Below are 71,709 nucleotides of genomic sequence, written 5' to 3' on the forward strand. Positions count from 1 at the left end.
GGATTGACCCCCAAAACTTGGTAGGCTCATTCCTTACTTTGAGTACTTCGATCTGGTTAGCTAATTTGAAGGTCAGTGGAGCATCAGATTTTAGGGCGGTTTTGTCAGCTTGGATTGTTGCAGTTTCAGAACAGAGCACTTTTGAGAGACGAATAGTTTGGGTAGGCAAACAGTGTCTGATTGAGCTGAAATTTTGAGGGATCTAAGGAACTCGTGTGTCTACTTGTGTGATAGCCTGGCTTATTAGGGATGATAGACTACTCATATCAAATAAGGAATTCCTTCTTTTCCGGGAGCCCATTCGGAAAGAACTCCAAAGTTAAGCATGCTCAGCTTGGAGTAATTTTAGGATGGGTGATCGATCGGGAAGTTGGTCCTGGGTGCGCACGAGTGAGGACAAAGTGTGTAGAAAAGACTAGTATTGATCTATGGGGCAAGTATAGATCCCGCCAGGAGTAACAACCACCGGCGGGTGTGTCCAGGGCGTCACAAGTTGGTAACAGAGCCGACCCTCGCGGTTACACGGATGTTTGAGGACAGGTGCGTGGTCATGTTGTGCATGACGTTTGTGACCCGCCGTGGCACACGTGTTGGACTGGATGCACAGACGTATGTGCCAAGAGGGAACGTTCCTGTGGCTCGACGAGGACGTCGGTTCCTCTGAGTGGGGGTGTATGTGATAGCGTGGCTCATTAGGGATGATAGACTACTCATATCAATAAGGAATTCCTTCTTTTCTGGGAGCCCATTCGGAAAGAACTCCAAAGTTAAGCGTGCTCAGCTTGGAGTAATTTCAGGATGGGTGACCGATCGGGAAGTTGGTCCCGGGTGCGCACGAGTGAGGACAAAGTGTGTAGAAAAGACTAGTATTGATCCGTGTGGCAAGTCTAGATCCCGCCAGGAGTAACGACCACCGACGGGTGTGTCCGGGGTGTTACAACTTGTCTGCCAAATTTTGTGCTATTTGGTTTAGTCATTTAAGACCAGTTTACAAAATACTAAAATACTGAAGGCGGCAGAAGTTGTGTAGAATCTGCTTTGCTGAAAGCTTGCCTCTTGTGGTTGTTGTAAATATCTCTAGGGATTCTAGAGAATAGTTTGTGTTGGGGAATGTAGCATGCAATTTCAAAAAAAATCCTCCGATCACGCAAGATCTATCTAAGAGATGCATAGCAACGATAGGGGGAGAGTGTGTCCACGTACCCTCGTAGACCGAAAGCGGAAGCGTTAAGTTAACGTGGTTGATGTAGTCAAACGTCTTCACGATCCAACAAATCCAAGTACCGAACGTACGGCACGTCCATGTTCAGCACACGTTCAGCTCGATGACATCCCTTGAGCTATTGATCCAGTAGAGGGTCGAGGGAGAGTTCCGACAGCACGACGGTGTGGTGACAGTGATGGTGATGTGATCCGCGCAGGGCTTCGCCTAAGCACTAAGACGCTATGACCGGAGAAGTAAATTGTGGAGGGAGGCACCACACACGGCTAAGAGAACTATTGGTGTGTCTTTGGGATGCCCCCTGGCCACGTATATAAAGGAGGGGAGAGAGAGGCCGGCGGCCAGGAGGGGCGCGCCATGGGGGAGTCCTACTTGGACTCCTAGTCCAAGTAGGATTGGCCCGCCCCCTTTTCCTTTCTTCCACCGGAGGGAATAGGAAGGAGAGGGAGAGGGAAAGGTGAAGGAAATATGCCCTAGAGGCAATAATAAAGTTGTTATTTATATTTCCTTATATCATGATAAATGTTTATTATTCATGCTAGAATTGTATTAACCGGAAACTTAGTGCATGTGTGAATACATAGACAAACAGAGTGTCCCTAGTATGCCTCTACTTGTCTAGCTCATTAATCAAAGATGGTTATGTTTCCTAGCCATAGACATGTGTTGTCATTTGATGAACGGGATCACATCATTAGAGAATGATGTGATGGACAAGACCCACCCGTTAGCTTAGCATAATGATCGTTTAGTTTTATTGCTATTGCTTTCTTCATGACTTATACATGTTCCTCTAACTATGAGATTATGCAACTCCCGAATACCGGAGGAACACCTTGTGTGCTATCAAACATCACAACGTAATTGGGTGATTATAAAGATGCTCTATAGGTGTCTCCGATGGTGTTTCTTGAGTTGGCATAGATCGAGATTAGGATTTGTCACTCCGTGTATCGGAGAGGTATCTCTGGGCCCTCTCAGTAATGCACATCACTATGAGCCTTGCAAGAAATGTGTCTAAAGAGTTAGCCACGGGATGATGCATTACGGAATGAGTAAAGACACTTGCCGGTAACGAGATTGAACTAGCTATGATGATACCGATGATCGAATCTCAGGCAAGTAACATACCGATGACAAGGGGAACGACGTATGTTGTTATGCGGTTTGACCGATAAAGATCTTCGTAGAATATGTAGGAGTCAATATGATCATCCAGGTTCCGCTATTGGTGATTGACCGGAGATGTGTCTCGGTCATGTCTACATAGTTCTCAAACCCGTAGGGTCCGCACGCTTAACGTTCGATGACGATTTGTATTATGAGTTATGTGATTTGATGAACCGATGTTTGTTCGGAGTCCCGGATGTGATCACGAACATGACGAGGAGTCTCAAAATGATCGAGACATAAAGATTGATATATTGCAAGGTTATGTTTGGACACCGGAATGGTTTCGGAAAGATTCGGGCATTTTCCGGAGTACCAGTGGTTACCAGAACCCCCCCCCCCCCCCCGGGAGTTAATGGGCCTTCATGGGCCCTAGTGGAGAGAGGAGGCGGTGGCCAGGTGGTGGCGCCCCCCCCCCAAGCCCAATCCAAATTGGACTAGGGTTGGGGGGCTGAACCCCTTTCCTTCTCTTCTCCTCCTCCTTCCCTCCTCCTAGTGGGAATAGGAAAGGGGGGCGAATCCTACTTGGACCGGGAGTCCAAGTAGGACTCCCCCCCATTGCGCACCCCCCTTGGGCCGGCCACCTCTCCTCCCCCTTTATATACGTGGGAGGGGGCACCCCAAAGACACACCAAGTCTTCTCTTAGCCGTGTGTGGTGCCCCTTCCACAGTTACACACCTCGGTCACATCGTCGTAGTGCTTAGGTGAAGCCCTGCATTGGTAACTTAATCATCACCGTCGCCACGCCGTCGTGCTGACGGAACTCTCCCTCGGCCTCAACTGGATCAAGAGTTCGAGGGACGGCATCGAGCTGAACGTGTGCTGAACGCGGAGGTTCCATATGTTCGGTACTTGGATCGGTTGGATATATCGCAAAGACATTCGGCTACATCAACCGCGTTACTAAACGCTTCAGCTTTTGGTCTACGAGGGTACGTGGACACACTCTCTCTGCTCGTTGCTATGCATCTCCTAGATAGATCTTGTGTGATCGTAGGTAAATTTTTTGAAATACCGCGATCCCCAACAAAAGGGAAGGGGGCGCCGCCCCTTCCTCCTTGTCCTATTCGGACTCCCAAGAAGGGGGCGCGCGGCCAACCCCCGTTAATAAGTATCGCAGTGCAACGCCAGACACCTTTAGAGATTCGGCAAAAACATTCTCGGATATTGCTATATATGCATCGGTTTCAAATTGTGTCTTCGATCAAATAGTCTGGTTGCCCGGCTCCTGCGCTTCCCTCCTACGTTCCGCTTTGTTCGGCTAGGTGTGCAAAGGGAGAACCACTGCGATTGTGCTTCTAGCTCACATGGTTAAGCACCTCAGTGGAGAAAGCTGAAAACTGACTGTCACAATAAGCGTAAACTGGTCAGCGATCCGATGACTCTGTTAAACGACGGGCCGATCATAACATTGGCCGAAGTGTTTACGGCTTGACCTCGGATGTCGCCGAACACTAACCGGGGGCTCGTAGCTAGCTTCCCAACTTTAAAGCTCCTATGACTAAGTGAAAGTTATAAAGCCCGCATATCTGATTGCCTCATTTCCGCTAACACAACCGCCTTCGGGCACCGAGACGTCGGCTAAGGGTTGTCTTGTTATTGCGGAGACACCCTGCGTAGGATCTACAACGGGGTAGAAGCCAATTATGGGCCACTTTCAACTGATAAACGGTCGCAACGGAGTCAAAATAAACATATCATCATCATTTGTATTTAATATACAAGGGCTGGCTTTCGTAATCATCGTTATAAAGCCATAAATATGCATCAATTTGACTTAAGCTAGGTTGCCTGGCTCCTGTGCTTACCCCTACGTTCCCGATTGTTCGGCTAGGCGGTAAAGGGAGCACCTCTGTGATTCTTACTACCGGGTCATCCGAGTTATTACCTCAAACTGGGTGAAGCCAAAAGCTAGCGGTCTTAAAAGATCACATTGGTCGGCAACGACGGAAGTAAAATTTTTGGTTCATTAATACCACAGAGTTCGGGAGCTTTCCCCGAACTAAATCCTCAATATTTTCCTCCCACATTGATCGGAGGTGAGGTTTCATGATCATGATAAGCATGACGACCCAAAGAAAGGAACCGATAGCGGGACTATTTTCCTTGGAAGATGTTTCTTACATTAAGTAATATAACATATCTCTCCGCGTACCTTTGTTTATAAAACCGTATGGCCGTATTGCCTTGTTTTCCATAAATCTTTGCCCTCATAACGGCTTTATAAAGTAGGACAAACACTCCCTGGCTTCTGGCCAAGGAGGTTGAAGGCGATGGTTGGTCAACAAAGTTTTGTACAACGCGGATCCGAGCATTAATGATGTAAAGTACTTGGATACGTAGAATCATTACACATAATTTGTGGTTTTACTTTGGATATCGATCCTTAATCCGGCCACCCGTGCCCACATTAAGGCTCAGGGGCTACTGGGCTTCGGGCTTATCATTCACTAATATTTAAACGGGCGTATCGATCCCCTGATCTGGTGTTGCCACCCGACCAGTGTCTCGGGGGCTACTGCATTGACAATCCAATGCAGAAAATTTAAAGTGCAATATAGCTTTCGAGGATATTATGATCCTCAGTTTGGTCGGCGGCACCCAACCTGAGTCTCGAGGAATTTGCACATCGCTTTTTGTGTCCAGAAGTATTCTGCCGAGCTAGGAGTTGATCCTCAGGCCGATTTTGTGAATCAACCTGAGTCTCAGGGGCTACTGGGATCAGCGGTCTTATGTCATCCTTCAGGTGCATCTCGGGTTTTAGACCGATACACACCTTGAGGGCTACTGGCTATATATCTCGGCAGAGAATAAATTGCACCAATCAAAAATATTGACAAAAAATCGGCCCACAGTCGGGGTGGTGCACCACCTCGGAAGCAGTCTACTACCTCTTGAGCACTGCGTTGGATTTTCTTGAAGAGGAAAGGATGATGCAGCAAAGTAGCATAAGTATTTCCCTCAGTTCTTGGAGAACCAAGGTATCAATCCAGTAGGAGGCTACGCGCGATTCCCTCGTACCTGCACAAAACAAATAACTCCTCGCAACCAACGCGATAAGGGGTTGTCAATCCCTTCACGGTCACTTACGAGAGTGAGATCTGATAGATATGATAGGATAATATTTTTGGTATTTTTGTGATAAAGATGCAAAGTAAAATAAAAGCAAAGTAAAAAAGCAAAGGAAATAACTAAGTATTGGAAGATTAATATGATGAAGATAGACCCGGGGGCCATAGGTTTCACTAGTGGCTTCTCTCAAGAGCATAAGTATTTTACGGTGGGTGAACGAATTACTGTTGAGCAATTGACAGAATTAAGCATAGTTATGAGAATATCTAGGTATGATCATGTATATAGGCATCACGTCCGATACAAGTAGACCGACTCCTGCCTTCATCTACTACTATTACTCCACTCATCGACCGCTATCCAGCATGCATCTAGAGTATTAAGTTCATGAAAACAGAGTAACGCCTTAAGCAAGATGACATGATGTAGAGGGATAAATTCATGCAATATGATAAAACCCCATCTTGTTATCCTCGATGGCAACAATACAATACGTGCCTTGCTGCCCCTACTGTCACTGGGAAAGGACACCGCAAGATTGAACCCAAAGCTAAGCACTTCTCCCATTGCAAGAAAGATCAATCTAGTAGGCCACACCAAACTGATAATTCGAAGAGACTTGCAAAGATAACCAATCATACATAAAAGAATTCAGAGAAGATTCAAATATTGTTCATAGATAATCTTGATCATAAACCCACAATTCATCGGTCTCAACAAACACACCGCATGCAAAAAGAGAGAAGACGCCATCTAGCTAATAACTATGTGTCGGATTTCGGGTTCCGGCAGACCCTTGAGGTTCGAACACTGGGGTGCGCACGGAGATCTCTCCCCTACCGATCTACGTCTGATCCTCTCGTGCGAACTAAGATGAAAATGATGAACAACACAAGAGACGTGAGGTTTATACTGGTTCGGGCCACTATTGTGGTGTAATACCCTACTCCAGTGTGTGGTGTGGTGGATTGCCTTAGGGGATAATGATGAATAGTACCAGGGAAGAATAGCCTCGCGAGAGGTGTTCTTGAGCTGGTGTGATGAACTGCTAGGGTGAGTTCCATCGCCTCTCTTTCTCTCTGCTAGGGTTCTACCAGATCTCTCTCTCTCTCTCTCCTCTCTCCTTGGTGTCTAGATGTCTCTACTCTGTGGTGGCTAGCTCTATTTATAGAGGCCCTGGGCCTCTCCCCGAATAATTGAGCGGGAAGGGCGCCAATAATTGGCCATTTTGAAGGGGAATATCTAGTACAAGTTATCCTGACCAAAGGTGGTCTTCGGCTGCCAAAAGCACTGGTGATGACGCCGTCTTGGGCTCCACGGTGACCTTCGTCCTGCCGCTCTCCTGGTCTTGGTCTTGTTTCACCGGAATGGCACCCTTTGCCCGATGCCTTGGCATGTGCTTGCCCCCTTTGCACCAAAGGGGAAACAAGGACCCTGTGCAGGCTGGCGCCCGCCTGGCGCCTGCCTGGCCTTGATCGTCATGGCTTGCGTCACGGGATCCTCGCGAGGTACCCCTGCCTTGATCTCTCCGCCTCCTCGCGAGCCTGCCTGATGAGGCTGCCTCTGAGGAAGCTTCATGTCGTCCGCCCCGCGAGGCTTGGCCCCTCGAGAGGGTCTTGAGCTTGTGTTGATGAAGATGGGCCGCGCTGGGCCCCCACCTGAGCCACGCCGCAGGCAGGCAAGTCTGGGGACCCTCGTTCCCAGAACACCGACAGTAGCCCCCGGGCCCAAGGCGCGCGCGGGCTTGTCTTAGCAGAGAAGCGAAGGGGCAAGCGCGAAGCACCCCGGGCCCTAACAGCCTGCGGCCTTGGGCGCCGCGTGGCGGCTGATTGGACATGGGCGTCTACGCTTCCCCACGATGCCTCGGCAACTGCACGACTTGACAAGTTCCTGCATGCAGAGATATGGGTCATGATTACCTGAGGTCTTGGTGCTTTGGCGGTCGTCCTTCCCCGAACTCCTCGTGACCTCGGAGACGAGCGACGACAGCTACGAGCCTCCGAGCTCGCACCGCGCTCTGAGTGGGGCAGCTGCATCGGGCCGCCGGCGCCACTGTTCTGGATGGGATTGGCGCCGGCACTGGGCAGCCCACTGTTGATGATGGCGTCGCTTGGGGAGGTGCTAGAAAGTAGCGTTCCTTAGGGTTAGCACCTTTTGTTCCCTGCGAGGAATTAAAGCAACACCCCGCGGGGGCATGTAAGGCGTCTGCCGTGCCTTCTGTAAATACTATATCCTTAATATGAATTGGTGTGAGGTGTCCGTTCTGTTCCGGCTGAGCTCCCCCTTTCTATCCTCGTGAGGACTTGGCGCTCTACGCTGACAGGTCCCAGTCCCCAGGCAAGCTTCAGCCGTCGCTGGTATGCCAGGTCGCGATGCCGTGGTCAAGGCCAGGAGGTGAGCGGCCCGAGGTCCGGTAAGAGCCCCTGAGTCGTGATGCTCGGGAGGTCCCCTTTAGCGCTCAGGCAGTCCTTGTTGGGCGAGAAAGGAAGGTAGCGTCGCCGTGACAGAGTTGCACTGGGCGGGGATTTAGCATTGCGTTGGTCTAGCTCTCGCGAGGGCGTGACTTATCTTGTGCGTCTGATGTAGTTCCTCGGAGAGGCGCCCGGCCCAAGAGGCGGTGGCCGAGGTACTGCTGGGTGAGGCCGTCGCGAGCTTCTTCCCACTCCCCCGCACTTTCCTTAACGCTCTACGTCCTTAGGTCCCGGCCCTCAAGCGAGCTCAGCCGCCGCTGGTATGACAGGTCGCGATGCCGTGGGTCAAGCCCAAGGGGTGAGGGCTGGAGAGCCAGTAAGAGCCCATGAGTCGCGATGCTCAGGCACCCCCCCTTTTAACGTGCAAGCGGTCCGTGTCGAAGAGTGGGAGAGAGAGCTCACGATGCCCCCAGCGTTGCCCCTGGAGTAGATCCTGCACACCAATCATGAGGAGAAACAAGGCTTGTCGTTACGGTCGCCGGCCAACCCATGGTCACTCCGAGGGAGCGGTCATGGCACTGAGGGCCTGGTGAGGTGGCGCCATGCGGGGCTGCCGCGGCCAGAGCTCGACCACTCAGATTTATCAACGCTGCAGGGACGGACCCGTGCGCACGCGTCGTGCCAGAGCGAGCGGCTCTTCAGATAGGCGTGGATCGAGCAGGTGATTAGGTCAGGTATGTTAAGCACATAGGAAATCCAATTTCAAGCAAGCGCAGGTAAAAGCAACCGCTGCTGGGTCGGGCCCGAGTGGCGTGGGGATGATGCAGCCCGAGGGGCGCCCCCCAACAAGGTAAGTAAAGAGCATAACCAAAATGGATACATGCCGCAGGGACGGGCCCACGCGGCTTGGGAATGGTGCAGCCCTGTGGGCGCTCCCAACTGAAAGTAGAACTCTGAAAGATGTCACCTGGTGCCGCTGAAGATGAAGTGATGCTGAGGAAGTGAGCGATGCGCGGTGAAGACATCGGCCCTCACGAGCCCCCGGGCCCAGGGGCCTTGGGAGGCTCTGGTGGCACGTGCAGGTCTTCGGGGACCATCACCACCTCCGCCAGGACTGCACGATGCCTGACCTCCTGAGCCTCCAGGATGCTCCTCAATAGGCGCCGATGTGCGGCAACCGCGCTCGGCAGGCTGAAGGGCATGCGAACGTAGCTGTGAGGTGGTCCCTCGCAGCGCCCTGCGGCCGAAGGCCATAGGCACTCCTGGGACGCAGCTCGGTTGAGCCCTGGTACATCGATGCAGACGCGCAGTCCTCCATCCTCGCCTAGATGTGGGGCCACGGCAGGTAAGCGGCAGCTGCCGCGAACGACTCTGGACTCTTGTAGCTCATGGGTGTTCCTTGCGATGAACTCCTGAGGGTTTGGGCTCCTTTGGCTTGTACCTTCCTGAGGGAAGCGTGCTTGAAAGCACCCCTCCAAGTGGTGCCCGAGCACCTCCCCGCGACCTTGGCAAGGTCGGCGACTCTCTAAGAGAGAGCCCCCGAACCCTGCCAGAGGAGGGCGCCGGGCGCGCCTTCCTATGCGTGAGAGGGCGGCGCTCCCTGATCGGGCGCGAACCCTGACACGATACCTCCGGAGGTGCCTGCCTCCTTGTGGCTCAGGCCAGGTGAGGTCTTCTTCTTCTTGAGGGTCGCCTCGGGAGGCCTCCCGCTCCTGTGGTCTGGGTCTTCGATTGCTACGGCTTGGAACGCACGCTCAAGCGAGCACACTGCATCCCTTTCTTCACAAGGTATGGTGATGACTCCACCGCTTCCTGGCATCTTGAGGACATTGTAACCATGGTGAGTCACCGCCATAAACTTGGCTAGGGCTGGGTACCCAAGGATGGCATTGTACGGCAAGCGGATGTGAGCGACGTCAAAGTTGATGAGCTCGGTGCGGTAGTTGTTGCGTTTCCCGAAGGTGACCGGAAGGAGAACCTGCCCAATTGGAACAGTGGAACCATCAGTGAGTCCTGAGAAAGGCTTGGTCGGCTGAAGCTGGTCGTACGGCACTTGGAGATTGTCGAACGTCTCGACAGACAGGACGTTGAGTCCTGCCCCGCCATCGATGAGAGTCTTGGTGACTTGCATGTTGCTGATGACTGGGGAGCAAAGCATCGGGAGGACTCCGGCCATTGCCGTACACTTGAGCTGATCTGCGGAACTGAACGTAATCGCGCACGAAGACCACCTAAGAGGGCGCATGGCCTCAAGCTTGGGAAGGACTGCATTCACCTCGCGAGCAAACTGCTTGAAGATGCGCTGTGAGGCTGGGGCCTGGGCGCCACCCAAGATGCAAGCGATTGCACGCGGCTCTGGGAAGCCCACAGCTCCATCGTCTTGGTGTTGGTCTTTGTTCCTCCTTGGTAGAGGCGGCAGAGGAGAGAGGCCCGCGTTGCCATGTGGGTGGCCCTCACGAGGCTGGTCCCTCCAGCCTCCCTCGCGAGGATGATTCTGCCAGCGGTCCTCGCGAGGGCGGTCACGCCATCCCTGGCGAAGGTCCTGGTCTTCCCATCATCCACCACCTCTTCCTCCTCCTCGGCCATAGCTCCTGTCGTTGCACTCTGGGCGTCGGCCGATTCGCCCATCTCGCACGGCTCTGAGCTCTTGACATTCGTTGGTGTCATGGGTGTGGAGGTCATGGTACACGCAGTACCGTCCGCCCTTGGATGACTCGGGTTGATCCCTGCCTCGCTTGGTGTCTGGTTCCGCTGCTAGCACGGCAGCCCCCTTGCGCTTCACGTCTTTGGCCTTGGGCTTCTTTTCTTCCGGGTCGGCTGTCGGGAGCTCGAGGAGGGAGAGACGCCCTTCCTCAGCCCTGGCGCACTTGGTTGCCAAGTTGAACAGCTCCAGGGATGTGCATAGGTCTTCATGGATTGCTAGCTCTTCCTTCATCTTCACGTCGCGCATGCCGTAGGAGAAGGCTGACATGATAGCTTCTTCAGTTACCTTGGGGATCTTGAGGCGAGCGTAGTTGAAGCGCTGGATGTACTTCTGCAGGGTTTCTCCTGGCTGTTGCTTGATACGGCGCAGGTCGCTCACGGACGGGGGCCGGTCGCGTGTGCCCTGGAAGTTGGCGATGAAGTGGGTGCGCATATCGCTCCAGGAGGAGATCGTGCCGGGAGCCAGGTGCGGGCACCGTCCTTGAGCGCCATGGGGAACCAATTCTCCATGACCTTTTCGTCTCTGTTGGCGGCTACAATGCCCAGCTCGTAGAGCTGCAGGAACTCCACAGGGTCCGCTGTGCCATCGTAGCGGGGAGGGAGGTCAGGCTTGAACTTGCCTAGCCATGTGACGCCGCGTAGCTCGGGGGTGAAGGCGAGGCAGCCCACCATGGCCACCGGCGCCCTTTGCTGGTGCTGGACTTGTTCTTGCGGGTCACCACGCGCCGCCACTGGGAGCAGCGCGGGGTTTTGTCATGGAGGCGCTGGGGCGCGATCTTGGCGCGCCGGCGCTGGGAGCGCGCGAGCACCTTCCCGGGGACGTGGGATCTCTTGGTATCTCCCTTCTTGCTGTGCAGGCGCCGGACGTGGAGGGCCCCGCCCTGGGGCTGCGTGCCTTGGAGCCAAGGCACCTTCTTGGGGAGGAGGCGGCGGAGGCGCCTCCTGATCCTCGCCCCCTGCACGGGATGGAGGGCGAAGCAGCGAGAGAGACCGCAAGGGGGAGCCCCCTGCAGCACTGACGAGCTCGGTGATGCGGGCGAGCCAGTCCTCGTAGAGGTCGTCGACGGGGCGATAGTGGAGGAGCTCCCGCACCAAGAGCAGTGAGGCGTGTGCATCCATGGGTGCGCGACGGGCGTGGGACGACGAGCCAGCTGGAGTCAGCGACGGGGTGGCGGTGCGGCCATCCCGCCGCACCGAGGGATGCTGGGACGAGGCCTGCTGCTCGTTCCCCGCCGGGCCGGTGGCGGCGTTGGTGGCGGGCGACGGGGAACGACGTGGGGGGCCGCCGACAGGCGACGCAAGTGGCGCGAGCAGCCCGGCGCTCGACGCGAGCCCGGCAAGCGTTAGCCATGGACACGACGGAAGATCACACGCGGACAGCGGAAGAAAGATTCCGGCGCACCCCTACCTGGCACGCCAAATGTCGGATTTCGGGTTCCGGCAGACCCTTGAGGTTCGAACACTGGGGTGCGCACGGAGATCTCTCCCCTACCGATCTACGTCCGATCCTCTCGTGCGAACTAAGATGAAAATGATGAACAACACAAGAGACACGAGGTTTATACTGGTTCGGGCCACCGTTGTGGTGTAATACCCTACTCTAGTGTGTGGTGGATTGCCTCAGGGGCTGATGATGAATAGTACCAGGGAAGAACAGCCTCACGAGAGGTGTTCTTGAGCTGGTGCGATGAACTGCTAGGGTGAGTTCCGTCGCCTCTCTTTCTCTCTGCTAGGGTTCTACCAGATCTCTCTCTCTCTCTCCTCTCTCCTCGGTGTCTAGATGTCTCTACTCTGTGGTGGCTAGCTCTATTTATAGAGGCCCTAGGCCTCTCCCCAAATAATTGAGCGGGAAGGGCGCCAACAATTGGGCATTTTGAAGGGAACATCTAGTACAAGTTATCCTGACCAAAGGTGGTCTTCGGCTGCCAAAAGCACTGGTGATGATGCCGTCTTGGGCTCCACGGTGACCTTCGTCCTGCCGCTCTGCTGGTCTTGGTCTTGTTGCACCGGAATGGCAACCTTTGCCCGATGCCTTGGCCTGTGCTTGCCCCCTTTGCACCAAAGGGGAAACAAGGACCTTGTGCAGGCTGGCGCCCCCCTGGCGCCCGCCTGGCCTTGATCGTCATGGCTTACGTCACGGGATCCTTGCGAGGTACCCCTGCCTTGATCTCTCCGCCTCCTCGCGAGCCTGCCTGATGAGGCTGCCTCTGAGGAAGCTTCCTATCGTCCGCCCCGCGAGGCTTGGCCCCTCGCGAGGGTCTTGAGCTTGTGTTGATGAAGATGGGCCGCGCTGGGCCCCCACCTGAGCCATGCCGCAGGCCGCAGGCAGGCAAGTCTGGGGACCCCCGTTCCCAGAACGCCGACACTATGGACCCGAAGGTCTGAGGTAAACTACTCACACTTCATCGAAGGGGCTATGGTGTTGATGTAGAAACCCTCCGTGATGGATGCCCCCTCCGGCGGAGCTCCGGAACAGGCCCCAAGATGGGATCTCGTGGATACAGAAAGTTACGGCGGTGGAATTAGGGTTTTGGCTCCGTATTTGATCGTTTGGGGTACGTAGGTATATATAGGAGGAAGGAGTACGTCGGTGGAGCAACAGGGGGCCCACGAGGGTGGAGGGCGTGCTTGGGGGGGTAGGCGCGCCCCCTACCTCGTGGCCTCCTCCTTTATTTCTTTACGTAGGGTCCAAGTCTCCTGGATCATGTTCGGTGATAAAATCACGTTCCCGAAGGTTTCATTCTGTTTGGACTCCGTTTGATATTCCTTTTCTGCGAAACTCTGAAATAGGCAAAAAAACAGCAATTCTGGGTTGGGCCTCCGGTTAATAGGTTAGTCCCAAAAATAATATAAAAGTGGATAATAAATCCCAATAATGTCCAAAACAGTAGATAATATAGCATGGAGCAATCAAAAATTATAGATACATTGGAGACGTATCAAGCATCCCCAAGCTTAACTCCTGCTCGTCCTCGAGTAGGTAAATGATAAAAACAGAATTTTTGATGTGGAGTGCTACTTGGCATAATTTTAATGTAATTCTTCTTAATTGTGGTATGAATATTCAGATCCGAAAGATTCAAGATAAAAGTTCATATTGACATAAAAATAATAATACTTCAAGCATACTAACTAAGCAATTATGTCTTCTCAAAATAACATGGCCAAAGAAAGTTCATCCCTACAAAATCATATAGTTTAGTCATGCTCCATTTTCGTCACACAAGAATGCTCTCATCATGCACAACCCCGATGACAAGCCAAGCAATTGTTTCATACTTTAGTAATCTCAAACCTATAAACTTTCACGCAATATATGAGCGCGAGCCATGGACATAGCACTATGGGTGGAATAGAACATGATGAGGGGGTTTATGTGGAGAAGACAAAAAAGGAGAAAGTCTCACATCAACGAGGCTAATCAATGGGCTATGGAGATGCCCATCAATTGATGTTAATGCAAGGAGTAGGGATTGCATGGATGCATTAGAGCTATAAATGTATGAAAGCTCAACAAAAGAAACTAAGTGGGTGTGCATCCAACTTGCTTGCTCACGAAGACCTAGGGCACTTGAGGAGGCCCATTGTTGGAATATACAAGCCAAGTTCTATGATGAAAAATTCCCACTAGTATATGAAAGTGACAAAACAAGAGACTCTCTATCATGAAGATTATGGTGCTACTTTGAAGCACAAGTGTGGCAAAGGATAGTAGCACTGTCCCTTATCTCTTTTTCTCTCTTTTTTGGGCCTTTTTATGGCCTTTCTCTCTTTTTTATATTCCTCACTTGGGACAATGCTCTAGAAAATGATGATCATCACACTTCTATTTATTTACAACTCAATGATTACAACTCGATACTAGAACAAAAGATGACTCTATATGAATGCCTCCGGCGGTGTACCGGGATATGCAATGAACCAAGAGTGACATGTATGAAAGAATTATGAATGGTGGCTTTGCCACAAATACTATGTCAACTACATGATCATGCTAAGCAATATGGCAATGATGAATGTGTCATGATAAACGGAATGGTGGAAAGTTGCATGGCAATATATCTCGGAATGGCTATGGAAATGCCATAATAGATAGGTATGGTTTTCCCCAAGTCTTCCCCAAGTCTGTTTTTTACAGCAAGATATCAAGACTTTCCCCAAGTCTTCCCAACGGTTCTACTTGGCACAAACACTAATTAAAGACAAAAACAAAACCAAAACAGAGGCTAGGTAAATTATTTATTACTATACAGGAGCAAAAATCAAGGAATAAAAATAAAATTGGGTTGCCTCCCAACAAGCGCTATCGTTTAACGCCTGTAGCTAGGCATAAAAAGCAAGGATAGATCTAGGTATTGCCATCTTTGGTAGGCAATCCATAAGTGGCTCTCATAATAGATTCATAAGGTAATTTAATTTTCTTTCTAGGAAAGTGTTCCATGCCTTTCCTTAACGGAAATTGGAATCTAATATTTCCTTCCTTCATATCAATAATTGCACCAATCGTTCTAAGGAAAGGTCTACCAAGGATAATCGGACATGAAGGATTGCAATCTCTATCAAGAACAATAAAATCTACGGGCACATAATTCCTATTTACAACAATAATAACATCATTAATTCTTCCCATAGGTTTCTTAATAGTGGAATCCGCAAGATGCAAGTTTAAAGAGCAATCATCAAAATCACGGAAACCTAACAAATCACACAAAGTATTTGGAATCGTGGAAACACAAGCACCCAAATCACATAAAGCATAGAACTCATGATATTTAATCTTAATCTTAATAGTTGGCTCCCACTCATCATAAAGTTCTCTAGGGATAGAAACTTCCAACTCAAGTTTTTCTTCATAATATTGCATCAAGGCATCAACGATATGTTTAGTAAACGCTTTATTTTGACTATAAGCATGAGGAGAATTTAGCATGGATTGCAACAAGGAAATAAAATCAATCAAAGAGCAATTTTCATAATTAAATTCCTTGAAATCCAAAATAGTGGGTTTAGCAACATCTAGGGTTTTAATTTCCTCAATCCCACTTTCATCAAATTTAGCATCAAGATCTAAAAACTCCGAATTTTTGGAACACCTTCTAGGTAAAGGTGGATCATATTCAGTCCCATAATTATTAATATTCATATTGCAAAACAAAGATTTAATAGGGGACACATCAATAACTTTTAGATCTTCATCTTTATTTTCATAGGAACTAGAAGAACACGCTCTTATAAAGGCATCTTTCTTAGCACGCATCCTAGCGGTTCTGTCTTTGCACTCATCAATGGAAATTCTCATGGCTTTGAGAGACTCATTGATATCATGCTTAGGAGGAATAGATCTAAGCTTTAAAGAATCAACATCAAGAGAAATTCTATCAACGTTCCTAGCCAAATCATCAATCTTAAGCAACTTTTCTTCAATCAAAGCATTGAAATTCTTTTGCGAAGTAATAAATTCTTTAATATTAGATTAAAAATCAGAGGGTATCTTATTATAATTTCCATAAGAATTGTTGTAGGAATTACCATAATTATTAGAGGGATTACTAGGATAAGGCCTAGGATTAAAATTTCCTCTATACGCGTTGTTACCAAAATTATTCCTACCAACAAAATTCACATCCATAGATTCATTATTGTTCTCAATCAAAGTAGACAAGGGCATATCATTAGGATCAGAAGAAACACTCTTACTAGCAAATAATTTCATCCATCTTTCCACTCAAAACATTAATTTATTCTATCACATGCACCTTTTTATTAGTAGATCTTTCAGTATGCCATTGAGAATAATTAACCATAATATTATCTAGGAGTTTAGTAGCTTCTCCTAAAGTGATTTCCATAAAAGTGCCTCCCGCGGCCGAACCTAAAAGATTTCTAGAAGCAAAATTCAATCCGGCATAAAATTTTTGTATAATCATCCACAAATTCAAACCATGAGTAGGGCAATTGCATATCATTAATTTCATTCTCTCCCAAGCTTGTGCAACATGTTCATGATCAAGTTGCTTAAAATTCATAATATCATTTCTAAGGGAGATGATCTTAGCGGGAGGAAAATACATAGAGATAAAAGCATCTTTGCACTTGTTCCAAGAATCAATACTATTTTTAGGCAAAGACGAAAACCAAGCTTTAGCATGATCTCTAAGCGAAAAAGGAAATAGCTTCAACTTAACAATATCGTTGTCCACATCTTTCTTCTTTTGCATATCACACAAATCAACGAAGTTATTTAGATGGGTAGCGGCATCTTCACTAGGAAGGCCAGAAAACGGATCTTTCATGACAAGATTCAGCAAAGCGGCATTAATTTCACAAGATTCAGCATCGGTAAGAGGAGCAATTGGAGTGCTAATGAAATCATTGTTGTTGGTATTGGTAAAGTCACACAATTTAGTGTTATCTTGAGCCATCGAAACAAGCAAGCAATCCAACACACAAGCAAACAAAAAGCAAGCGGGCAAAAAGAGGCAAATAGAGAAAGAGAGGGAGGATAGAGAGAGAGAGGGCGAATAAAACGGCAAGGGTGAAGTGGGGGAGAGGAAAACGAGAGGCAAATGGCAAATAATGTAATGCGGGAGATAAGGGTTGTGATGGGTACTTGGTATGTTGACTTTTGCGTAGACTCCCCGGCAACGGCGCCAGAAATTCTTCTTGCTACCTCTTGAGCACTGCGTTGGATTTCCTTGAAGAGGAAAGGATTTCCCTCAGTTTTGAGAACCAAGGTATCAATCCAGTAGGAGGCTACGCGCGATTCCCTCGTACCTGCACAAAACAAATAACTCCTCGCAACCAACGCGATAAGGGGTTGTCAATCCCTTCACGGCCACTTACGAGAGTGAGATCTGATAGATATGATAGGATAATATTTTTGGTATTTTTGTGATAAAGATGCAAAGTAAAATAAAAGCAAAGTAAAAAAGCAAAGGAAATAACTAAGTATTGGAAGATTAATATGATGAAGATAGACCCGGGGGCCATAGGTTTCACTAGTGGCTTCTCTCAAGAGCATAAGTATTTTATGGTGGGTAAACGAATTACTGTTGAGCAATTGACAGAATTAAGCATAGTTATGAGAATATCTAGGTATGATCATGTATATAGGCATCACGTCCGATACAAGTAGACCGACTCCTGCCTGCATCTACTACTATTACTCCACTCATCGACCGCTATCCAGCATGCATCTAGAGTATTAAGTTCATGAAAACAGAGTAACGCCTTAAGCAAGATGACATGATGTAGAGGGATAAATTCATGCAATATGATAAAACCCCATCTTGTTATCCTCGATGGCAACAATACAATACGTGCCTTACTGCCCCTACTGTCACTGGGAAAGGACACCGCAAGATTGAACCCAAAGCTAAGCACTTCTCCCATTGCAAGAAAGATCAATCTAGTAGGCCACACCAAACTGATAATTCGAAGAGACTTGCAAAGATAACCAATCATACATAAAATAATTCAGAGAAGATTCAAATATTGTTCATAGATAATCTTGATCATAAACCCACAATTCATCGGTCTCAACAAACACACCGCAAAAACAAGATTACATCGAATAGATCTCCAGAAGAGAGAGGGAGAACATTGTATTGAGATCCGAAAAGAGAGAAGAAGCCATCTAGCTAATAACTATGGACCCGAATGTCTGAGGTAAACTACTCACACTTCATCGGAGAGGCTGTGGTGTTGATGTAGAAGCCCTCCGTGATGGATGCCCCCTCCGGCGGAGCTCCGAAACAGGCCCAAGATGGGATCTCATGGATACAGAAAGTTACGGCGGTGGAATTAGGGTTTTGTGTCATAGCCCTAGAATTTGATTGCAATTAGTTTCATAAGCATCCTGCATCATGTCTAAATTTCTGAAACTAGAATTGAGGATTGTTGAAACCTCAGAAATCTGATTAAAAGAAGGGCAAGCACCCTTTAAATTGCATTATGTGAATCCAAATGCCCTAAAAATAGTTTTGTGAATTTTGGCAAGAGTTATATATCAAACACAAATTCTGGAACATTTTTAAGGAATTATTTGGTCTCTGAATTTAAATCAATAATATATTTGAATTTGGGGATATATTCATAATATATAATGAATATATTTTCAAAAGCTTTGAAATGTATTAGGTACTTTTGGAATAGTCTAGAGATGTAACATAAAATATCTCAGAGTGTTTTGGCACTGTTTGAAATTATTTTGAATTTGAAAACAGTGGCAAAATAAAATGAAAGGGAAACATAACAGAAAAATTAAAAAGAACAAACATACCTGGTCTCACCTGTGCAGCCCACCAGCGCCCTCCCTGTCGTCTACCTCCTCGAGACAGTAGGACAGGGGCATGTGCTCGCCGCGCGCCGGCACGCGCCAGCCACCTCCTTCTTGCCGCTTGCCTCCCCGACGCCGCTACGAGCGCTACGACACCCCTAGAGACCCCTCACTCCTCTCCCTCATTCTCTGCTCTCTCCCTCGGCCTCTAGCCTCTTCCCCGAGCGGAGCTCATCGTCGCCGCTCGTCACCACCGCGGCCACCGTGCCCCCGCCGACTCACTAGCGTGCCCATCGGCTCCGCCTCATCACCACACGTCGACAAGCCAACGGCCACGACCTCGGGAGCCCCTCATCGCCGGCATCTTCGTCGTCATCAAGCTTCCACACCGACTACCGCCGCCGTCGATTCGCTTGCTCCAGCTCCTCCCCAACCCCGCCGTGCTTCTCCACCGAGCCGCTGTGAGCTTCTGCTGCGTTTCCCCCTTTTTTCGTTGTTCCCCGCGCCCTCTAGGCCGTAGCCCCGCCATGACCGAAAGCTTGCTCGCCGCCATCCATGTCGCTGCCGTGGCGAGAGCCCACGCACGTCGCATCCGAGGACGCTATCGTCCTCAGCACACTCCCAGGAGCCCAGAACTACCGTCCGTTCGACCTCGCATGCACCGTAGCATCTTAGCTGTCGAGCCCATACTCCGGCCGCCGCCGCGGGCTCGTCTCCGGCGAGTATAGGCCACCCCGGCCACTGTCGCTCGCCCAGTTGGATGCGGCGCACCTTCAGCTATCCGTAGATGCAAACCACGCGCAAAACCGAGCCCCGTAGCTGTTTTCCGGCGAGTTTCCGCCGTAGTTGAGGTCGCCGCGGGCCGAACTCCGGCAGGCTGACGTGGTCGCTTAGTTAGGCACTAATCACCACTAATCCCTCTCTAACAGACACTGACAGGTGGGCCCCGCAGTGGGTCAAATCCCAGTCAACACGGGATTAACTCCCAGTTAATAGTGAGCCAATGACATGTGGGACCCGGTCGTCAGGTTTGACCTGGTCAGCGTCAGTTGACTCGTTGACGTCATGCTTGCACAATGCTGACGCTATAAATCATTTTCTGGATTTAGGTTTATTCAGGAAATTCCAGAAAATGCCCAAAACTTCTAAAAATCATAGAAATTAATCTATAGCTCCAAATGAAATAATTTATATATGAAAAATTATCAGAAAAATTCAAGGAATCCATCTGTACCATTTTCATGCATGTTTGAACAATGTTTTTCCTCTGTTTTGGACAAAACAAATAAAGGGCATTTAAATAATCATATATGGAGTTGGAATTTGAATCATGTATTCAAACCAACTTCATTTAAATCATAGCTAGATGCATTAGCTCAAATCACAGCATATTGCCATGTCATAATCATGCATCATATTGTGCATTGCATTGCTTATATTCTTTCTGTGTTTGCCGATGATTGTTCCCCCCGATAGACGTGCTTCCGACGATGAGTTCGATGACACCGATGAAGAGCTATAATATCTTCAGAAGTGCCAGGCAAGCAAAACCCCCTTGTTCATTCCGATACAACCCCACTCTCTCGCTCCTACTTTTTTTTACTGCATTAGGACAACAGCGATTCAAGTGTTACATGTTGCGGTAGTTGAACCCCTTTCCTCTGCATGACCTGTCATTGCCATAGTAAATAGATGAAACCCACTAGCATGAGTAGGAGTTGTTTGAGCCCTGATGTGCCTACTCATTCATGCTTGTTTGTCATGCCTGCTACTGCTTAGAGTTGAGTCAGGTCCGATTCATCGGGGATGAATTGGAATGTGGTGAACATGTCCTACTGTGTGTGAGCTAAGTGTGTGAACACAATTTGATAAAGGTAGCGGTGAGAGGCCATGTAGGAGTACATGGTGGGTTGTCTCATTGCAGCCGTCCTCAGGAACTGAGTTCTGTGTTTGTGATCCATGAACAGTTACTACCACACATTGGGTTCCGGTAACTCGACCCCTCTCGACTTATTAATCCACTCGATCTTTGTCCAGGAGTTGCAACTAGTTTCTGGTGTTTGTAGGTAGTGTTAGTAGTCTACCAAGTGGCACTCGGTACAGGTGGGCTTGGGACGGACTAGGCACAGTGGCACGGTGTACCAAGTGGCACCCGGATGGTGGGCTTGGGAACCCTGCTCACATCGTTTGGGGCCGTGAGCGACACCCCGGCCGGATCTCCTTGCGGATGGAACCCGAATAGGCGATAAACCTGGACTAGAGACTTGTTGGTTAGTCGGGTCGTGGTCGACTCCCTCACCCGGCTTCCGCTTGAAGGTTGCCGAGGTACATGACGTGTACAGGGCGATAAGTGGCGAGAGCGTGTGTGAAGAAGTACACCCCTGCAGGGTTATCATTATCTATTCAAATAGTCGGATTCCTCGGATATGGAAACTTGGACCCCTTGCATAGTTCATAGACAAGTGAAAGTGGATACTCTAAAATGCGCAAGATAAGTGTGAATGCTATGGATGGCGTTCTCGCAGGGAGACGGGAGCGGATCCATAGTGAAGTATTGTTATGGTGAATATGTGGACTCGTGTGTGCCACCTCAAAAGAGTTACTTGCAGTCGTAGTTCAGGTTAGCCACTGAGTCAAAGCTGGCTTGCTGCAGTTAAACTCCACCACCCCTTTGTTGATATTGATGTATATGTAGCTAGTTCTGATGTAAGTCTTGCTGGGTACATTTGTACTCACGTTTGCTTAATTTATGTTTTGCAGAGAGACTTCAGTCTCGCTAGTAGTTCCGCTTGGACTTCGACGTTTAGCTTGTTACCTCAGCTACGATCTTGTGCCCTCGGCAGGATCTGGTAGATAGTCAGGCTTCTCAGCCTTTTTCATTTGTAGATGTCTGTACTCAGACATGTTAAGCTTCCGCGTGTGCTTTGACTTGTATGCTCTGAATGTTGGGTCATGAGACCCATGTTTGTAATATCTCGCTCCTCGGAGCCTAATGAATAAATACTTTGAGTCGTAGAGTTATGTTGTGATGCCATGTTGTATTTACACATATCAAGCATATTGTGTGTATGATTGAAATGCTTGGTATGTGTGGGATCCGACAATCTAGTTGTTTATCCCTGGCAGCCTCTCTTATGGGGAAATGTAGTCTAGTGCTTTCATGAGCCATAGTAGTTCGCTACAACCCGGTTCACCGGAGTCCTGCTAGCCCAGCACTACTGCTCAGGACACTTGACTGGCCCGCATGTGTTTCACTTTGTTCTTGTGTGTGTCCCTTCGGGGAAATGTCACACGGTGACATCCGGAGTCCTGCCTAGCCTACTACAGCCCGGGTTACCGGAGTCCTGTTAGCCCAATGCTACAGCCCGGATTCGCACGCTGCTGATCGACATGCTCGAAGTTGATTCATGTATGCCTGTCCCCATGGGTTAGTGCCGCTTTGGGTTCACGACTAGCCATGTTGGCCCGGGTTCTCTGTCATATGGATGCTAGCGACACTATCATATACGTGAGCCAAAAGGCGCAAACGGTCTGGGGCCATGGTAAGGCGACACCCGTGGGAATACCGTGCATGAGGCCGCAAAGTGATATGAGGTGTTACCGGCTAGATCGATGTGACTTGGAATCGGGGTCCTGACAGCGTTGGTATCAGAGCCTGACTGCGTGTAGGATTACCAAGCCATACTGGTCGAAGTCGTGTCTAGAAATGCTTTAGTTATATAAGGGAATTGATTGTGGAAGGGAACGTAAGGCTCTTTTTACTCCTTATCCTCATGACCTTCTGATCTGAGTCATCTTATCTTTTCTACGGGGGTTAAGAACTAGGCTTCTCTTCTATCTCTCAGGATGACGTGTTACTAAACCGTAGTTGCCTAGGATTGTTGGGTTTAAGCCTCAGTTTAGTTCCTACTACTTCCGTATGTTGACCGTTGATCCCAGAACTTTGATATCGTGATGTTGAGTGGTTATGCCACCATTTTGCATGATGTCTCAAATCATTTTGAGCATTTACAGCCGTCATGCTGTCCGAGTCATCCCATGTTTCTAAACAATCTGATGCATTTGCAAATCCCTTTCTCCTATGTTCGATGTCTTTTGTGCCAGTCTAACCATACTATCCAATGCGTTGAGGTAATTTATTGCCTTGACATATATGTTGGAGTTATTATTATGATCCTAGGTGTCTCAGAAGATTACCTAGTAATCTAGCTATGTTTTGTGTTCCCCGTGTGATGATTCTGGCCATCATTCTTGAAAGCATCCCGTGATGCCATTTAGTAGTAGGTATTCTACTCCTGTGTTCTTGACCCAAGAATCACTCTGTTCACTTCGTGTTGATATTGTTGCTAGTTCCTTTAGGATATTAGTAACCTTTGCGATAGTCCTCGAGGTCCGTGGTATTTCCTTCTTCCAAATACCATGAACCATTAAGGCAGAAGTTCTTTGAACCAAAATATCACAATCAGAGTACTCTTGAGGAGTTCTCCATTCATAATTGTGATTCTGCCAGTTCTACCTTCCTGCATGGGTTATCTGGAAGAAACCTGTTGAACTTGGTTCGACATATTAATCTATGCATCCATAACTCAGAAAGATATATGTCCTCTTGAGTTGTCCCTCTTCATTTGTATTCCGACCATCGTCTATCAATTGATGGTCAGGAGTAGTTGTGCGATCGTGTTCATCGATGACTGCTATTCTTGTGGTCCGTCAAGCCATTCTATTCCAGAATGACTAGGAGAAACAAACTCCAGTACCTTATCCATATCTAGGATTGGGTCGAAGTAGTTGTATTCCATGGATCAAAATGCCAACCCAGCTTTTGCTCTGTTCTACCTTGGAGTGTTACCATATTTATTTCAAGAATGTCATGAGAATTGCACCACCTCTTACGAATTCTTGACGCAGTGATACTCTTGCCATCATTTTTCATTCCTCGGTCCCGTGTTGTCGCAATCGGAATGCCGACAAGTGAACTATGATGTGTGAAATAAATACTCCTAGCAACTCCGCTGCTTGGTAGTTAATGGACATTAATATCATTCTTAGTGTGCTGATTATTGAATCATCACCCTAAGGTTGATCGTGCTACCTAGTCCTTATTTCTGGTGCACTCTTCGATCAATGAGTTAGGATTATTCAACCCCTTTCTTATTTGATCATATCATCTTGCCTCGAAAGCAAGATTGTTCTCGAGCATAGTAACATATCGGTGGTTCTTGATGTTCCGAATATCTTCTCGGAAGTATTACCAGGTTGACACCTGACCACTATGTTGAGTTCATGATCATGCTGGTTTTCCTCCAAACCACCCATTCTCCAAGAATCTGCGTTGGATACCCCTGAGCTAGTTGGTTAAGCTAAACAACAACTTGGAGAGTTGGAAGATAAAAGCTTGTCTGACTTAGTTCGTGTCACGGGATATCTTTTGTGTGTGTGTTGAAGAAAGATGATATCTTCATCGATTGGTCCTCGTGATCAGTTGTGGGATCTATTGTCTTGTCCAAACTTTGTTTTGAGTGTGGGCTATCCTCAAATCAAACCAGAACCAACGATGTTCGTAATGTTGTCTTACTCGTGGTTGACTCCTCGAGCATACACCATTACATCTTTGGTCTGACCAATACTATCACATTGTTCACATAGTGGTGGAAGTCCAGTGATATGGAAACTCCGATGAGTTGCTATTGAGCCCATCAGCGGCATTTTGTCTCCTCCATGATTTGTGTTGAACATCCAGCTAGTGTTGGAAACTTGTTTAAGCATTTTCTTCACGCCCTGTTCATGAAGTATATGTTTGGATGAAAGAAGTGACTTCCTTTGATTCACGTGCATTTGATGTAAGTTGCCATCGTGAATTCGGGAAAGTTTGTTTTGCTTCCTCTGGAATCATCCCAAGTTAGTCATGCATGTGCGAAGTATTCTATGGTCTGATAGATTGATCATCTTCATTCCATATGTATCCCTAGCACATCAAGCCACTGATTGACTTGTTCAGGGAGAAGAAGTTCTCCATAAGAGCTAATCATATGTCTTATGCAAGGACTTCGATATCCTTGACGATGGTTCCCAACCAGGACTCGGTAGTGTTTCATTGTAAGACCACCATGTGGTCATGCTTGTCTGGGACAGCGTGTTCACGTGTGTTTAGCAGAACTAGCTCATGTTTTGGAGCTTATTACCATAGTCCATTCCCTGAGAATCTCGCAATGTCATCTCGTCGATTTGTGTTGCAAATTTTCATTGTCTTTCTAGACTTGATGAGTCTGGAATATCGTGTTACCAACCAGATCTGAATCTCGGGCAGATGTGATGGTTGGAACTTTTCCAAGATCTATGATGTAGGCCCCGACAAGGCTGACGTTCTAGCCGACACACCTAGCCGGAAGGTCTATCATTGTAGTAACTTGATTGAGTTATTTAACCATCTTCTCCATGAGGATTTAGTGCAACTTATTCTAGGAGTTGTTCCTTGGGGATTCTTGTGCTCTTAGTTTCTTCAGTTATTCTATAACTACTCAAAAGTGGAATCACTTTGAGTTTTTCTCAAGTTACTAGAATCATTCCCAGCATTTGCATTTTGTTCCCGGCTTGCACCCGCCTTTGTGCCTTTTTACTATGGTCTGCCTTCTCAGTAATTTTTATTTTAGGATCATCCTCAAAAGTGGGCTTACCCTAGACCCTATCCTTTCTCGATGATAAGAAGAAATCATCCATTGTGTTGTCTTCAACAAGGTAGTCCACATCATCCATTCTAGTATGAGTATGCCATTTCTTCAAGCTCCTTCACGCGATCGTTTGTGATTGCCTCAGGCTGGTGAGAAGAGTTTCAATGATCTCTGAATCAAAAGTAATTCTTTTTGCCACTTAAGGGAATATTTCTGCGAGGCACCTTCTTTAAGATGTCTCGTTATGGTATCATGGCAATTATCTCCTCGCTACTTTGAAACCATGCACCATCTTACTCCAGCGTGGAATTGTTGCCTATCCAATTGAACCTTTGTCATTTACCTCTTTCCATTGCTCCTGATGTGTGTGCTATGTCTCAACTCAAGAGATGTTCTTACGTCTCACTCTGTGAGCTGATCTTGAGTGCTCGATCTTTGAGGAGATCGATTCCTGTAGGGTTTTCCTTTCTTTCTGCCGTCATCATGCTGGATGAAGATCCCGAAAGCAAAGACGTCAAGATCAAGATGACGCAATGAATCAACATCCTTGGGAAGGGCAGTTGGATCGAGAAGACTGCGATAGTTTTGTGACCCCCCCCTTCCTTCTTACCTCACGTCTTGAATCTCGGGCCGAGATTCTTGTTTAGTGGGGGTGAGTTGTCACAGCCCTAGAATTTGATTGCAATTAGTTTCATAAGCATCCTGCATCATGTCTAAATTTCTGAAACTTGAATTGAGGATTGTTGAAACCTCAGAAATCTGATTAAAAGAAGGGCAAGCACCCTTTAAATTGCATTCTGTGAATCCAAAATGCCCTAAAAATAGTTTTGTGAATTTTGGCAAGAGTTATATATCAAACCAAAATTCTGGAACATTTTTAAGGAATTATTTGATCTCTAAATTTAAATCAATAATCTATTTGAATTTGGGGATATATTCATAATATATAATGAATATATTTTCAAAAGCTTTGAAATGTTTTATGTACTTTTGGAATAGTCCAGAGATGTAACATAAAATATCTCAGAATGTTTTGGCACTGTTTGAAATTATTTTGAATTTGAAAACAGTGGCAAAATAAAATGAAAGGGAAACATAACAGAAAAATTAAAAAGAACAAACTTACCTGGTCTCACCTGTGCAGCCCACCAGAGAGCTCAGCCATCCGCTGTAGCACTCGGCCCAGCCCACCTGCGCCCTCCCTGTCGTCTACCTCCTCGAGACAGTAGGACAGGGGCGTGTGCTCGCCGCGCGCCGGCACGCGCCAGCCACCTCCTGCTTGCCGCTTGCCTCCCCGATGCCGCTACGAGCGCCACGACACCCCTGGAGACCCCTCACTCCTCTCCCTCACTCTCTGCTCTCTCCCTCGCCCTCTAGCCTCTTCCCCGAGCGGAGCTCATCGTCGCCGCTCGTCACCACCGGGGCCACCGTGCCCCCGCCGACTCACTAGCGTGCCCATCGGCTCCGCCTCATCACCACACGTCGACAAGCCAACGGCCACGACCTCGGGAGCCCCTCATCGCTGGCATCTTCGTCATCATCAAGCTTCCGCACCGACTACCGCCGCCGTCGATTCGCTTGCTCCAGCTCCTCCCCGACCCCGCCGTGCTTCTCCACCGAGCCGCTGTGAGCTTCTGCTGCGTTTCCCCCTTTTTTCGCTGTTCCCCGCGCCCTCTAGGCCATAGCCCCGCCATGACCGAAAGCTTGCTCGCCGCCATCCATGTCGCTGCCGTGGCGAGAGCCCACGCACGTCGCATCCGAGGACGCTATCGTCCTCAGCACACTCCCAGGAGCCCAGAACTACCGTCCGTTCGACCTCGCATGCACCGTAGCGTCTTAGCTGTCGAGCCCGTACTCCGGCCGCCGCCGCGGGCTCGTCTCCGGCGAGTATAGGCCACCCCGGCCACTGTCGCTCGCCCAGTTGGATGCGGCGCACCTTCAGCTATCCGTAGATGCAAACCACGCGCAAAACCGAGCCCCGTAGCTGTTTTCCGGCGAGTTTCCGCCGTAGTTGAGGTCGCCGCCGGCCGAACTCCGGCAGGCTGACGTGGTCGCTTAGTTAGGCACTAATCACCACTAATCCCTCTCTAACAGACACTGACAGGCGGGCCCCGCAGCGGGTCAAATCCCAGTCAACACGGGATTAACTCCCAGTTAACAGTGAGCCAATGACATGTGGGACCCGGTCGTCAGGTTTGACCTGGTCAGCGTCAGTTGACTCGCTGACGTCATGCTTGCACAATGCTGACGCTATAAATCATTTTCTGGATTTAGGTTTATTCAGGAAATTCCAGAAAATGCCCAAAACTTCTAAAAATCATAGAAATTAATCTATAGCTCCAAATGAAATAATTTATATATGAAAAATTATCAGAAAAATTCAAGGAATCCATCTGTACAATTTTCATGCATGTTTGAACAATGTTTGTCCTCTGTTTTGGACAAAACAAATAAAGGGCATTTAAATAATCATATATGGAGTTGGAATTTGAATCATGTATTCAAACCAACTTCATTTAAATCATAGCTAGATGCATTAGCTCAAATCATAGCATATTGCCATGTCATAATCATGCATCATATTGTGCATTGCATTGCTTATATTCTTTCTGTGTTTGCCGGTGATTGTTCCCCCCGATAGACGTGCTTCCGACGATGAGTTCGATGACACCGATGAAGAGCTATAATATCTTCAGAAGTGTCAGGCAAGCAAAACCCCCTTGTTCATTCCGATACAACCCCACTCTCTCGCTCCTGCTTTTTTTTACTGCATTAGGACAACAGCGATTCAAGTGTTACATGTTGCGGTAGTTGAACCCCTTTCCTCTGCATGACCTGTCATTGCCACAGTAAATAGATGAAACCCACTAGCATGAGTAGGAGTTGTTTGAGCCCTGATGTGCCTACTCATTCATGCTTGTTTGTCATGCCTGCTACTGCTTAGAGTTGAGTCAGGTCCGATTCATCGGGGATGAATTGGAATGTGGTGAACATGTCCTACTGTGTGTGAGCTAAGTGTGTGAACACAATTTGATAAAGGTAGCGGTGAGAGGCCATGTAGGAGTACATGGTGGGTTGTCTCATTGCAGCCGTCCTCAGGAACTGAGTTCTGTGTTTGTGATCCATGAACAGTTACTACCACACATTGGGTTCCGGTAACTCGACCCCTCTCGACTTATTAATCCACTCGATCTTTGTCCAGGAGTTGCAACTAGTTTCTGGTGTTTGTAGGTAGTCTTAGTAGTCTACCAAGTGGCACTCGGTACAGGTGGGCTTGGGACAGACTAGGCACAGTGGCACGGTGTACCAAGTGGCACCCGGATGGTGGGCTTGGGAACCCTGCTCACATCGTTTGGGGCCGTGAGCGACACCCCGGCCGGATCTCCTTGCGGATGGAACCCGAATAGGCGATAAACCTGGACTAGAGACTTGTTGGTTAGTCAGGTCGTGGCCGACTCCCTCACCCGGCTTCCGCTTGAAGGTTGCCGAGGTACATGACGTGTACAGGGCGATAAGTGGCGAGACCGTGTGTGAAGAAGTACACCCCTGCAGGGTTATCATTATCTATTCGAATAGTCGGATTCCTTGGATATGGAAACTTGGACCCCTTGCATAGTTCATAGACAAGTGAAAGTGGATACTCTAAAATGCGCAAGATAAGTGTGAGTGCTATGGATGGCGTTCTCGCAGGGAGACGGGAGCGGATCCATAGTGAAGTATTGTTATGGTGAATATGTGGACTCGTGTGTGCCACCTCAAAAGAGTTACTTGCAGTCGTAGTTCAGGTTAGCCACTGAGTCAAAGCTGGCTTGCTGCAGTTAAACTCCACCACCCCTTTGTTGATACTGATGCATATGTAGCTAGTTCTGATGTAAGTCTTGATGGGTACATTTGTACTCACGTTTGCTTAATTTATGTTTTGCAGAGAGACTTCAGTCTCGCTAGTAGTTCCGCTTGGACTTCAACGTTTAGCTTGTTACCTCAGCTACGATCTTGTGCCCTCGGCAGGATCTGGTAGATAGTCAGGCTTCTCAGCCTTTTTCATTTGTAGATGTCTGTACTCAGACATGTTAAGCTTCCGCGTGTGCTTTGACTTGTATGCTCTGAATGTTGGGTCATGAGACCCATGTTTGTAATATCTCGCTCCTTGGAGCCTAATGAATAAATACTTTGAGTCGTAGAGTTATGTTGTGATGCCATGTTGTATTTACACATATCGAGCATATTGTGTGTATGATTGAAATGCTTGGTATGTGTGGGATCCGACAATCTAGTTGTTTATCCCTGGCAGCCTCTCTTATGGGGAAATGTAGTCTAGTGCTTTCATGAGCCATAGTAGTCCGCTACAGCCCGGTTCACCGGAGTCCTGCTAGCCCAGCACTACTGCTCAGGACACTTGACTGGCCGGCATGTGTTTCACTTCGTTCATGTGTGTGTCCCTTCGGGGAAATGTCACGCGGTGACATCCGGAGTCCTGCCTAGCCTACTACAGCCCGGGTTACCGGAGTCCTGTTAGCCCAGTGCTACAGCCCGGATTTGCACGCTGCTGACCGACATGCTCGAAGTTGATTCATGTATGCCTGTCCCCATGGGTTAGTGCCGCTTTCGGTTCACGACTAGCCATGTCGGCCCGGGTTCTCTGTCATATGGATGCTAGCGACACTATCATATACGTGAGCCAAAAGGCGCAAACGGTCCCGGGCCATGGTAAGGCGACACCCGTGGGAATACCGTGCGTGAGGCCGCAAAGTGATATGAGGTGTTACCGGCTAGATCGATGTGACTTGGAATCGGGGTCCTAACATTTTGGCTCCGTATCTGATCGTTTGGGGGTACATAGGTATATATAGGAGGAAGGAGTACGTCGGTGGAGCAACAGGGGGCCCACAAGGGTGGAGGGCGTGCTTGGGGGGGTAGGCGCGCCCCCTACCTCGTGGCCTCCTCCTTTATTTCTTGACGTAGGGTACAAGTCTCCTGGATCATGTTCGGTGAGAAAATCACGTTCCCGAAGGTTTCATTCCGTTTGGACTCCGTTTGATATTCCTTTTCTGCGAAACTCTGAAATAGGCAAAAAAACAGCAATTCTGGGCTGGGCCTCCGGTTAATAGGTTAGTCCCAAAAATAATATAAAAGTGGATAATAAAGCCCAATAATGTCCAAAACGGTAGATAATATAGCATGGAGCAATCAAAAATTATAGATACGTTGGAGACGTATCACAGTCCGGCATAAAGCTCGGGCGCTAGTGGCGTGCTCCATAGAGCGCATTTTTGGCATTAAGCTCGGCTAAACTCCTTCAACTTTTTTGAACCAATGCGATTTATGACACCTCGGATATAATCCAGCGTTGGAGCTCGGATACAGTCCGGCGTTGGAGCTTGGACATAGTCCGGTGTTGGAGCTCAGATACATTCCCGCGTTGGAACTCGGAAGCAGTCTGGCGTTGGTGCTCGGCTGCAAAAGATACCTCGAATGCAGTCCGGCTTGGGAGCTCGGACGCAAGAGGACGCTGCCGCCCGGGAACAACTTCAAACCGGAGGTGTGGCATAAAAATAATAAGGCATTCATAAAGGCTGAGAACTTAAAGGGGCTCCTCGGATACCCGACGTATAAACTCTTTGGATTTACTTCGACGATTCTCAAGATCGAAGATGGGAAGATTTGTTGAACCAGTTTTCAAGACCGACGACTGAAGATGAAGAACATTTCGAAAGAATCAAGGAGCGTCCCCAACTTGAAGACCGGTTCAGGGGGCTACTGACGGTGTCCTGGACTAGGGGGTACTCACCATGTCATCTCCCAATCAGTTGAACTGGGCCAAGGACCCTCATGGCCGTATGCTCATGGGCCAGTTCGGACAGTCGATGTATACACGAGGAAGATTCCATAAGACTTGGTGATCAAGACAAGGACTCCTCTCCACCGGCGTATTCGACTAGGACTCTTGTTATCCTAGGCCGCTGGTACATTATATAAGCCGAGGCCAGGCTAGGGGGTAGATTATTATGACATTACTCATCATACCTGTAGGGTTTAGACCACAACATACGATCTCGAGGTAGATCAACTTTTGTAACCCCTATACTAATCAAAGTCAATCAAGCAGGAAGTAGGGTATTACCTCCATCAAGAGGGCCGAACCTGGGTAAACATCGTGTCCCCTGTCTCCTGTTATCATCGATCCTTAGACGCACAGTTCGGGACCCCCTATCCGAGATCTGCCGGTTTTGACACCGACAGGGTGCCCCTGTCCACGTATATAAAGGAGGTGGGAGAGAGGCCGGCGGCCAGGAGGGGGCGCTATGGGGGGGTCCTACTTGGACTCCTAGTCCAAGTAGGATTCCCCCCTTTCCTTTCTTCCACCGGAGGGAATAGGAAGGAGAGGGAGAGGGGAAGGGAAAAGGGGCGCCGCCCCCTCCTCCTTGTCCTATTCGGACTCCCAAGGAGGGGGGCGCGCGGCCAACCCCCGCGGGCTTCCCTCTCTCTCCCTTAGGCCCATGTTGGCTCAATACTTCCCCAGGGGGTTCCGGTAACCCCTCGGTACTCCAGAAAAATACCTGAATCACCCGGAACCATTCCGATGTCCGAATACTACCTTACAATATATGAATCCTTATCTCTCGACCGTTTCGAGACTCCTCATCATGTCCGTGATCTCATCCGAGACTCCGAACAAACTTCGGTAACCAAAACACATAACTCTTAATACAAATCGTCATCGAACGTTAAGCGTATGGACCCTACGGGTTCGAGAACTATGTAGACATGACCGAGACACATCTCCGGTCAATAACCAATAGTGGAACCTGGATGCTCATATTGGCTCCTACATATTCTACGAAGATCTTTATCGGCCAAACTGCATAACAACATATGTCATTCTCTTTGTCATCGGTATGTTACTTGCCCGAGATTCGATCGTTGGTATCATCATACCTAGTTCAATCTCGTTACCGGCAAGTCTCTTTACTCGTTCCGTAATGCATCATCCCGCAACTAACTCATTTGTCACATTGCTTGCAAGGCTTATACTGATGTGCATTACCGAGAGGGCCCAGAGATATCTCTCCGATACACGGAATGACAAATCCTAATATTGATCTATGCCAACTCAACAAACACCTTCTGAGACACCTGTAGAGCATCTTTATAATCACCCAGTTATGTTGTGATGTTTGATAGCACAAAAAGTGTTCCTTCAGTATTCGGGAGTTGCATAATCTCATAGTCAGAGAAATATGTATAAGTCATGAAGAAAGCAATAGCAATAAAACTAAACGATCATTATGCTAAGCTAACAAATGGGTCTTGTCCATCACATCATTCTCTAATGATGTGATCATGTTCATCAAATGACAACACATGTCTATGGCCAGGAAACTTAACCATCTTTGATAAACGAGCTAATCAAGTAGAGGCATACTAGGGACACTTTGTTTGTCTACGTATTCAAACATGTACTAAGTTTCCGGTTAATACAATTCTAGCATGAATTATAAACATTTATCATGATATAAGGAAATATAAATAACAATTTTATTATTGCCTCTAGGGCATATTTCCTTCAGTTTGTACTCACCTTTCTTATAGTGAAGTTGTGTGGACCAGTCGGTCCATAGCTGTGGTTTTTTACTCCTCAAGTTGAGGAGGTTTTTCCATGTTAAATCATGTGTAAAATGTGCATGTTGTTTGCCTTATTCCACTACTTACTTGTTAGTTGAAATTGTCCTTAAAGTTCACTACAAGTGAGGGGGTTGCCTAGTGTGCATATTTATCGTGTAGGTGAATTTGTGCATCGCATCTTTGCTGCTTGCCCCAAACAGAGGATACATTTTGAATATCTAGTCTAGTTACTCCATTCCAAATTAATCAAAGTTCTAACTTTACCCGTCTCTACCATCATGAAACTCCATCACTAATGTACTTCCTCCATATCACAAATAAATAATTCATTACCTTTTTGGTTCAAAATTTTAAAGAAAAATGCTTGATCAGCGCCAAAAAATTATCACCCGGTTTTCCACACACACAAAAAAGGTCACCCGGTCATTTTTAAACGGGGGCGCAAGGTTTGCCCCATCATTTCATTAAGAAGGAATAGGGTTTGTTCATTTTACAATCGTTACACATACAACAAGTCACATGGCAATTACTCTCGCACTAGAATTTTCCCTAGTTTCCTCACACCCGCCGTGGTCCAAAGCCGGGCCTTCGTTAGAATGTTATTGAGCAAAATCATCGATGGGGCGCTGTTTTGACGGAAGTCTCTGGAGTTCATTTCGTTCCAAATAATCCAAGAAACAAGTATGGTGAGGGAAGCCATGGCCTTCTTATTTGGGGTGTTTGCGGTGGTTCTATTGGCCCACCATTCCTCCATGGAGCCGTCCGCGTGCGAAGTAGATGCATCCAGGTGGGCAAGCCCTAGCTTCTCAATGACTAAGGTCCTGAGCCTTATGGTGAAGCAACATTTGTAGAAAAGCTGAGACCCCGATTCTTGCTCCCTCTTGCAGAGAGGGCAAAGACCACAATTTGGCCACCCGCGCTTGGCTAACCTATTGGCGGTCCAAATCTGGTCCTGCAAGGCTAACGAGACAAAGAACTTGACCTTTCCTGGCACCCAATCCTTCCAGACTATTTGTTTCATAGAAGAGAATGTCATACCCAGAAATTGCGCCTTGTAGGCGAAGACCGCCGAGTAGAGTCCGTTAGCTCGTGTGCTTCCACACAATGTCGACTTCAGTATGCTCATCAAGATGAAAGTCGATCTAAAGTGAAGTGCATCCTAGGTCTTTAAACTATTTCAAATATGTTACGTAGATCCTTAAATTATAAAAATCGTCATTAGGTTCTCGAAATGCAATATGTGTGTCGCCTAGGTTCTTAAACTGTTTAGAGGCGTCACTTAAGTCCTCGAACTATTTAAAAGATGTCGCATATTTACAGGTTATACTTGGCACTTTTTATTGTTCGATGACCTACATGACACCTCTCTCACGGAATAGTTCAAGGGACCTCTGATATTCTACAATGCTCGGTCTAGCTTCGTCGCTAAATACAGGGGAGCCACGCCCACGCTGTTTGTGAAGCTAGCTGGTGGAAATTCACACACACCGTTGCCGAGAATGAAAATGTGTGTTGGAAGAGCACTCTAGCCAACGCGCCGATGCGTGCAGATTTTCGAGCAATTCGTCACATGCGCAACGGCCTGAACCGCCACGGCCGGCGCCGGTCACACGTAGAATAGATTATATTCCCACGGCGCAAATCGCCGCGCGCGTCGTGTCTTCCACCTATATATATGACCAGCCGGCCGATGCGGCGGTCTGAATCCCTCGATCGGCTTGACGATCGAAGGAGGCGACACATGGCCGGCGGCAGCGACGCCGGCATGGGAGCCTGCGGTGCCGACGGCCTGGAGCTTAGCCTCCGCCTTGGAAGCCCGACGGCGGCCCCCGCCCCGGCGCCGGCGCCGGCACGGAGGAACCTCACAATTGTCTACGACCGGCGCGTGCTGTGCGCCGTCGACGTGGTCGAGCTACAGGTCCGTCAACATGCATGTCCCAAGCGCGACGCACGTTACGTTTACGTACCCCATGAATGAGCGGTGACCATGGCCATGGCCGGCTAATTAGCAGCTAGCCTTGTTGATTGTAGGCAATGGCAATCATATCCATGGCGAACCAGGAAACGACGGGGAGGATCACAGACATGGACGACGCCGGCATCGCGCAAGGGGCTTGCCGCCCCGCTCGCGCGCAGACGAGGGCATCTCCGGATCACGGCTGCATCGAGGCGCCCACGCCGCTCGACGATCAGGGGGGCCTGTCGATGAAGCGCTCGCTGCAGCGGTTCCTCGAGAAGCGCAAGGCGAGGGCCAGCGCCGCGTCGCCGTACGTCGTCCACCGGCCCGCCCGGGCGCCGAGATCTTGATGGCCGAACAGATGATCTGATCGTCCCGCCGACAGACAGGTGTCGCCGGCCGGCAGCGCGTGCGTGCGTGCGTGCGTGCGTGTCGCCGGCAATGGCTAACCCTTTTCCCCATTTCCCCATTTCCTCGCGAATCGCGTGCCCAGGTTGTAACACCGCAATATGCTACCATTTGATATGCCTAACAACATTCTGGTATACCTCCTACAAAGAAGGCGCTTTGCTTCGGTATCGATTTGTTTGAAAAACACGCGAATTGCGGCCTGCGAAATTCGTCGCAAAATCACCGTACGTGAGGCTCCTCCCGGCGTACACGATTGACACACGCAGACGTGGTGCCGGTCCATTAGGATCGAACGCAAAATCGTGTGGTCCGGACGTCCGGTCGTATCCATACGACGCAAAATACGATCAGATCACGAGACGCAAGATTTATCTAGCACGCAAAATACGATCAGACCATGCTTTGAACAACATGTTCATCAGGGAAGCAGAGGCTAGCAGGTGTGCCTCCTGCTCTGTACCACAAAAATGCACACCTGGTCGAATAAGATGGAGTGGCTAGCTAGCAAAGCAGCAAGGTGCAAAGCTTGAGCTTCAGCCTGCAGAGGTGATGTTGCAGTGGAACTTGAGGCTGAGATTAGCACATCGATTCTCTGTCCTCCATCTTCAGTTTGAACAAGCGCACCTAATCCTGTGGGAGCTGGACTGCATTGTTCAGCAAGGATCTTCTATTCCAAGAAGCATCTGAGTAGACCTAGGACAACAAATTTGAAGTCCACATAACCCTGGGGTTTGGGGAGGCTGACAGAGCGGTTTGGGTCGCAACGGAGTTCTTGTTGCCAGCACTTAATGAGAAAATCCTTAATCAATCAAACATGTTTTGTGGGAGGTTATTTTCGAGAACATGCAGAGGAACTGCATGTCAATGCATTAATAAGATAGACAAACGAGTCTGAACAACGCTGCCAAGCAAGGCATGATACGACTGAAGAAATAGAAACTGTACAATGCTGTACCAAAACAAGAGAAAAAAAGTACTACAAGACTTTATAGCATTAACATGGTCAAGTGAGCTACCCGACCAATAGTCATGATCATTCATGCTCGATTTTCTTCGCCCCGGCGCAGCTCTGCTCTATCATGATCGTTCATCTTTTAGGTAACCAGATCTGATCGTCGTCGAAACTTATCACTGTTGTGCACTTGTGCTGGCATCTCAGATCGTCATCACTGTCGAAACTTAATCTGTTATCACTTATCAGCAGCCGCTAGCCTGCGTTGCTTTCCCTGTTCTCGTACCTGTACGCTGTAGCCTATCTAACAGCTAGATTATGAAATATGTTCTATTACGAATATGCGTAGCTAGACCGTGTCAAAGTAATCTTTTGATTCATTGTCTCGCATAATCAATGTTTTGTGAGCTTCAGAGATTAGTAAAAATTCAGAGGTAAAAAAAAATGCTGCCAATCTGCAACCGTGATAGATACAGTAACAGAGTACTTTTCCAGTTAACAAAAGCTTTCATTCATGGCAGCAAGAAAAGCTTGCATTCAGATTACATATATCTGTGCATATGCAACAGGGGGCAGACTCAGAAATACATTTTCATCACTAAAAAAAATTGCATTCTGTGAATTCTCTCTTCTCAACTAAACTGAGACAACCATACCAGCAACAAAAGGTAAAACTAAAGAAACCATTGTTGAAAGATGCTCCATTGCTTCTCTAAGCCGATGAAGTTGTGCTGTTTGCCTCCCTTTGATCATCTGAAGAGCTTGAGTAACAGCAACATCCCAGTTCGCATTCCTGGGGACATGATTAAGATCTATGATGGCTGTTTGAAGGGTGGACCTGTTCACCTTAACTGAACAGAGTGATATCAGCATAGAAGTACAAATTAATGGTTACTAACTTGCTATCTGCCACATGACAACACGGAAAAAATAAATTGAAATCCCACGTGATCGTCGTCGCGAGAACTGGGCCCTCCAGCTTGCTCTTTGTTCCCTCCTCTAGCCCCGAGGAGGCGACGCCAAGGCTCCCTCCTCTCCAGAAAACGCCGTCGCTGTTGAAGAAGCCCACCCTTCTTACCAGAAGGTGACATGCCATGCATGCCTTTCTCAACTTGCAGCTCAACTCCAAAAAAAGTACCATTATATTAACCTCGGATTACCTGCTAAATGCCTTTAAATCACTTGCAGCTCAACTTTCAAGAGAGCAGCGGTCGTCGCATTTTTCCACGGCTTTGACGAAACAGGCCTGCAAACCGCATTATTGGTATTCCCTTCTATCCAACAAAATGCATGTCAACATACACATAACTGCAATGTTGGAAATTCTACACAAAACTTGCTCTCTAAAGAACTCGATAAGCTGAGATAATGGACAATCTATCTCTTGCATGTTTTCAACTATACTTCATGGATATCTTCTTTTTCGAATTAAGGAGCATTGTCCCCAATTTCCATTCATTGTAATAACTGATAAAACAGTATCCTTCAGCAAATTACAGTGCATCACCAGCATAAACGAGCCAACTCCAGCTACTACAGAAAGGCACCAGCACAGGCACAACTACAATACAAAAACTAACTGCAAGACTCCAGCTACTACACGTTTCCCGGCTGAAATACAAAGCAAAACAACCGAAAATCAAGCTCCTACTTAAGCTGCTTCCCTACAGCATGGGAAATTAACCTTCATGGGTATCTGAAAATGCTCTAACTTTTCTGCCTAACAGAGACCCCAAGACGAACTTGCACTGCTCCGTTGAGCCATGGCATCTGCTTGGGTTTCAGGGGATAAGCAATGTGAATTGCTTGTGCTGCATGAACAACCTGAAAAGGAGATCCTGCTTTCCTGCAAAGAGATCATTGGACTTCGAAATACACCACATAAAAGTTAAAATGCTGCTAACGGAAACACGTGGATGATCAGACGTAAGCAGGCTATGAATGATCTCAGGAACAGTTCTAATTTTTTGTACTAAGCTATCTGACCTTAGAAACCAAGGATGTGAGAACCAATCAACCTTAGCAAAGTGGCATAGGAAAAAGAAGTGAAGATCATCCTTCTCTATGCGAACAGTTCTAGAGTTCTGTACTAAGCCTTTTGATCTTAGAAACAAAGGATGTGAGAACCAAGCAGCCTTTGCGAAGTGGCATAGAAAAAAGAGGTGAAGATCATCCTCCTCTATGCAACATCTGGAGCAGAATTTGCTAATATGAGTGGAGAACCTGCCAGCCGTTTTACATAACTGGGCACAGGGCAATGATCTTCCTTGGTAAGGTGAGCCCCATCAAGGAACATCTTCCCTGGAGCACATAACCGGGCACCTAATGCTGATTCAGAAACCACAGCCAAAGAGAAGCACCCTAATAACAACCATTAGATGAACATCGCACAAGCCGATAAGAAATATCTCACTTTTGGCAATTCATTAGCTTTGTATCAAATATGTACAACTGCCACGGCAGAACTGATGGTCGTAGGTGTAGATGTTCATCTAGTAGAGAGTAGACATAAATACTCTGATACGGAAGTACCAATAAACATATCCAGTTCTCATACTTGTCCAGCAACAGATCATTGGAACGTACAATGATAGACTCCATGCTGCCAAGTGCCAACTACGTGGTTCACTTCTCAAAAATAGGTGCCTTGTGATGGATTTTGCAACTTTACGCCTCTATCACATAACCCATATATAGCATTTCTCAGTGAATAATTAAATGCGGCACCAACCGCATGTAACTAGCGGTCCAATTATACACATACAACAAAATATAGGATAATAATATATTGAATTATATGACTAAAATTGTTAAAATTACTAGATGATCCTGAAGGTATAACGTGAGGACCCTATCACTATCATCTGTAAAATCAATAGTATAGTGTTTCATAGCAACTCCTCAAAAGATAACTTGCAGAATACTGAAGCGTCAATGAAAAGATAAAAAGCAAAACCTATGGTGAGATAGTACTGTGATCCAACCACCAGCCAAATTCGCAGCCCATTCAGCCGATTTTACCTATCCTAGCGCACATAATCTTAGTAAATTTTATATGTGGAAAGTAAGTAACTAACTATAGAACAAAGCTATAGTAATTCATGCATGTCTAAGATGGTAGCTTTCACCAGACTAATTTCACCTGCTTGGTTATTCGTCAACTTCTGCAAAAAAAAAACCTCTGCTAAGAAGCATAACAGCAATGTTTTGTTGCACTAGCTAAATACTCGTGCAATGCTACAGATAATATATGCTCGTGCATTGCTAAGAAGTTTTTTTATTGCATGAGTTGGTTAAACGTTTCTGTCATCGTAGTCTCTAACTTTGTGCAGGTAAAAAAAAAAGAGGTATGCATCAACCAAATCAACAACTAAATATGAGATCACGATATGTCTGCCACATAGAATGTATGATAATTGCAGTAACTAATTTCTTGCTGACTTAAGAGGCAATCTCTGAGGGTGAATGGACCACCACCAACTCAGATCTTTATATATGTTTTTGTCAGATATGACGAGTTCGCCTTACCCCAAACAACAACACAGGGCCACACACCAAAACTACACCTTAGAAGGCAGCAACTTCTATTATATCATCAATAATTTATTTATTCTGCACATACCAACGTAATATGATCAAGAAACATATTTATTTTTCCCTTAAAGTTTCGACACCAAGCATTTAAACTGTTGAAGCTTAATTAATATTAAGAAAATATCTTGCCTGTTATTTGCCAGTAGATGTTGCGGCGTTTTCCTAAATGGTTTCCCAATCAAGAATAGCACTTGTACACTTTCTGTTGTTAGTTTTCACTTGTAAGCAGGAAGAAAAGATGTTCACGAAATACATTGGAAAGTCACAACAGCATCCAGTGAACAAGTAAAAGTCATTCGCCAAGCATATTGCGTCATGTATCACCTCACTCGACATCTACCAGAAGAAATTTGGACTAAAGCTATCACCAAGTGTCAGTCAACTAATCTAGAACCTCTAGATGAACACGGTAAATCATAGATACTGCACCAACCTCTTTGCATAGGCGCACAACTCCTTTATTTGCATGCAAATTTGCTGCTTCCAAGGGTAAAGCCCCCTCATTTTTGTTGCAAAAATCCGTAAAAAGCCGTATTGCCCATTTCCTTATTTTCTGATCAGTCAAAAATAATTAACATCCTATGAAGGGATTGCAGCTGAATTTACACCCTTCGAACCCTCACTCTCTTGATCCTCAGGATCCAACTGTGCAGGCTTCCCGCTTCGCCGCCGCCTTATGATCTCCTGTGACTCCTGCATCAACCTGGCATACTTGCTCCGCACCTCCAGCATGGGGTGCTCCTCAATTGATGTGTGTCCCCCAGCCATGTATGCCTCTTTGAGGACAACAAAGCACGTTTTCTCCTTCAACAGTAAGTAGAATATATGCGGGTGCCGCTCAAACACCAGGTGAAACTTCTGTGACAGCCCCAGGTGTGTCCTGAGGCAGAGTAACCGTCGCCTCTCGGCAGAGCATGTCACAAACAGACTGAACAGCTCATGGAGCACCCCAACCGCCCGCTTCTCTGAAACATCGCTACCCCGATGAATGTTGCTGAAGTCCTCATAGGGAGAGATACAAGGCAGCTTCTGGAATCCCTCCATCCAGTCTCCAATCTTCCGCTTCAGCCGAAGACCCTTGGACGGGAACAGCGGGAAGGGCACCTCCTCCGCCGATCCGAACCTCCGTATGGCACCCATTTGAAGCACCGACAGTGGCATTTCTTGATCTTTCCCATCATCGATGAGCCCCAGCTCCTTACCATGGTTCTCATCCTCGGAAAAAACAGCATCTCCAGTGGTCAGAATCCTGAACCCATCCTGCCCAATGTCGAAATCCGGGCGCTTGAAGTAGTCCTCCGGGATGCCGAGGTGCCAGAGCATGCCCTGCGCGACGGTGAGCGGGAGGCGGCGGGCCGGGGACATGAGGATGAGGCGGCGAAGGCGGGAGGTGATGTCGGCGCGGTGGGCGGCGAAGACGTCCCGCTCCTCCTGCTGGAGGCGCGCGGCGGAGGGGGAGAGGCGGAACCATGGGTGGTTGTGCTCGGGCCCGACGGACTCGACGAAGGCCGCGGGGAAGCGGCGCAGGAAGGAGGCGACGCGGCGGTCGGAGGTCTCGAGCGAGCGGCGGAGCTTGGAGACCGCGGAGACGGGGGTCGGCGACGGGGAGAGGAGGCGCGCGAGGGCGGCGAGCGGGCGGAGGTCCCGCGCGTGCGCGAGCACCGGGACGGCGTCGAAGGACGCGTCCTTCTTCCACCGCATCTTCACCTCCACGTACCCCATGGACTGGACGAAGGCGGCGAGCGGGGGCAGGGGCTTGGGCGGCCTCGGCGGGCGCGCGAGGGACCGCATGGCGCGGGGAAAGGGGTTTCCGCGGAGGGGTTTAGGAAGGGGGAGGAGGCCGTCGGCGGTGAAGAGGTGGGGGAAGGCGGAGGTGGAAGAAGGAGGCTAGTAGAACGGACGCCCGTCCTGGCTTCTCATGGGCCAGGCCTTTGGGTCGGAGTCGGGGACCTCTTGACAGCGCTGGGCCTGTGCTCGTGGTGGATTGGTGCTTGCTGAAAATCAACATCTTTTCGTTGCTTCTGACTGCAAAGCTGCTGTCATTGAAGGATTTGGAGGAAATTATGGTGGATTCGTCAAGGAGATTAAGGAGTGGATGAAGACCTTTATGTTGAAACTCGCAACTCGCAAGTTGGCTAGGCATGGGACATGTGTGGTCAGGATACTCTCGTGATCCTATTGTCATTGCTGAAAACATCCCTATTTTCAGTAATAAAGCATGGCTGGTTGTTCCAAAAAAAAGTCATTCTCGCCGTGTTAGGGCATGTACAATGGTGTTATCTTAAAAGTGACATGTAGAATACATGATGAGGTGGAGGAGAGAGAATTCATAAGAAAAGGTTTGTCTTCTCTTATTTAAGATACGACAAGAGATGATCTCTTAACACAATTTGTTTCATCATGTTTTAAGGAATTGCTAGTTATTGAAGATAGGGCTAAGATATAACTCATTGTAGACATATTTTTTTGTCATCTCTAAATTACATGCAAGACTTAAGATAAGACTGCCTTATCAACCATTGTACATGCCCTTAAGCTTGTTGACTTCTTCTTTTCTAAAAAAGTGTTTTTATTAACTCATAATGAAGCATTAAGGAAATACAAAACACCATGAGCATACACTTCACCTCTGCATAGTTAGAATACATACAACCAACATCAACACACATAAAAGATCACGCCGGCAAATAGCGAAGCCATAGAAGACGGACACCATGTATAGACGGATGAAAAAAAAGAGCAATGTTGATCTTGGTCGAGATTTTTTTTTAGGAACATCCTCATCGAGAAGTTGCAACCACCGAAAATTATGTAAACGTGTATAGTCCAGATGCGATATCCACGCGAGTTGTAAACCATGCACAGACCAATAAATAGTATGTCGCGGAGCCATTGATCGTCGAGCGAGAGAAGACGCGACGCCATCGCCGAAATCCCACCTTGAAGACAACCCGACAGTCTCACGCTTTCGTCGCCGGTGTCTGTAGTGATAAATTTAGGCATCCCAAACAACACAACATGAGCTATCATTGTCCCGCCAAGGCCGCGATTTATCACCAGCAAATTGCCACGCACCATCTTCGTAGCGCGACATCTCAAGAAGGATCTCCGCCACCAATCGCTACGCTATGCTCGATCCCTCACCCACCCAGAACAGAGCACCAACAAAACATGGAAGCATCCGCCGGAACATGAACCTACCAACATCCACTGGTCCACCTAACCGATGCAAACTCCAAGACAATGCTCCCAGGAGAGTAAAACAACACCGTTGGCATCATCATATGGGCTGAGATCACCCATACCTAGGGTTTCCTCCAGAGAAACAGGCGGGTAGGCAAGAATTGTATTGACCACTATCGGCCTAGAAAATATCCAAACATGGATTTCGCCGTCCATCTCGTCGCAGACAAACAATACGTACCGAGGCAAGTCGTCCAAGACGAAACCACACCACTACCTCGTGCTTGTGGCCGATTTCACAGGCATTGGATGCGCCGTCGGTGGCCACACACCGAACCGTCGACCGCGGAGGCCTGTTGTCGCGCGCATCGGAGATGCACCATCGAGCCCCAATGTTGCACGATTTTGCTACGCATGCGTCGAGCGGCACCGCATTGAAGGAAATATGCCTGATGCGTCTCCAACGTATCTATAATTTTTTATTGTTTCATGCTATTATATTATCTGTTTTGTATGTTTAATGGGCTTCAATATACCTTTTTATATTATTTTTGGGACTAACCTATTAACCGAAAGCCCAGTGCAAATTGCTATTTTTTTTGCCTATTTCAGTGTTTCGCAGAAAAGGAATATCAAACGGAATCCAAACAGAATCAAATATTCGCGAGGATCTTTTTGGGAACAAACATGATTCAGGAGACTTGGAGTGGACGTCAAGGAAGCAGCGAGGCGGCCACGAGGTAGGAGGGCGCGCCCCCACCCTCGTGGGCCCCTCGCAGCTCCACTGACCTACTTCTTTCGCCTATATATACTCTTATACCCTGAAACCTTCGGGGAGAGCAACGAAACACCTTTTCCACCGCCGCAACCTTCTGTACCCGTGAGATCCCATCTTGGGGCCTTTTCCGGCGATCTGCCGGAGGAGAATTCGATCACGGAGGGCTTCTACATCAACACCATAGCCTCTCCGGTGATGTGTGAGTAGTTTACCACAAACCTTCGGGTCCATAGTTATTAGCTAGATGGCTTCTTCTTCTCCTTCATTGTCATCTCTCTCCTCCTCTTAGCTCCTTCTCCCACACACATTCTTGAATTGGATGGCACGGGCAATAATGTTTGGATGTTTATTTTCCACTTCACATTCCATGTGTTTTTCCCGGGTTTTGAATTGGACTCAAATATGGATTATACTATAGCAATGAAGCCTAAGAGACCACACTTTTGCATGAGTCATGACAAATCCAAACCGAACATAATACAACGATGGATAGCATGTTACACTTAAGAAAGGTGAGTAACACCATGCAAGCATTCAAAAAATGGATAAAGATACACAAGTTGCGTATGTAGATTCAGAAGAAAAAGTGTTATAGGTTTTCCATGTAATGTTGAATCCCGGAAATTACATACTATACACCCCTCCTCTCCGTCTTCCTTAGCAAGTGATGGAGGAAAATTCACAAAGAGTTCAGAGGGTTTTAAAATAGGGGTGATGAGAAAATGAAGAAGACAAATCCACAATTCTACAACGTTGATCGAGAGTTGTGAGCATGAGAACCATCCTATGTTTATAAGGAAAAATGTAACTTTGGTGCACACTTATCTTTTTTTTGAACATCAGTACATGCAAGCGCTCATACATACACGCATATACTTCCTTTATGAACGCACACACATACACCTTATTCCTATTTTTTGTTTTTTAACATCAATATAAACGCAAGCGCTCATACATACGCGCATATACTCATCCCTATGAACGCACACACGCATACACGCACACCCTACCCCTATGAGCACCTTCGAGAGACTGAGCCGACATGTCATATTGAAATTTACTCCCGGAATAATGCGAGCACCAGGAGTTAAACCCTGATGGGTTAGGGATATCATTATTCCTCTAACCATCCCACCATAAATTGGTTCGCGCACACTCATCTTTTCAAACGATTAGTCTTGAGTTTTCAGCTCCGTTGCAATCATTTTTTGTTTTGTTTCTGCTGGGTGGCGTGGGAGACTCCAGGCCTACATGTAAGCGCACACACTCCAGCCGTCCAGTCCGGCGGTCCAGCCTCCCATCCCAGCCCCCTCAAAAAAAATCCGAAAAGAAAGAAAAATGGAAAGGTAGTCGAGCGAAACCCTCCTCCCCTCCCCTCCCCTCCCCCTTCCCAACCCGATCTCCCTCTCCCTCGCCGTTCTCTAGTCTCGGCTACCCTCCCCCCGTCCCCGTCGGCCCGGCCCCCAAAACCCTCGCGGCGGCCACCGCATCCCTCCACCGCTCGCCGTTGCCGCCGCCGCCGCCGCGCGATGCCCTTGGGCATCTGATTCATGTCTCACCCCCACGCCTCCGCCCCCAAGCGGCCCTTCTCCTCCTCCTCGCCCTCCCCCGCCTCCCCCGCGCCGCCGCACATGAAGAAGGCTAAGCTCCCCGCCTCCGCCTCCTCCTCCTCCGCCGGGCCCACCGAGAAGAGCGGGCTCCACCTCGACCCGGCCGCCGCCGCCGCCGTCAGGGGCGGTGGCCGCACCAACGGCGAGGAAGATGCGGAGATGCTGCTCGCCGACCAGGACGAGCTCCGCGCCCCCAACGCATCGGCCCCAGGGGGTGGCACGGCCAACCTCTTCCGGAAGAAGGCCACGCTCCCGCAGCCTCCTGCCGCCGCCGCCACCCGCAAGCCCCTCCGCATCAAAATAGGTACCCCCCCCCCCCCCCCTCTCCCCCCATGGATTCGTTCTGCAGGATATCATCCAGGGGAGTGTAGATTTGTTGTGCCAATTGAAGGGTAACCTGTTATTTCTGTTATTGAGTTCACTTGCTGACTAACTACATCCATTTTACTTTGCGAGCCTACTTGAGTTTAAATTCCTCTAGTAGCAAGAGACTGGCGGTGTTTCTCAGTTGTTCCCCACAAACGGACAAACGGACCACCAAGTTGTAACTTCACTAGTCAGTATTGGTTTTCCCTAATTGGCGTGCCTATGTATCTAGTTGCCTGCACCAATAAAATTAGCTAGATCTGTGCAGTGCTTTTTATCTCGAGGGGCTCTGCACATGTCTATGTCATGTGAAATTCGCAGTGATTGTTTATAATTGATTCTTACTGGATGTGAGTGTATGACAACGATTTGCTGCAGTAAATGTGTCTCTTATGTTGTTCTTGATGCATTTCAAGACCGAGTGTGGCTGGTTGATGCCTGCTTGGTTGTATTTGAGCTGGCAGATTTTCTACAGTAGATGTGGCCTTCTGTTGTTCTTGATGCACTTGAAGGGTGAGTCTGGCTGGTTGATGACTGCTATGATGTCAGCTGGCCTTCTAGCTAGATTGTATGTGCAACACACACTCCCTTTAGCATTATTAGCGGGCATGACTGCCAGCGTTCATCGGTAGCTAGTCTTGGCATCTCCAGTATTATATTCTCAAGAAACATCGTGTCTCTTTCTGTGCATTGAATAAAACTTAACACTGCCTATGCAACCTTCAACCTTCTTATTTCTGTCCAGTATTCTCCACCATGGATTTTAGTGGTTCTTCAATCTTCAATCTCTGTTATTTTTCATGTTCTTTCTCAGATAACGGGCTGTCGGGGCTCTTTCTGCAACCTTAGTTCATATAAATGTCACATATTTAAAGTTGTAGTCTGAATTAGGCTTCCCGATGCAATACTTTTCTGTTTTGTTCACCCCCCCCCCCCCCCCCAAATATAAGCTGTATTTCTTTTAATAATCAAACATTTATACTTTGGCCAAGATAATAGAAAGAAAATAAAATCAATATCTACAATATCAAATCATATCAGAAATAATTTCCATATTCTATTTATTTGGTATTGGTGCGGGGGCTTCTAGCACTGGTTTTGTCCTTTAATTTTTCTATTTCGTATTTTAGATGTTGATATTTTTTCTATAAACTTGGTCAAACCTAGGAAAGCTTGACTTTGAAAAAAATCAGTACACCTTATACTTTGGAGCGGAGGGAGTATGTTATATCATCCATCTGCTTTTCATGTATAGGTCAGCCAAAATTACCCAAAAACTTTGAGGAAGATACTTGGGCAATTTTGAAGGATGCCATTACAGCCATATTTCTCAAGCAGAAGCTTTCCTGCGATGTTGAGAAACTTTATCAGGTTATTCCTTGTTGTTTACCCCATAAGGTCTGATGCTCCCACGTTAATTTTTAAGCCTGGAATTTTTTTCTTCACAATAGGCGGCTGGTGATCTCTGTCTACACAAGCTAGGGGCAAATTTATACGAGCGAGTCAAGAAAGAATGCGAAATACATATATCAGCAAAAATCTCAGCATTAGTGGGTCAAAGTCCAGACCTGGTTGTATTTTTGTCGTTGGTGCAAAGAACATGGCAAGATTTTTGTGATCAGATGTTGATTATCCGTGGTATCGCTTTACTTCTTGATGTAAAATATGTCAAGAATGTTGCAAATCTTTCTTCAGTGTGGGATATGGGGTTGCAGCTGTTCCGCAAGCATATATCATTGTCTCTGGAAATTGAACACAAAACCGTCACTGGTCTTTTAAGATTGATTGAGAGCGAGAGGTATGCCTACTATTCTGTTGCAAGCTCTTGTGCTATATATAGAAATCTGGTGATCAGGTGTGTGTGTGTGTACATGTGTGGAGATGTACTACTACTGACCTACACCCGGCATAGGTTCTCTTATATAACCAGATGTCTGTTGCTTTCAAATAAATCCGCAGTGTTGCCAGCGTACGTATCTGAAGTAGGATTCATCTTATATTTGATTGGTTTTGATTAACTTAACTTCAACTATAGTCAACTTAATAATATATTTATCATATCCCCACATACCATATGATTGTGTAGTATTTTTTTTGATGAATCCTAAGCAACAATCCTTTTTGTGATCATTAAATCCTACTATCACCCCTTTAATTGGAATATCTATTCTGTGAAAAATGTGGATCAGGCGAATGATTCGTATCATGGTTCACACTGCTACTAATGCAAGTGAAAAAACACAAATGCTTAATGATGCATATGTGTTCAATATGGGAAAATTCCAGATTAACAAATGTGTGGCCTATACTTTTTTTATTGTGATCCAAATTCATCTTAATGTCAATGGGTAAAGGCTAAATACGGTTACTGAATGTATTATGTCTCTCTCATCGCGTTCTCATGTTTTGATTCACTTGGATTTTTGTCACTGCATCTGTTATATGCATGCTCATCAAATAAACTAACACCAGCCTGTGCAGGAATGTACTTGTCTTCTCTTTCCTGGTCATAGAATCTGTGTTGAAATCCATTATTCTATTATATGTAATAGGGATTGTGAACATGAAGGATCACTGCAATTAAAATTTCTTATCAATTTATTTTATCTTTCCCTGGAAAACTGTTTATTCAAAGATTATTCTTTCCTGATCAGGCTTGGTGAAGCAATAGATAAGACATTACTTAGTCATCTTCTGAAGATGTTTACTGATCTTGGAATGTATTCCGAGACATTCGAAAAGCCTTTTCTTGAATGCACCTCTGAGTTTTATGCTACTGAAGGTGTCAAATATTTGCAGCAGTCTGATATTCCAGATTATCTAAAGCACGCGGAGGTAATGATTGGTTTCTTTTCTTCTCCATGTACTTTGTTCATACTGAACCATGAAAGTCAGGTAGCTTGCAACTGATGGTATTGCATGCGAGTTAATGCAGTCAAGGTTGCAAGAAGAACATGATAGGTGCATTCTGTATTTGGAAGCTAACACGAGGAAGCCACTTATAGCAACTACAGAGAAACAATTGCTACAGCGACACACATCCGCAATTATTGAGAAGGTGGGCATCTGCTTTTAGAATCGTAAGACCTTTTTTGTGGCAAGTAGCCTGAACAAGCATGGTAGAACAGTATTCTTGTTGGCTATAAGATCGATAAACCAATAAGGATGTTCACTTTCTCAGTATTATTTTTATTATGCAACTAATCTATTTTAGCTGCTTCTCCACTTATGAATCTTTGTGTTTCTTGGCGTTTATGTGTGGGGTCTCAGGGATTTACAGTGCTTATGGAAGCAAATCGTGTAACGGACCTGTCGAGGATGTACACCCTTTTTCAGAGGGTTGATGCCATTGAGATGCTAAAGCAAGCACTTAGTTTATATATCCGGGGCACAGGCCAGGGCATTATCATGGATGAAGAGAAAGACAAGGATTTGGTTCCCTTTCTTCTGGAATTTAAGGCATCCCTTGATAAAATATTGGAAGAAAGTTTTGCCAAAAATGAGGCTTTCTCCAATACTATAAAGGAGTCATTCGAGCATCTTATCAATCTACGCCAGGTGGGCCAGATTTTACCATTCTGCTTCATTATATGTATTTCTTTTTGTTGAGTACTAAGTGGATATCTTGTCATGCATATAGTTTGATGTAATAGTTCTTTTTCTTCTATTTTTATTGTTCGTTGGTCAAATATTTATTACTCTTTCCAATCATCATGGGAAGTTGTGGTCAGCATTTTCTTCTCTCTCGTCTATTACTATACAGCTGGGTACTTGTATGGGAATTGTTCGATGAAATTTGCAATAAATAATGTTTTCTTATACATGTCTTGAATTTTCACAGTAGTAAAATACTGATAAAAATTTGATGGTAAAATTGTATCTCAAACTGAATATCAAGCATAAAAAATCTGTGACAGGAGGGAGTAGTAGCATAGAGTCAAAAGACTGTCATCAAGAATCGTCCTCAGTAACCCTGTCACCAGATATTGGTTGTTATCTGCTTTCAAGCATTTGAAACGTTGGTAGGTTAATGTATGTAAAATATGTAATAACCCATATGGAAATAATGGTATTCCATTCGTCTTGAAGAAAGATGCTTCCATATCATTCTAATTTTGCTAATATATATTATTACGGATAATTTATGGATATAGTGATGTGTTAGTAATTTTTTTTAGACGGGAGTATTGTTACACATACAATGCTCTACCGCACTGCAGCAGTTTGTACAAGGCAAAATGGAGCTCCATGGGGTATCTGTTCTTGAATGCAGTGTCACAATGTTCGTGTGCTGTCTTTCCTGTCATATCTTCTCTTTTGGGCCTTGCTAAATCCTGCAATTGCTTAATTTACAAACATGGGTCATACTTTTAGTCTTGTACAGCACGCTTTATGTTTCAAGTCCTGGAAACAGCGTCCTGCAGAAATGTAGGGAAAGGCTGCGGTCAGAAGACCCAAAGTGGTCGGACTCTGCGCAAGCGGGAGTTACGTGCACTGGGCTGCCGTTTTTTTCAGTCAGTTGTGAGATTTGATAGGCATAAAGCATGATTTTGGATTTTATGTGATGCATTTTGATGCGCATGTTCTTTCATCACATTGTTAACTGGGTAAAATTGTATGTCGGTCTTAAGACTCTTGAGTACCCAAATTAGTGTACTTATAATTTCTGTCTCCTATGTTTTCTTTTCAAAAGATTAAGGCTGACAGCTTGTCCCCTAACAACAGAATCGACCGGCTGAATTGATCGCAAAGTTTCTCGATGAGAAACTTCGAGCTGGAAATAAAGGTACTTCAGAAGAAGAATTGGAGGGAATACTCGACAAAGTTTTGGTTCTGTTCCGATTTATACAAGTAAGTCTTTGAGCTATTTGATGCAATTATATCCATGGAACTGGTTGGGCTGAGCCTGACTGAAAGCAAATTCATATCAATTGAGGAAAAATGTAGAGATCATCCCAGTTTCTTTTGACACACATGTCTTCAGAACATAGCTTAACTAGGCTGCGGTCTGATGAGCTAGGAGCTCAGATATCTAAGATGCAACATGTACAAATCGATACCTAAATGAGTTTAAGCCCTACCCTCAAAGGTGATATAATTGGGCCTTCCCAGGCAGGGTGATGCTAGGCCAAATTCCAAGATGGCCCATAACGTACATTACAGAGCTAGTAAGAGAAGCTTAGGCCCTAAAACTACTAGTACATAATGTGATAATCACTGCAAAGAACTGTTAACTGAGAATTAAATGTAACAAACCTAAATGTACATCCCTTTATTCTCTAGTGTAAATAAAATAAGTGTATTTTCATCATGGACAGGGAAAAGATGTATTTGAGGCATTCTACAAGAAGGATCTAGCTAAGAGGCTGCTGCTGGGAAAGAGCGCATCTATAGATGCTGAGAAATCAATGATTACAAAGGTAATAATTTCTTATCCGAGGGTTAAGCTACTATTTTACATGTGATCCAAATTATAATGATGTATTTGAGCAACATGTTGCTGTTTGCAGCTTAAAACTGAGTGCGGAAGTCAATTTACCAACAAACTAGAGGGAATGTTCAAGGTAGCATAGTTTTTGTCACTGACGATTCTCTTTTATCCTGTCTTCTTCTGATGCTTGCTTATATACTATATCCATTTATACTATATATAATAATTTCTTCATATCTCAATTTGGTTCACAGGACATTGAATTATCCAAAGAAATAAATGATTCTTTCAAGCAATCATCTCAGGCAAGGACAAAACTTCCGACTGGCATTGAAATGAGTGTACATGTGCTTACAACAGGGTAAGTAACCTTTGCCCTCACATTTACATGCATTGTAAGAAGCACATTCCATTGATATGACAGTTGTCTAAAGTCTGAGTCTGAAACTGTTACTTGTATGGGCTTTATTATAAGAAGATCATGTAGCTGGTATCTGAATGCAATGGATTAGTGTTAGCATTTGCGGAGCATACTAACATGCAATCATTGATGTTGTCTTGATCATATATATGCGGTTCTGATAAATCAGTTGAATTGCAGCTACTGGCCGACATATCCACCGATGGATGTGAAGCTCCCACATGAACTCAATGTCTATCAGGTTAGTCTGGGCTGACTTGACATGGTCGCAGCAAATTTGAAGTCTGTTTTTGAACCCTTCTCTTTGACAGGATATATTTAAAGAGTTCTATTTGAGCAAGTACAGTGGAAGGCGTCTAATGTGGCAGAATTCTTTGGGTCATTGTGTATTAAAAGTAGAGTTCCCCAAAGGCAGAAAGGAACTTGCAGTGTCACTATTTCAGGTTGGATTATTGCCCCCTCCCCCTCTCGTGGTTTATCATGTGGTAATTATCTGAGAGCAATAACTAAACTCCGATTTTATTCCTTCTATTAGAGTGTAGTCCTGATGTTGTTCAACGATGCACAAAAGCTAAGCTTTGTCGACATAAAGGAGTCGACTGGTATTGAGGATAAAGAATTGAGAAGAACACTCCAGTCACTTGCATGTGGCAAAGTTAGGGTTCTCCAAAAGGTGTGACTCTTTTGTTTGTCTTTGACAAATTTTCGGCATGCAGCTTGGTTAATCATCATTTGTGTTTCAGACACCAAAAGGACGAGATATAGATGATAAGGACGAATTCGTATTTAATGAAGATTTTAGTGCTCCCCTTTATCGCATAAAGGTATATTTCCCCTTAATTTTCTTTGGATGAGAAGGGCAACTTCAGATGGCATCGAGTTTAAGTGTGTAACTAAGGTGCTGTTCTGTATTTGCAGGTGAATGCAATTCAGATGAAGGAAACAGTAGAAGAAAACACAAGCACCACTGAGAGAGTATTTCAAGATCGTCAGTATCAGGTGACTGAACTTGCAAACAGAAACTTTTGTGGTTTAACTGTCAGAATAGGCAGATAAATACACAATCAATTATCCCTGTAAGACTAGTAGTTGCATGGTCGATGTAGCTATTATGCTCTACATTTGCTTGCTCTGCTGATATTATAGTGCTTTATTGCTTATGGTAGAAAAGGTAGTCCTCTGTATAAAAGTCTTTCTGTAGAAATCTGATTGCCAGTCATGTCTTTGGTGTCTTACAATCTCAAAGCATAACCTGACCTGGTTCTCTTTATTATATGCAGGTTGATGCAGCCATAGTTCGAATTATGAAGACGAGGAAAACTCTCAGCCACACCCTTCTAATAACTGAGCTTTTCCAGCAGGTAACACTCGGAGTGATTGACATGATTTCCCTGCACCCTTTTCCCTGCCCAGCAATTTGACCTAGTATCTGGTTTCCATTTCCCCCCTTTCAGCTCAAGTTCCCGATTAAGCCAGCGGATATGAAGAAGAGAATAGAGAGCCTAATCGACAGGGAGTACCTGGAGAGAGACCGGAGTAACCCCCAGATATACAATTATCTGGCTTGACAGAAGCATTTCCGTGAAAGAGATGGTCATGTTAATTTTATTTTATTGTCAGAAACACACTGTGTAAAGTAATTGCGTATTGCTGTTCCTTGTTCTCTCACTTTGGGAGTTGCAGCAGTTGCATCTTTTCTGTATACGAACGAGTTTTGGATATAAAAGTTGGGCATCATGCGTACATGAATCCTCACATTTGTGATATTCCCTATAATTCACCACTACGTACACATATTATATGAATATCAGGCAAAACTAAAACTGACCCAGCAAAGCAACGCAATAGTTCTTCACCAAGTAGAGGGCAATTTACTTCAGATAGCAGATTTCACTGTTTTTTCAAAGCGAGCAGGTGCTCGTGCAAGATGAATGGATAAACCGCTTGCAAGAAAAAAGATCAGTAGATAAACGAAAAGAAAGACAACAGAAAAAGATTGGCCCAAAAAAAGACAACAGAAAAAGAGGGAAAGACCATGTAAAAAAGAAGATAAAGAGAGAGATCGCGAGGCGCAGGCGTCGAACCCTTGCCCTCTTGAGTCAAAGAGAGATAAGCTCAAAGCGACTAGCCATCCCGACACACGGAGATGTAGGATATTTGTACATGACAGACCTATAGATACTATCTAGACAGACTTCAGTTCAAATTCAAATGTCGCCCGGCAACGGCAACGGCAACGGCGAGGAACTCCACAAATTGAGATGGAGCTTCGCTCCGCTCGGCAGCTCGGCACTTGGGGCCGCTTCCAAGCAGAAATCGGTGAGAGATTGGGAGGAGGCACTCCTCCTCCTCGGCCAGCCGCGGGGCTCTGGGCTGCGCGTCGGCCGCACCGGCGAGGCGGGAGCTGGGCCTCCCTCCTGCCAATCCAGCTCGCTGCCGTAACCGCCCGCCCCCTCCCATCCAATTCCTCGACCGGCTCGCGCTCTCCCCTCCCTCCTCTCTCCTTCGCTTCCCCTCTCATGCCGCGCCCCGCGCGTGCAGGCGACGCGATGTCGGTTACGCGCCCCGCCCGCCCTCGCCCTCGCCATCCCTCCCGAGCCCGGCCTCCCACCGCCCCTCGCCCTTATCGGCATCCACATATAAGCCGCACCCCCTTGCAATTTAGCAGCCGATCGCCATCCCTCTCCTCCCTACCTTCTCCCGCTCTTCCCCCTCCCCCTCCCCCTTTAGAGCCTTCCTCCCCTTCTCGCGCCCCGCAGCCATGGCGCCGCCGTGGGTGCTCCGTGCGGGGAGAGCCATCTACCGCGCGGCCACACAGGTCATCGATCACCGGACTCCGGAGACCATCTACAGACGCCACCGGCAGATCCAGCAGCGGGGTCGTCAGGTTCAGGCGCCGCCGCGGCCGATTCGAGACTTCCTGGACCAGCACGGCCACCAGCACCAGGCGGCGGTCGCGGGGCAGAGGACGGCGGGGGAGGCCGTCCGGGTTGCTTGGTGAGTACTCAGTCCCTTGCGACTCTCAAGTTCAATTCCGCTGGATGATGATGGCAGGGTATGGTGTGACCTCGGAACGGAATTTGGTTCGTTGGTTGCAGCGGAGAACCGGATGACCCATTTGGGCAGGGATGGTTGGTGCTCAGGGGCCTCGTCGTGGTTTCCGACGTGATGGACTTCTCCGGCCATGAGTTCGGCTTCCTGTGCCGTGTCCCACCGCGCCCTTCTACCGTGTGCTTGCTTCGCTCCACGGCGGCGGCCCCCGGTGCCATCTACGAGGTCCAGGCTAGCCACGGAGACGTGCTGCTGGTGCGCCGCACCCAGCCCAAGCGCCCTGCAGTGTATATGGTGCTGGACATCGCGACCAGCTCAGCTATTGTCCTTCCAGGTCGCTTCTCCGAGCACCCGCTCGCGAGCGTGGGCGTCATGCGGCGCGAGCACGATGTGCTGGTCCCCGCCATCTTGCAGGAGGGGGGACAGCAGCAGGGGGAGGAGCCCCTGGAGATGATGTGCCTGTCAGCGTTCGCGGAGACCTCCTGCCATCGCCTTGCGCGAGCACCCTACCCAGCGGGGGCGGCCCGCCCCTGGGGCCGCGACGGCTCGGTCGCTCACGGCGACTCCGTCTTCTTCATCGACTATTCTTCAGGGCTCATCAGGTTCCAGGCCCTACGGGTGTTCGCTTCGTCTTGTTCCCCGGCGCCGGCGCGGGCCAGTACATCCGGTCAGTTAGCGTGACCGAGGATCACCTCGTGCTCTCGGACATGGACGAGGCGGGACGGCTCCGCACCTGGAAGCTCGCCGTCACCGAGCAGGGTCAGGACTGGGAGCAGTATGCTGCTGTTGGGCTGCAGGAGATGGCTGCCGCCGCGCGACTCCCACGACCAGACCGCATCGCGCTTGTGCACCCACTGGACGCGCGCACCATTTACCTCCTCATCTCTTCCTCTTCGGCAGATCAGACTGTGAAGATCGTGGCCGTGGACCTGGAGGAGAGCACCATGTCCATGGTGTGCAGCGTTCCTGCGGCCGATGCCGCCTCTCGCCTCCTCACACTGGTGCTCGACTAGCATCCTCGCACTGGCGGCGCCGGTTACCTTAGGATTTTTGCCTTGTTTCAGAACATACTCCTGTCCTGCAGATGATCCATGATACGTAGTACAATGTTGGAAACTTGGAACTCCTTTGTGGAGTTTTTGGACGTTTGGTTGCTCACACGCGTTCAGTTTTTGCTGTATATGATCCATGACGCTGGGTGTGTGATGAACTGGTGATCCAAAGTTTGTGTTCTTCAAAGTCTGTCTTCTTTTAGAGGTGAAATTTGATTGCTTCCCCATGCATGTTCTGTTAGATCCACTAGATCGATGTAGGCTAGATCTTCCCGGTAACCTACCTTCCTTGGGTGCGGATGAGCTCGATCCTGAGCCGGCCATGGTGTAGTAGAGGCCGGTGGTAGCAGAGAGATCGAGATGGAGAGGTGGCAGTGGTGCTTCCCGTGAGCACTGCGATTGCCCTAGATCGGAAGGGGATATCGGGTGGGGAGTCTGGCGGCGCGGTGAACCTCGTACCGTGTGCCCCGGCCTCCACCTCTCTATATATCGCAGGTCACAGGGGCCCACCAACCATAAGAGGGTTGGGCGCCCCCGATCAGGGCGCGAATAGATCAAGGCCGATGGATCGTTGGGCCCACTCGGTGGAGAGATCAACCTAACATTCTCCCCCTTGATCTTAACTTTTTTCTTTTAACCTTATACTTTCTAGTTTATTTGTTTTGTCACGTATTGGTACATAGAGCATGTTGCATCGTCACAGCTTAAATGCCGATAGAATCATACAGCTACAACATACATTTTGTTCAGAAACAAATTCTGTTCCTTTTGGGCCTATCCAGGAATCATATGGCTTTCCCTTAAACCCATGCCGGCTAAGTATTCCTTGAACACATTGGGTGGTAAGCCTTTCGTTAGCGGATTAGCAAGCATATCCTTTGTCCTTATATGCTTGAGACTTATAGTTTGATCCTGGATTTTATCTTTCACAACATAATACCTTATCTCTATTGTTTTGGCAGCATTACTCGACTTGTTGTTGTGAGCATAGAATACTGCGGGTTGGTTGCCGCAGTACATCTTTAGTGGTTTGTGAATACAATCTACCATTTTCAAGTCGGGTACAAATTTCTTTAGCCATATCGCCTGCCCCGTGGCTTCGAAGCATGCTATGAATTCTGCATACATCGTGGATGATGCAACTATCGACTGTTTGGAGTTTTTCCACGAAATAGCTCCCCCAGCGAGAGTGAAGATGTATCCTGACGTGGATTTTCTATCATCTCTGTCCCCCGCAAAATCTGCGTCTGAATACCCTTTTATCTCTAGGGAATCACTTCTCCTGTATATTAGCATGTAGTCCTTCGTGCCTTGCGCATAACGCAATGCTTTCTTTACCATCTTCCAGTGCTCCATGCATGGATTCTCTTGATATCTACCGTTGCCGATAACTTCAACAAAACATGATCATCTTATACAACAACTTATATCTCATCACGTCTTGACCATATCACATCACAACATGCCCTGCAAAAACAAGTTAGACGTCCTCTACTTTGTTGTTGCAAGTTTTACGTGGCTGCTACGGGCTTAGCAAGAACCGTTCTTACCTACGCATCAAAACCACAACGATAGTTTGTCAAGTTGGTGCTGTTTTAACCTTCTCAAGGACCAGGCGTAGCCACACTCGGTTCAACTAAAGTTGGAGAAACTAACACCCGCTAGTCACCTGTGTGCATAGCACGGCGGTAAAACCAGTCTTGCGTAAGCGTACGCGTAATGTCGGTCCGGGCCGCTTCATCCAACAATACCGCCGAATCAAAGTGTGACATGCTGGTAAGCAGTATGACTTATATCGCACACAACTCACTTGTGTTCTACTCGTGCAAATTACATCAACGCATAAAACCTGGCCCGGATGCCACTGTTGGGGAACTTAGTAATTTCAAAAAATTTCCTACGCACACGCAAGATCATGGTGATTCATAGCAACGAGAGGGGAGAGTGTAGTCCACGTACCCTCGTAGACCGAAAGCGGAAGCGTTAGCACAACGCGGTTGATGTAGTCGTACGTCTTCACGATCCGACCGATCAAGTACCGAACGCACGACACCTCCAAGTTCAGCACACGTTCAGCCCGATGACGTCTCTCGAACTCCGATCCAGCCGAGTGTTGAGGGAGATTTTCGTCAGCACGATGGCGTGGTGACGATGTTGATGTTCTACCGATGCAGGGCTTCGCCTAAGCACCGCTACAGTATTATCGAGGTGGACTATGGTGGAGGGGGGCACCACACACGGCTAAAAGATCAAACCGATCAATTGTTGTTTCTTTGGGGTGCCCCCTGCCTCCGTATATAAAGAAGTGGAGGAGGGGGAGGGCCGGCCCTCTCTATGGTGCGCCCTAGGGGAGTCCTACTCCCACCAGGAGTAGGATTCCCCCTTTCCTAGTAGAACTAGGAGCCCTTCCAAGTAGTAGGAGTAGGAGGGAAGGAAAGGGAAGGGAAAAGGAGAAGGAAGGAAGGGGGCGCCCCCCTCCCTAGTCCAATTCGGACCAGCCCATGGGGAGGGGTGCGGCCACCCTTTGAGGCCTTTCTCTCCTTTCCCGTATGGCCCATTAAGGCCCAATACGAATTCCCGTAACTCCCCGGTACTCCCGAAAATACCCGAATCAGTAGGAACCTTTCCGATGTCCGAATATAGTCGTCCAATATATCGATCTTTACGTCTCGACCATTTCGAGACTCCTCGTCATGTCCCCGATCTCATCCGGGACTCCAAAATCCTTCGGTACATCAAAACAGATAAACTCATAATATAACCGTCATCGAACTTTAAGCGTGCGGACGCTACAGGTTCGAGAACTATCTAGACATGACCGAGACACGTCTCCAGTCAATAACCAATAGCGGAACCTGGATGCTCATATTGACTCCTACATATTCTACGAAAATCTTTATCGGTCAAACCGCATAACAACATACGTTGTTCCCTTTGTCATCGGTATGTTACTTGCCCGAGATTCGATCGTCGGTATCTCAATACCTAGTTCAATCTCGTTGCCGGCAAGTCTCTTTACTTGTTCCGTAACACATCATCCCGCAACTAACTCATTAGTTGCAATGCTTGCAAGGCTTATAGTGATGTGCATTACCGAGTGGGCCCAGAGATACCTCTCCGACAATCGGAGTGACAAATCCTAATCTTGAAATACGCCAACCCAACAAGTACCTTCGGAGACACCTGTAGAGCACCTTTATAATCACCCAGTTACGTTGTGACGTTTGGTAGCACACAAAGTGTTCCTCCGGTAAACGGGAGTTGCATAATCTCATAGTCATAGGAACATGTATAAGTCATGAAGAAAGCAATAGCAACAAACTAAACGATCAAGTGTTATGCTAACGGAATGAGTCAAGTCAATCACATCATTCTCTAATGATGTGACCCCGTTAATCAAATGACAACTCATGTCTATGGCTAGGAAACTTAACCATCTTTGATTCAACGAGCTAGTCAAGTAGAGGCATACTAGTGACATACTGTTTGTCTATGTATTCACACATGTATTATGTTTCCGGTTAATACAATGCTAGCATGAATAATAAACATTTATCATGATATAAGGAAATAAATAATAACTTTATTATTGCCTCTAGGGCATATTTCCTTCAGCCCCTCCTCAAGTGGGTCTTGATTCCAGTATTTTCTTTTATTTCAATATAATTGTCCAAAAAGTTTCATCCAATTCTGAGAACTTCTATTTCTGCACAAAAACAACACCATGGTAGTTCTGCTGAAAATAGTGTCAGTCCAGGTTAGTTTCATTCAAATCATGCAAAATAGATTCCAAAATAAGAGCAAAAGCGTTAGAAAAAGTAGATACGACGGAGACGTATCAATGCCGTCCGTTCGGTACTTCATCGGTTTGGATCGTGATGAGTATGACTACATCGAGCGCGTAATATACGCTTCCGCTTAATGGTCTATGAGGGTATGTAGACAAACTCTTCCCTCTTGTTGTTATGCTTCTCCTAGATAGATCTTGGGTGTTCGTAGGATTTTTTTGATCTTCATGCAACGCTCCCCAACAATCATATGTGCTATGTCAACAACATGATCTTTACATTTTTTTCCAATCAGCTTTCCCGACGCATCGCTTTGTTGGCGATTATTTTTCGCCAAATCGTTCTTCACGACGCACTGGTTTGTTTTCTATCAAAGGCCCACTATGCTAGGCCCAGCCGTATAACTTCCTTTTTCACAGTAGTTCTAAACCACTAATTGATGGGTACCCCTTGCCGAGCTCACCACTAATTGATGGGTACCCCTTGCCGAGCTCACTCCCATCTCCTTTGTTGGTGACAAGTGAGGCACCACATTTGCGCCACCTTTCGCAATGAGAGAGTTTTGATGGGATTTCTTTTCACGCGTAGGGAGAAATGGGTAGGTTTATGTGTGCTTCTTTCATAGCTCGAACCATGTCACTAGTGCAGAACCGGGCAATAGCACCGGTTCGTAAGGCCCTTTAGTGCCGGTTCGATAACCGACACTAAAGTGTGGGCACTAAAGCCCCCCCCCCTTCAGTACCGGTTCAGCACGAACCGGTGCTAAAGGGCAACCACATGGCACGAGCCAGCTCCGGGGACAAGGAGCCCTTTAGTACCGGTTGGTGACACCAACCGGTATTAAAAGGTTGGGGGGTTTTGGGTTTATGATTTCTTTTTCATTTAATTTTGTGTTTTCCATTTAATTCTTTTTCGTTTGCTGGTATTTTACGATACTACATATTGTACACGTTATGCATATATATAAATAGAATTTCTAGTAGAACCGATCACATATATATATATATATATCATCGAATGTCTCACAACCACCATTAATTCACACATATATACACACACATGTATATATATATACAATTAGCTAGCTATATACAATTTCTCCTAATTGGTGCCTTCGGAGCCAGTGGCATTAGCCTAATTGATGCCTTCGGAGCACGATGAGAATTGGAAGTGGTTCATGGGGGCGGTAGCGGGTAATAGTATTCTCCTTTGGGATCTATGACCTGGTCGAGCAAAAATCCCGCTATTTCCTCTTGAATTGCTTCTATGCGCTCCTCTGCTAGGAGCTGCTCCCGCACATCTCTGAACTGTTAAGAAGGAGATCAATATGCATGTGTATTAGTTCTGTGACTAGATATCGATAATGGTGTAAAATTGTGAATAGTGTGACAAACGTACCCAGTCCTGTCTTTGAGATCCGCTCCTTTCGGACGCCATCATGCGAATGTTCTCGCAAACATAGTATGCACACAAATTATTCCCCGGCGCCTGCTCCAGCGCCTTTACGAAAATGGAATTTGATCAGATAAAAATTAATCAAGCATGATAATTAAAGAGATGGCAGCTAGCTAGCTAGTACTACTTAATTACTTACCTTGGGTCGATACCATTTCAGCTTTCGTTTCCATTGGCCTGGAGTGACGCTGATGAACTTTTCCCAAGCCCTGCCCGCCGACAAAGAAAATGAATAAAGGGGTTATTAAATAGTTCATATCAGGAAATGACGAACTAAATAGGCCGAGATATAGTTAATAATGATTGCAATTACCTGTTGACTATCCCAAACAAGATGGTGTAGTCACTTTGTTTTTTAAGTAGTGAGTCCAGTATTTCAACTGTTCCTTCATCAACTTTAATGATTAACAAGATCCAGTGAAATCTACATGCACACACGTTTGCATGTCTTAATTAAGCGGGCATATGTAAGCAAAAACATGTAGCTAGCTAGTAGGCAAAAATAGAATTTGTAGTACAAGACAGTGTGACTCACTCGAATTTGTAAGGAAGTAGTATATCTTCATTGGTATTGAGGCACTTGAAGAACTCTAGCATGCTTTTCTCTACACTTTTTCATAATATGCATCTAATTTCCATGTGTATTCATTAATGGTATTTGGGTCAATGAACCCAATGCCATAGCATGCACCTTTTTTCATTTCATACATCTTCATCCTGCATAATACCACAGAAAAGAATATAGTGAGGATAATTATAGGTAATGATTGATCAAAATGATCACTACAACTAGCTTGAGACTTAAATTACAGAAAGAAATCACTTACAGACAATAGCAACTGACGATAGATTTGTCGAGTGCGTCTTGATTGTATAACTGAAATAGTTTTGAATACTCAACGGACACGGCTTTCTCATGGAAGTAATGATCCTTCTTGACATTCACCATGAGGGACTCTCGATTGGAAATCTTGGTAATGCTCATGTACCATTGATGCAATTCATACATTCTCGCTGGGAGCTTCTTGACCTTGTCTGGCTCGACCAAAGGTTGGCCCCAAACATATTTCCGTTTTATTTCCTCCTCTCTACGTAGAGGCATGGGCTCGATGTCGAGGAGTTGTCCAACAGTGATCATGAGCCTTTCAGCCTGCTCAATATGCTCCTCGGTTATTACCACATTGCCCAGCCCGGGAACGTTAACGGTTTGCCCACAATAATATTGGGCGCGCGTACTCTCATGTGTTGTTGGCACAACAAGCGGAGGGATTGATTGTTGGGGATCGTAGCAGAAATTTAAAATTTTCTACGCATCACCAAGATCAATCTATGGAGTAATCTAGCAACGAGGGGAAGGAGAGTGCATCTACATACCCTTGTAGATCTCTAAGCGGAAGCGTTCAAGTGAACGGGGTTGATGGAGTCGTACTCGTCGTGATCCAAATCACCGATGATCCTAGCGCCGAACGGACGACACCTCTGCGTTCAACACACGTACGGAACGGAGACATCTCCCACGCCTTGATCCAGCAAGGAGGAGGGAGAGGTTGAGGAAGAGAGTCCAACAGCAGCACGACGACATGGTGGTGATGGAGCTCGTGGTTCTCCAGCAGGGCTTCGCCAAGCACAATGGAGGAGGAGGAGGTGTAGGAGGAGGGAGGGCTGCGCCAGGTTCAAGGGTGTGGCCGCCCTCCCACCCCTCCACTATTTATAGGTGGGGAGAGAGGGGGCCGGCACCCCTAGATCCCATCTAGGGTTGGGGGCGGCGGCCAAGGGGGGGAGGAGTGCCTCCCAAGTCAAGTGGAGGCCCTCCCCCTTAGGGTTTCCCCTCTCCCATGCGCATGGGCCTTGGGGGGGCTGGTGCCCTTGGCCCATTAAGGTTAGGGCACCCCCCTACAGTCCATGCTGCTGTATTGGACGTGGTGGAACATTTTCCGGACCTCCGGAACCTTCCGGAAGCTTCCCGGTACAATACCGGAAAAAACCGAACTTTTCCCGGAACCCGAACAACAACTTTCCATATATAAATCTTTACCTCCGGACCATTTCGGAACTCCTTGTGACGTCCGGGATATCATCCGGGACTCCGAACAACATTCGGTAGTCACATACAAGTCTTCCTAATAACCCTAGCGTCATGGAACCTTAAGTGTGTAGACCCTATGGGTTCGGGAACCATGCAGACATGACCGAGACAACTCTCCGGCCAATAACCAACAGCGGGATCTGGATACCCATGTTGGCTCCGGCATGTTCCACGATGATCTCATCGGATGAACCACGATGTCGAGGATTCAATCAATCCCGTACTCAATTCCCTTTGTCTATCGGTACGATACTTGCCCGAGATTCGATCGTCGGTATCCCGATACCTTGTTCAATCTCGTTACTGGCAAGTCTATTTACTCGTTCCGTAACACATCATCCCGTGATCAACTCCTTGGTCACATTGTGCACATAATGATGATGTCCTACCGAGTGGGCCCAGAGATACCTCTCTGTTTACACGGAGTGACAAATCCCAGTCTCGATTCGTGCCAACCCAACAGACACTTTCGGAGATACCTGTAGTGTAACTTTATAGCCACCCAGTTACATTGTGACGTTTGGCACACCCAAGGCACTCCTACGGTATCCGGGAGTTGCACAATCTCATGGTCTAAGGAAATGATACTTGACATTAGAAAAGCTTTAGCATACGAACTACACGATCTTTGTGCTAGGCTTAGGATTGGGTCTTGTCCATCACATCATTATCCTAATGATGTGATCCCGTTATCAATGACATCCAATGTCCATGGTTAGGAAACCGTAACCATCTATTGATCAACGAGCTAGTCAACTACAGGCTTACTAGGGACATGGTGTTGTCTATGTATCCACACATGTATCTGAGTTTCCTATCAATAAAATTCTAGCATGGATAATAAACAATTATCATGAACAAGGAAATATAATAATAACCAATTTATTATTGTCTCTAGGGCATATTTCCAACAGTCTCCCACTTGCACTAGAGTCAATAATCTAGTTCACATCGCCATGTGATTAACAGGTCACATCGCCATGTGACCAACATCCAAGAGTCTACTAGACTCAATGATCTAGTTCACATCACTATGTGATAAACACTCAAAGAGTTCTGGGTTTGATCATGTTATGCTTGTGAGAGAGGTTGTAGTCAACGGGTCTTGCCATATTCAGATCCCTATGTATTTCGCAAAACTTTATATCGTAGATGCTGCTACCATGTTCCACTTGGAGCTATTCCAAATTGTTGCTCCATTATACGTATCCGGTATCTCTACTCAGAGCTATCTGGATAGGTGTTAATCTTGCATCGACGTAACTCTTTACGTCGAACTCTTTATCACCTCCACAACCGAGAAACATTTCCTTATTCCTCTAAGGATAATTTTGACCGCTATTTGGTGATCCACTCCTAGATCACCTTTGTACCCTCTTGCCAGACATGTGGCAAGGCACACATCTGGTGCGGTACTCAGCATGACATAACGTATAGAGCCTATGACAAAAGCATAGGGGCGACCTTCGTCCTTCCTCTTTCTTCTGCCGTGGTCAAGCTTTGAGTCCTACTCAACTTCACACCTTACAACTCAGGTAAGAACCCGTTCTTTGACTGATCTATTTTGAAATCCTTCAAAAACATGTCAAGGTGTGCGTTCTTTGAAAGTATCATCAGGCGTTTTGATCTATCTCTATAGGTCTTGATGCCCAATATGTAAGCAGCTTTATCCAGGTCTTCCTTTGAAAATCACTCTTCAAACAACCGTTTATGCTTTCCAGAAATTCTACATTATTTTGGATCAACAATATGTCATCCACATATGCTTATCAGAAATGTTGTAGTGCTCCCACTCACTTTCTTGTAAATACAAGTTTCTAACAAACATTGTATAAACCTAAAAGCTTTGATCACTCCATCAAAACATATACAAGTTTCTAACAAACATTGTCTCGATATGCTTGCTCTAGTCCATAGAAGGATTGCTGGAGCCAGCATACCTTTTAGCATCCTTAGGATCGAAAAAACCTTTTATTGTATCACATACAACTTTTCTTATGAAAACTGGTAAGAAAACTTGTTTTGACATCCATCTGTAAGATTTCATAATCGAAAAATACAACTAATGCTAACATGATTCCAACGGACTTAAGCATCACTACGGGTGATAAATTCTCATCGTAGTCAACTCCTTGAACTTGTGAAAAGACTCTTTCCCACAAGTCGAGCTTCATAGACGGTAACATTACCGCCCACGTCCGTCTTCTTCTTAAATATCCATTTATCTCAATGGCTTGCCGATCATCGGGCAAGTCCACCAAAGTCCATACTTTGTTCTGATACATGGATCCTATCTCGGATTTCATGGCTTCTAACCATTTGTCAGAATACGGGCCCACCATTGCTTCTCCATAGCTCGCAGGTTCATTGTTGTCTAACAACATGATATCTGAGACAGGATTACCGTACCACTCAGGAGTAGTACATATCCTTGTCGACCTACGAGGTTCGATAGCAACTTGATCCGAAGCTTCATGATCACTATCATTAACTTCCTATTCAACAGACGTAGGCTCCACAAAAAACATCTTTCTGTGTTGCATCACTCTCTGGTTGAAGTAAAGGTTCGACAACCTCATCAAGTTCTATCTTCCTCCCACTCAATTCTTTCGAGAGAAACTCCTCCTCGAGAAAGGACCCCTTCTTAGCGACAAAGAATTTGCCCTCGGATCTGAGATAGAAGGCGTACCCAACTGTCACCTTTGGGTATCCTATGAAGATGTGTTTGTCCGCTTTGGGTTCGAGCTTCTCCGGCTGAAGCCTTAAGCATCGCAGCCCCAAACATTACGAAACGACAACTTTGGTTTCTTGCCAAACCAATGTTCATACGGCGTCATCTCAACAGACTTATATGGTGTCCTATCTAAAGTGAATGCAGCTGTCTCTAATGCATAACCTCAAAATAATAGCGGTAGATCGGTAAGAGACATCATAGATCGCACCATATTTCATAAGGTTTGATTACGACGTCCGGACACACCATTACCCTGTGGTGTTCCAGGTGGCTTCAACTGTGAAACAATTCCACAATGTCTTAAGTGATTGCCAAACTCATAACTCAGAAAATCCCCTTTTTGATCAGATCATAGGAACATGATCTTATTGTTATGTGTTTCTTTACTTCACTCTGAAATCGCTTGAACTTTTCAAACGTTTCAGACTTGTGCTTCATTAAGTAGATATACCTATATCTACTCAAATCGTCAGTGAAGATGAGAAAATAGCGATATCCACTGCACGCTTCAATTCTCATTGGATCACACGCATCAGCATGCATGATTTCCAACAAGTCACTTGCCCGTTTCATTGTACCTGAAAACAGGGTCTTAGTCATCCTACCCATGAGGCATGGCTCGCATGTGTCAAGCGATTCAAAATCAAGTGACTCCAAACATCCATCGACATGGAGTTTCTTCATGCATCTTACGCCAATATGACCTAAGCGGCAGTGCCACAAGAAAGTGGTACTACCATTATTAACTGTACATCCTTTGGCGTGAACATGGGTATTACCACGACCGAGATTCAATGAACCATTCACATAGGGTGCACGAACATGAAAGGTATTATTCATGTAAACAGAATGACCATTATTCTCTAACTTAAATGAATAACCGTATTGCAATGAACATGATCTAATCATATTCATGCTCAACGTAGACACCTGATAACATTTATCTAGGTTCAATACTAATCCCGAAGGCAGATGGAGCGTGCAATGGTGATATCATCAACTTTGGAAACACTTCCAACACACATCATCACCTCGCCCTTAGTCAGTCTCCGTTTAGTCCGTAGCTTTTGCTTCAAGTCACCAATAATAGCAACTGAACCGGTATCCAATACCCAGGTGCTACTAGGAGTACTAGTGAGGTACACATTAATAACACGTATATACTTTGTTGAAGTTACCAGCCTTCTTATCTACCATGCATTTGGGGTAATTCCGCTACCAGTGACCATTCCCCTTACAATAGAAGCACTTAGTCTCGGGTTTGGGTTCAGCCTTGGGTTCCTTCACTGGAGCGGCAACTGGTTTGCCATCCATGAAGTTTCCCTTCTAGCCCTTGCCCTTCTTGAAACCAGTGGTCTTGTTAAACCATCAACACTTGATGCTCCTTCTTGATTTCTACCTTTTGCGGTCTTAAGCACCGCGAACAGCTTCGGGATCAACTCCATCCCTTGCATGTCATAGTTCAGCACGAAGATCTAGTAGCTTAGTGATAGTGGCTAGAGAACTCTATCAATCACTATCTTATCTGGAAGTTTAACTCCCACTTGATTTAAGTGATTGTAGCACCCAGACATTCTGAGCACATGCTCACTAGTTGAGCTATTCTCCTCCATCTTGTTGGATAAAGAACTTGTCAGAGGTCTCACACCTCTCAACACGGGCATGAGCCTGAAATCCCAATTTCAGCTCTTGGAACATCTCATATGTCTTATGGCGTTCAAAACGTCATTGGAATCCCGATTCTAAGCCGTAAAGTATGGTGCACTAAACTATCAAGTAGTCATCAGGATGTGTTTGTCAGGTGTTCACAACATCCACAGACGATGTTGTAGGGGTTTGCACATCGAGCGGTGCATCAAAGACGTAAGCCTTCTGTGTAGCAGTGAGGACACTCCTCGGACTACGGACCCAGTCCACATCATTGCTTACAATATCTTTCAACTTAATCTTTCTCTAGGAACATATTGAAACAGGGAGCTACAACATGAGCTATTTATCTACAACATATTTGCAAAGACAATTTAGACTATGTTCATGATAATTAAGTTCATCTAATCAAATTATTTAATGAACTCCCACTCAGATAGACATCCCTCTAGTCATCTAAGTGAAACATGATCCGAGTCAACTAGGCCGTGTCCGATCATCACGTGAGACGGACTAGTCAACATCGGTGAACATCTTCATGTTGATCGTATCTTCTATACGACTCATGCTCGAACTTTCGGTCTTCCGTGTTCCGAGGCCATGTCTGTACATGCTAGGCTCGTCAAGTCAACCTAAGTGTATTGCGTGTGTAAATCTGGCTTACACCCGTTGTATTCGAACGTTAGAATCTATCACACTCGATCATCACGTGGTGCTTTGAAACAACGAACCTTCGCAACGGTGCACAGTTAGGGGGAACACTTTCTTGAAATTATTACGAGGGATCATCTTATTTAAGCTACCGTCGTTCTAAGCAAATAAGATGTAAAACATGATAAACATCACATGCAATCAAATAGTGACATGATATGGCCAATATCATTTTGCTCCTTTTGATCTCCATCTTCGGGGCTCCATGATCATCGTTGTCACCGGCATGACACCATGATCTCCATCATCGTGTCTTCTTGAAGTTGTCTCGTCATCTATTACTTCTACTACTATGGCTAACGCTTTAGCAATAAAGTAAAGTAATTACATGACGTTTATGTTGACACGCAGGTCATGAATAAATTAAGACAACTCCTATGGCTCCTGCCGGTTGTCATACTCATCGACATGCAAGTCGTGATTCCTATTACAAGAACATGATCAATCTCATACATCACATATATCATTCATCACATCCTTTTGGCCATATCACATCACATAGCATACCCTGCAAAAACAAGTTAGACGTCCTCTAATTGTTGTTTGCATGTTTTTACGTGGCTGCTATGGGTTTCTAGCAAGAACGTTTCTTACCTACGCAAAGACCACAACGTGATATGCCAATTGCTATTTACCCTTCATAAGGACCCTTTTCATCGAATCCGATCCGACTAAAGTGGGAGAGACAGACACCCGCTAGCCACCTTATGCAACTAGTGCATGTTAGTCGGTGGAACCAGTCTCACGTAAGAGTACATGTAAGGTCGGTCCGGACTGCTTCATCCCACGATGCCGCCGAATCAAGATAAGACTAGTAATGGCAAGTAAATTGACAATATTGACGCCCACAACTGCTTTGTGTTCTACTCGTGCATAGAAACTACGCATAGACCTAGCTCATGATGCCACTGTTGGGGATCGTAGCAGAAATTTAAAATTTTCTACGCATCACCAAGATCAATCTATGGAGTAATCTAGCAACGAGGGGAAGGAGAGTGCATCTACATACCCTTGTAGATCGCTAAGCGGAAGCGTTCAAGTGAACGGGGTTGATGGAGTCGTACTCGTCGTGATCCAAATCACCGATGATCCTAGCGCCGAACGGACGGCACCTCCGCGTTCAACACACGTACGGAACGAAGACGTCTCCCACGCCTTCATCCAGCAAGGAGGAGGGAGAGGTTGAGGAAGAGAGTCCAACAGCAGCACGACGGCATGGTGGTGATGGAGTTCGTGGTTCTCCAGCAGGGCTTCGCCAAGCACAATGGAGGAGGAGGAGGTGTAGGAGGAGGGAGGGCTGCGCCAGGTTCAAGGGTGTGGCCGCCCTCCCACCCCTCCACTATTTATAGGTGGGGAGAGAGGGGGCCGCCCCCCTAGATCCCATCTAGGGTTGGGGGCGGCGGCCAAGGGGGGAGGAGTGCCTCCCAAGTCAAGTGGAGGCCCTCCCCCTTAGGGTTTCCCCTCTCCCATGCGCATGGGCCTTGGGGGGGGGGCTGGTGCCCTTGGCCCATTAAGGTTAGGGCGCCCCCTACAGCCCATGCTGCTGTATTGGACGTGGTGGAACATTTTCCGGACCTCTGGACCCCTCCGGAATCCTCCGGAACCTTTCGGAAGCTTCCCGGTACAATACCGGAAAAAACCAAACTTTTCCCGGAACCCGAACAACAACTTTCCATATATAAATCTTTACCTGCGGACCATTCCAGAACTCCTCATGACGTCCGGGATCTCATCCGGGACTCGAAAAACATTCGGTAATCACATACAAGTCTTCCTAATAACCCTAGCGTCATCGAACCTTAAGTGTGTAGACCCTACGGGTTTGGGAACCATGCTGACATGACCGAGACAACTCTCCGACCAATAACCAACAGCGGGATCTGGATACCCATGTTGGCTCCCGCATGTTCCACGATGATCTCATCGGATGAACCACGATGTCGAGGATTCAATCAATCCTGTACTCAATTCCCTTTGTCTATCGGTGCGATACTTGCCCGAGATTCGATCGTCGGTATCCCGATACCTTGTTCAATCTCGTTACCGGCAAGTCTATTTACTCATTCCGTAACACATCATCCCGTGATCAACTCCTTGGTCACATTGTGCACATAATGATGATGTCCTACCGAGTGGGCCCAGAGATACCTCTCCGTTTACACGGAGTGACAAATCCCAGTCTCGATTCATGCCAACCCAACAGACACTTTCGGAGATACCTGTAGTGTACCTTTATAGCCACCCAGTTACGTTGTGACGTTTGGCACACCCAAAGCACTCCTATGGTATCCGGGAGTTGCACAATCTCATGGTCTAAGGAAATGATACTTGACATTAGAAAAGCTTTAGCATACGAAATACACGATCTTTGTGCTAGGCTTAGGATTGGGTCTTGTCCATCACATCATTCTCCTAATGATGTGATCCCGTTATCAACGACATCTAATGTCCATTGTTAGGAAACCGTAACCATCTATTGATCAACGAGCTAGTCAACTAGAGGCTTACTAGGGACATGGTGTTGTCTATGTATCCACACATGTATCTGAGTTTCCTATCAATACAATTCTAGCATGGATAATAAACGATTATCATAAACAAGGAAATATAATAATAACCAATTTATTATTGCCTCTAGGGCATATTTCCAACATTGATTGCGCCGCCTGTTCTCCCAGCTGGGGAACGGTTTTACCGCTCCTTTTGCTAGCTGATTTGCTCGAGCTCGAGCTCGCCTCATTCTGTAGACGTGCTCGATTTAACTTCCTGAGGTGGCGCTCATAGTCTGTGTCAACAGGCTTGGGAGTTGGTGCTCTAGCCATACGAATGAAGTGGTCAATCTTTTCCTCAGGCACTTTCTCCCTTGGCGGCGGTGGCGGTTTCGGTGCAAAATGGGCTTCCACCTCGGTCTTCGATATGGCTGTGTTTTCCTCCTCGGACTTGTCGTAAGGCCTCTACGGAAGAGGCGCGAGGCTGCTTGGACCATATTGAAATCTCTTGCCTCCGCCTGTACCTCCCGTCCTACCTCGACTTGTACCGCTACGCACCATAGCTGTGGCGGCTCTCTTCCGTGATTGCTGAGGTGGCGGAGATGGCTGACGTGGCTGAGTTGGACGAGGAGGAGTGGCCTGAAGCTGTGCCGGACTTGGAGGAGGAGTGGCCTGAAGTTGTGCCGGACTTGGAGGAGGAGTGGTCTGACGATGTGTCGGACTTGGAGGAGGAGTGGCCTGACGCTTTGCCGGACTTGGAGGAGGAGTGGCCTGACGCGTTGGTGGACTTGGAGGAGCGGGAGTCTGCTAACTCGGTGGCAGACTTCGACGAGGAGTCGGCGGAC

General features: G+C 46.9%; 3 protein-coding genes across 4 annotated transcripts; 2 read left to right on the forward strand and 1 right to left on the reverse strand.

Annotated features, from left to right (window-relative positions):
* The first annotated feature begins 34,721 nt into the window (after positions 1-34,721).
* LOC125506078 (protein TIFY 5) lies at positions 34,722-35,683 on the forward strand. Its single transcript, XM_048670954.2, has 2 exons — positions 34,722-35,066; positions 35,180-35,683. Exons 1-2 carry the CDS (start codon positions 34,824-34,826, stop codon positions 35,453-35,455), a joined length of 519 nt encoding a protein of 172 aa, XP_048526911.2. The 5' UTR covers positions 34,722-34,823; the 3' UTR covers positions 35,456-35,683.
* Positions 35,684-36,979: 1,296 nt separating this feature from the next.
* Positions 36,980-42,023, reverse strand: WTF9 (Ubiquitin carboxyl-terminal hydrolase family protein). 2 transcript variants are annotated; one of them, XM_087521922.1, is made up of 3 exons: positions 40,673-42,023; positions 40,496-40,583; positions 36,989-37,714 (listed from the first exon to the last, which is right to left on the reverse strand). In XM_087521922.1, exons 1-3 carry the CDS (start codon positions 41,851-41,853, stop codon positions 37,658-37,660), a joined length of 1,326 nt encoding a protein of 441 aa, XP_087378048.1. In that variant the 5' UTR covers positions 41,854-42,023; the 3' UTR covers positions 36,989-37,657. The 2 variants fall into 2 exon arrangements, 1 of the variants encoding a protein (XP_087378048.1); XR_015602782.1 differs by having other exon boundaries at positions 36,980-39,632; positions 40,496-42,014.
* A 3,365-nt stretch (positions 42,024-45,388) lies between these two features.
* Positions 45,389-53,594, forward strand: CUL4 (cullin4). Its single transcript, XM_087521923.1, has 17 exons — positions 45,389-45,937; positions 47,255-47,370; positions 47,451-47,797; positions 48,654-48,834; positions 48,935-49,057; positions 49,270-49,557; positions 50,725-50,850; positions 51,318-51,419; positions 51,510-51,563; positions 51,685-51,791; positions 52,032-52,092; positions 52,163-52,294; positions 52,387-52,524; positions 52,595-52,675; positions 52,770-52,850; positions 53,132-53,212; positions 53,306-53,594. The coding sequence occupies exons 1-17, from the start codon at positions 45,574-45,576 to the stop codon at positions 53,417-53,419; spliced, it is 2,496 nt and encodes an 831-aa protein (XP_087378049.1). The 5' UTR covers positions 45,389-45,573; the 3' UTR covers positions 53,420-53,594.
* Positions 53,595-71,709: the final 18,115 nt, after the last annotated feature.

Source organism: Triticum urartu, chromosome 5A, assembly GCF_056163025.1.
Source record: "Triticum urartu cultivar PI428250 chromosome 5A, HENAU_Tu73, whole genome shotgun sequence".
NCBI lineage: Eukaryota > Viridiplantae > Streptophyta > Magnoliopsida > Poales > Poaceae > Triticum > Triticum urartu.

What these genes read in the sequence shown, in the direction of transcription:
- CUL4 (XM_087521923.1), top strand. Translation starts at nt 45,574, where the DNA reads ATGTCTCACCCCCACGCCTCCGCCCCCAAGCGGCCCTTCTCCTCCTCC. An exon ending in ATCTTATCAATCTACGCCAG is followed by an intron (nt 49,558 to 50,724) that starts GTGGGCCAGATT and finishes CCCTAACAACAG; the next exon opens with AATCGACCGGCTGAATTGAT. An exon ending in TAACTGAGCTTTTCCAGCAG is followed by an intron (nt 53,213 to 53,305) that starts GTAACACTCGGA and finishes CCCCCCTTTCAG; the next exon opens with CTCAAGTTCCCGATTAAGCC.
- WTF9 (XM_087521922.1), bottom strand. Translation starts at nt 41,853, where the DNA reads ATGCGGTCCCTCGCGCGCCCGCCGAGGCCGCCCAAGCCCCTGCCCCCG. An exon ending in CAAGAGAGTGAGGGTTCGAA is followed by an intron (nt 40,584 to 40,672) that starts GGGTGTAAATTC and finishes ACGGCTTTTTAC; the next exon opens with GGATTTTTGCAACAAAAATG. An exon ending in TTGTGCGCCTATGCAAAGAG is followed by an intron (nt 37,715 to 40,495) that starts GTTGGTGCAGTA and finishes TGCGGTTTGCAG; the next exon opens with GCCTGTTTCGTCAAAGCCGT.
- LOC125506078 (XM_048670954.2), top strand. Translation starts at nt 34,824, where the DNA reads ATGACCAGCCGGCCGATGCGGCGGTCTGAATCCCTCGATCGGCTTGAC. An exon ending in TCGACGTGGTCGAGCTACAG is followed by an intron (nt 35,067 to 35,179) that starts GTCCGTCAACAT and finishes TGTTGATTGTAG; the next exon opens with GCAATGGCAATCATATCCAT.